The sequence below is a fragment of the Dipodomys spectabilis genome, unplaced genomic scaffold (assembly GCF_019054845.1).
Source record: "Dipodomys spectabilis isolate Male_0828 unplaced genomic scaffold, ASM1905484v1 ptg000051l, whole genome shotgun sequence".
Lineage (NCBI taxonomy): Eukaryota > Metazoa > Chordata > Mammalia > Rodentia > Heteromyidae > Dipodomys > Dipodomys spectabilis.
In genome coordinates, this window is record NW_024870728.1 from 22,034,703 (window position 1) to 22,106,791 (window position 72,089).

Below are 72,089 nucleotides of genomic sequence, written 5' to 3' on the forward strand. Positions count from 1 at the left end.
CATGGGATAATGTCTTGTGCTAAGATGAAATTCTCTGAGCAAAAAAAAAAAAAACAAGGTGAGTGGTAAATGGATAAAAAAAAAAAAAATCAAAGATATAGGGAATATAGAGTATTTAACAAAAAGCACTCAAAAAAGAACAATTATCCTGCTGGTATTGGTTTGGGGCAGTAATCAAGGATAACATAAATGAGGGACATAAAAGAAAGTGCTAGCTTCTAAATGGTCTTTTTATTTCATTTGCTACTTGTTTCTCTAAAAACAAACTGTAGGTCTGTGAGGGTAGCATTGTGGAAGAGTGCTTACTGGCAAGCACAAGATGTTGGATTCAATCTCTAACATGAGCCGGGCACTATTGGTTCATGCCTGTAATCCCAGCTACTCAGGAGGCTGAGATCTGAGAATTACAGTTCAAAGCCATCCTGAGCAGGAAAATCCATGAGACTCTTATCTCCCATAAATCACCAGAAAAACTGAAGTGGTGCTGTGGCTCTTTGAGCTGAAGAGCTGAGGGACAGTGCTCAGGCCCAGAGTTCAAGCTCCACAACCAACCAAAAATACAAAAACAAAAACAAAAAACTCTAACATGAGAAAAAGTAAAAAATTTAAAAATATAACTCTAAATGCTATCCAGTAACAAAAAAGGAACAAAATACTCATATATGCTACAATACAGGTGACCCTCAAAAAAACATCATGGTAAATAAAGCAAGGCAAACACAGAAGACTTCATACTTTATGGTTCTATAAAGATGAAACCATAAATATAAATGTCCAGGGACCTAAACTATAAAGACAGAATTAGGGCTGGGAAGGTGGCTCAGTGGTAGAGCGCTTGCCTTGCATGCATGAGGCCCGGGGTTCGATTCCTCAGCACCGCATAAACAAAAAGAAAAAAGCCAAAGTGGCGCTGTGGCTCAAGTGGTAGAGCGCTAGCCTTGAGCTGAAGAGCTGAAGGACAGCGCCCAGGCCCAGAGCTCAGGCCCCACAACCGGATTCCAAAAAGAGAAAAAGACAGAATTAGAATAGTGATGGCCTATTACTGAGGGGTAAGAAGGGGGTTTAACTCTTAACTGTTCTATGCCTCAATTTTCTCATCTGACAGTGATAAGTGTCTGTTTTATAAGGCTTCTTTTAAAGATCAAATGAGATAATACAGATAAGAGTGATGTACTCTCTACAGAAAGGACTAGGGCTTTGTAATTTAGTACATGTGTGTTACAACACATTTCTTGCTAGGTTCACTCAGCCTAAAAATCGGGGAAATAAATTTCTTCCCAAGCTAATACAAAGTTTTTTTAAAATAAATAAAACTAGAATGTTACTGTAATATGCATGTACTAACTTACAAACAGAGGAATACATATGCATATAGTTAAAGTTTTTGCAACAAACAATTTCACCCTAGGCCTGTTTCTTAATCAACGCAGACAGCTTAAAATACTTGGGGAAAAAAATTCAAGATACACACATGAAGTGTAAGCCCCAAAGAAAATAAACTAAGTTAACCTTATTTCTCTAACATCTGGAGTCATAGGGAAATGAAGAGATTCTTCTCTAGTCTCCTTACCTTGTTTCCATTTCTTTACAGAAAAGGAACTTCAATTGTCTAATTTTTTACTACATTATTTTTTATTATTATAAAGAGTAAGATGGTATTCTTGACAATATCCAAGACCAACAAATTCTGCAAGTAATTAGTACTGGGGACAAAAGCACCTATCTCACTGACAGCCTACATTTTCCCATATCATTCTGTCTTTTGTAACATATGCTATGGTATTGGAGGATGTAGAGGGATGGGAATTTATTCTTCCCAGTAGGTGTCAAATAATGATAAAGACATTATCTCCTGAACTCAATCCTTTCAATACAGGTATACAGAGTGAAAAGTTGCTAATCCACCACTCTATCAGACAAATAATTTGTTAATTTAATTTTTTGAAATAACTACTTCTTTGAATATAACCTGTATATCTTTGGTCAAACTATTTTCTCACCAGCATCAGCATTTATATTCTCTTACGTATTTTCTCTCAGACCATTTATAAAAAGTACTTCTGTTTTCGTCATTCTCTGATTAAGTATTTCCAGAAAAAGTTTTCACATGAGGAGAGAGTAAACACAAATTCCAATACTTAATAAATTTTATCTTGGTAACATCAAAAACAAGTTTACACTTTAAATTGCATTATAAAAAATACATCAGTCTTCACATTAGTTTTACATGGAAATATATAATTATTTGAATATTTAAATATAGCTTTTCTTTAAGCAAAAAAAAAAGTGTTACTCAGAGCCCTAGTTACATAAATAATTTAAATGCACAATGCAAAACACACACACACACATTTTACACAATATTGTCCACATCAACTGTATATAACTCAGGACAATTACAGTAAAAATCTATGCAAAATACTCAAAAGGATAAGGTCAACAAAGTATTCATTATGGTTGTAATTTGACTTTTTACTATTGAAAGAATGCACTCTTGACTACACAAAATCACCAATTGTTTATCTAATCTGCAAATTAAGCCAACATTTATTTAGACAAAGGGGCACATTTTGTATCCTACCAAAGTCTGAATGTCATTCCAATTTAGCTTAAAATTATGTTTTTACAATTTCAAGTTTTCAAGCTTGCCTAAAATAAAAATGGGCTAAGAATGTATAAGACAATCCAAAATGTTAATTTGGTAATGTAAAATGTAAATTGAACTTTTTTCTCTGTCCTCTCTTAAGATAGTACTTAGAAGAGCTTCTAATGTGTAAAAAGGTAATAACACTTTAAATCTGATCACTTGAATTTTAAGTCCTATCCTCTATATATGATGTAATCATGGGAGGTATGATTCCTCACATTTATGCTGTATGTTACTTTTTCCATGAACTGAATGCCTGACATCAATACCTATAAATAGAATGTATATACTAGCTGCTTGGTTGATTCCTAATCAGTAGGACAGAGCTTTCTTCCTAAATTAAAATTGGAAGATTGCTTGAAACTAGTGGCCCACAATGATATTTTTTAAGGAAAGAAACTGAAATAGGTTGGCATATAAATGAGGCAAGGTTGAAGGAATGCTATACATGTCACCTTTGTAACTAAGAACTACACATCTGCCCACTTTTTTCAATATAATCACTTCAATTTAGAAGAAATTACAACATTATCACCATCATAACGTACCCACAAGTTAAATAATGGCCCCTGAAACAAAACCACATTTAAATTTCATTAATTCTAAGATAACACATTTTTATCTCTGAAAACAAGACACACCTTAACACTGACTCTAATTTCAATAAAATATAGTACTTACGCAATATAGAGGAAATTCATGTTTCCCCTTAACATCAATGACAAAAAGATCAGGGATCTTGGCTGAACAGGATGCACCTGTACCAGCTCAACTGATGTCCCTAAATAAAGAGTTTGAATATGCTCAAGTTCTGTAGGCTTACACTGAATATCTTGCCACTTTTTAATCTGAACTATAGAAATCAATTAGTTTAAGGTAAATTTTCATATTCATTTACTTTAAACTAACTAGTCTAGGATGATCAATTAGATAAAGGTAAATGAACATACAAGTACTGTTTTTCACTTGTAAGCTGGGCCTCCACTTAGGTTGGCTTTGTTCAATTGAGTGAAATGTTATGCCATTTAGTAATGACCATAACTTAATGGCCTGTCCAAATGACACACTACCAAGCCAATAATTTCAGTTTAAGCTATAATGTATAAGGTATTATTGAGATAAGGCCATAAAACTACCTGGATTCTTATAGTAAACTACTAACCCTTTAGGTAAAAGGTAAAGATGTTTGTTTAAAAAAAAAAAAAAGCCTAATCAAATCAGCAAAATTGTTTTCCTCTTAAGATCTACTAACGCTAAAGAAGGGGTTTATGTATGCCTATATCCAAATAAGAAAAATTTCCAGACTTGCAGATCCAATTTCAATGAAGTAGAAAGAATTTGGTATGTCTATAAAATCACCAGGCACTTTTACAAAACTAAAGACTGTGGTTTCTCATTCTCTGAAATAATTTTAAAAGAAAAAATTACATTTTGTTTGTGATCATCTAAGTCAATTATGCTAAAAAGTCAAGATTATTTAAGTTCATTTTTCTAGTTATCCAGTTCAAATACTATATTGACAATTCCGATTGAAACATGTAGACTCTTAAGTATATGTGTATTTGTCGCAATTCTTAAAGAGATGGTATCAGTAAGTTTGCTATGATCATTCTCGCAATGGTATAGCTTGTTGGCATAAAAGATTACCACTAAAAAAAAAATAAGGACATGATTTAAGGGACAAAATTCTACGTATTGTGCTAAATTATAAGACAACAAATTAAGATAAAGATCTACAGAAAATGGACAAAAGTTGCTTTTTGAATCTTAAAAAAAAGGACTCTAAACACTAATTTTAAATGAATATAAAATTTCTGAAAAATAATATCTATAGCAAAATAGTTTAAGGTCAGTTTTCCCACTCAACTTAGGAAAACTATGAGCACTAAAGTTCAAAATGTGTTTCAATTTGAAGTGTTCAATTCTCAACTAGCTGTGACAAACAGAAAAAGTCCTATTTCACCTCATTACTTCTCAATTTGCTTGTGAGCCGGGTAACCATTCTAACCACATTTGGTACAGATCCTGAACTTCTCAAATCATATTCTCTAATCGGAGCAGACTTCTTTCTTCGGTGGTATTTTTTCTTATACTTCTTTCTTGATGTAACAGTGGAAGGATGCCGCATGGATTTCTTTGGAGAAAGACCTGAAATAGCTCGTAAGCGCTTTCCAACAGCAATGGGTAGGAGTGAGGAGCTCAAAAACATTTCAGTTGCTCTCTTCACATCCTTTACCCTACTAGCAACAGACAGTTTCTTTTTAAGATAGGTTCCAAGAGCATTGCCTCTGCGTTGAAAACGACGACGGATAAACACGGAGTATTTCAAAAGATACTTTCGAATAACATAGTTGGCTTTCATCTGAACTCGAATGGACAGTTTTGCCGAAGCTAGCTTGAATTTTTGTCGGAGAATAACTGCTTCAGAAGCACTCTTGCCAAAGTGTGACTTATCATCAGTTATCATCTTCCCTTTTGGAACCTTCTTTTTACTTTTGCTGTCAAAAAAGTCATTTCTCACTGGTTTAGAAGCCATTTTGGGAACATCAGGACTTAAAGGAGTTGGCTGGCAATTACTGTCATTTAGAACACCACTAGCACTTGCATCTTCTGGATTTCCTTGAAGTGTTGCAGATTTAGTGGTCCGATAGCGTGACCTTAATTCATATCTTGCTGGTACTGTTGTTGAAGCAAGGTTTCGAGTCTTACCCCTCTTTCTTGTACTGGTGCTTACATCACGCTTCTTAAGTCCAGCCTTAGCCCTCTTAGGCCTGCCAGAGTTTGGTGCTGTTGTCTTCCGCGCAGTTTTCTTAAGTAATGGGTCATTCTGTTTATACGCAGTGTCATAACTGTACTGATTTGTTTTAGTTGAGTTGAAGGATTCATCTTCCATCCGCTTAGTATTTGCAGAAGAAACACAGATCAGGGAATTAGGCTCTACAACTTTAAATTCTAGTGTAGGAAACACAAAAGCTCTGCTTTTGGGTTTTTTTTCTTCGACGTTGTCACTCTGTAAATGCATCCTTTTTGGTGATTCTTCCTCTGGTCTGTTTATTTTTCTTTTCTTCAATGGATAGTTTTTGTAATTGATTTCTATTCCATGGCTGACTTTCTCCGTTTGGCTCTGAGAAGCCACATTCTCACTTTGTTTATGAGGCTTCTCTGCTAGAGAACTATGATGGTGTGATTTATCTAAAGCCTCTGAAACACCATCATTCTCTGCAATTCTACCTTCAATATTTTCATGATCCGACTGAGCCTGAACTGGTACAGTGTCTTGATTAAACCCAGGCCAGGTATTTCTTTCCTCTTCATTTAAAAAAACTTCATTGGTCTCAGAGTTATCATCAAAATAGCAGCGGAAACGACCTTCCTTAAATTCCTTCACAAGTGTATTGATTTTTATGTCATCTTCTTTCATTATCTGAGACCATGTTTTCCCCACAAAGGAAGGTGGGACGTGAGGCAAGGCTTCAAGAACTGGTTCATTTGGATTTTCTTCTACAACATCCCTTCCTACGTCCCTTACAGAATCAACCCCAGAAGAAGAGCAAGATGGGGAATCAGTTTCTCTCAGTTTAAAAGTTATTTTCTTCTGCTTTTTTCTAGGAGGAACACGGCTTGACTGGCAATCAATAGGAGCAGAGCCTGGATAGAAATAACGAGTTTTTTCTCTCAGGTCAAAAGTTACTTTCTTCCGGCTCTTTCCAGAACCAACCTTCGGAGCATAGCTTGGTTGGCAATCAATAGGAGTAGAGCCTGGATAGAAGTAATGAGTGTTTTCTCTCAGGTCAAGACTTACTGTCTTCTGGCTCTTTCCAGAATCAACCTGAGGAACACAGCTTGACTGGGAACCACAGCTATTTTCTCTCAGGTGAAAAGTTATTTTCTTCCGGCTCTTTCCAGAACCAACCTGAGGAACATAGCTTGATTGGTAATCAACAGAGGCAGATCTCGACTGAGACTCATGGGTATTTTCTCTCTGGTTAAAAGCTACCTTTTTACGGTTCTTTGCAGGAAGCTTGGGAACACAGCTTGACTGGGAATCATTATCTGCTCTCCAGTCAAAAGCTGCTCTCTTACGACGGCGTGTTTTCTTGACAGATTCTTGATGCTTGCCAGGATTAGGCTGAAGAGAGAGATCACCTCGAAAATCCTTCTCAGAACCACTCACACTTTCTAGGCCAGAACGTTCTGACACTGAAGGGTCGTCGTTACTAACAGTCTGTTGAGTAACTGCCACAGTAGAGAGAGCATCGTCTGCGGCAGGATCACTATCTTTCATGCCAGCATTTATTTCATCCCCCCAAACATTGTCTTCCGTGTCAGTTTTCTGCAGTTGATTATTTACTGCCTGAGAAGTATCTCCCAAATTAAAATCTCTTTTAGGATCATTAGAATCACGGCTCTTGTCTTCTGAGTCAACACGACTTGGATCAGGCCCTTGTGGCTGGAAAGTCACAGACTTGGAAGCAACATTAAAATTTAGTTCACAACCACAAGACTGACATGTGGAGTCCCCAAGAATAATATAGTCATTGTTCCGGTTAATTATTCTGAAACTCTTTTTGGACTGGTTTGTCGCTGATTGAAAAAAGGTAGCAGGATCATATTTTATTTCAAAACCACAAAAGTCACACTTCAGACTTCCTACAACAGGAGAATCTGTACTGCTAGTCTGACTGCTAGTCATCTGAGGTGGTTCATTCACTACCTCAAGAGGGGTATTAGCATCTGAAATTACTTCACGATCACAATCGCTGTCATTAGCTGCCACATCTACAATCACCACTTGTGGAGAATCTGTTTCACCATCTGACGTTTGACCTTGATTAACCACGATTTGAAAAGAGACATCAGAATCATACATCATTTCAGAGTCACTAGCTTCACTGGACTTTTCTTCCATGCCAAGCTCTTTCTTCTGAAGGCCTGTTTCTTGGCAAACCACTTGAGGTGGGTCAAGTTCTGTCTGCTGGTGAAGATCAGAATCATATCTTATTTCAGAAGAGTTCTCATTTTCTAGATCATTATGATCCTTCTTTTCCAAGTTTATTTCTTTGACAGACATATCCTCCACAGACTGATCCACCACAATCTGAACAGGTATATCAGAATCACAACTTGCTTCAACATCCACTAGTCTATAGCTCCTATCTTCCAGGTAAATATGGTCTTCCTTCAGATTTATTTCTTTGACAGCATTGTGAAGCTGTCCAACTTCTGAATGACAAGGATCATTGGAATCAAAACTTATTATAGGACAACAAGGATCACTGCTCTTATCTTCCAAACTGGAATGCGCCACTTGCAAACTCTGTGATGGTTGAATCGCTGAGTGAAGAGGATTATTTGAAACATGAAATACTTCAGAACCTTCTGGTTCATAGCCCATATTATCACTCAGGATATTTACTTCCTCAATTGGCTCTTGAATTTCATTAGTCAGAGACAGAAGTTCATCAGAATCAGCACTCATTCCGGAGTCACTAGGTTGGACAGTCTTATTTTCCAAGTCAACATGTTCTTCCCAATGACTGGTCTCTTGAAATACTGCAATTTGTTCAGCCACTGAATGACAAGGATCAGTGGAATCAGAACTTACTTCAGGACCACAAGGATCATTGCTCCCAAGTTCCAAACTGGAATGCCCCTCTGGCAATATTTGTGATGGCTCAATTACTGAATGAATGGGGGTATCTGAAGCATAAATTGCTCCAGAAGCACATGGTTCACAGCCATTATCATCCAGATGACTATGTCCCTTTCTCAGGAGATTTAAGTCTTTAATAGGTGCTTGAATCTCATTAGTCACAGACTGAAGAAGTTCATCAGAATCAGAGTTACTAGGTTGGACAGTCTTATCTTCTTGGCTGGTTTTCTGAGCTAGTTCAGTTTGTTCAGCCAATGAGTAATAAGGATCACTGGAATCAGAACTTTCTTCTGGACCACAAGGATCATCACTTCCAATTTCCAAACTGGAATGCTCTTCTTGCAAAATTTGTGGTGGTTGAATAACTGAGCAAAAAGGGATATGTGAAACATGAATTATTCCAGAAGTACCTGGCTCACAGTCTTTATCATCCAGGGAAGCATATCCCTCCTTCAGATGATCTACTTCTGTAATAGGTTCTTGAATTTTATCAGTCGCAGGTTGAAGAGGCTTCTCAGAATCACTATTTATTTTTGAGCCACCTGGTTCAATAACATTATCTTTCAAGTCAGTATGTTCTTTCCAATGGTTGGCCTCAGGAACTGCTTCAGTTTGGCTAATCACTGAATGAAAAGCATGACTGGATTCAAAACTTATTTCAGGACCACAAAGATCACTACTCTTAACTTCCAAACTGCAGTTCTCCTCTTGCAAAATTTGTGGTGGTTGAATCACTAAGCAAGAAGAGGTATTCGAAAAATGAATTATCCCAGAACCACCTGGTTCAGAGCTATTATCATCCAGATAAACATGTCTCTCCTTCAGATGATTTCTTTCTTGAAGAGGCTCTTGCAGTTCATTAGTCACAGACTGAAGGTTATCAGAGTCAGTATTTATTTTTGAACCACCTGGTTCAATAATCTTATCTTCCAAGTCAACACATTCTTTCCAATGACTGTTGTCCTGAACTATTTCGGTTTGGCCTCCCACTGAATGACAAGGGTCACTGGAATCAGAACTTACTTCAGGACCATAAGAATCACTGCTCCCAACTTCCAAACTGGAATGGTCCCCCTGCAAAATTTGTGGTGGCTGAATCACTGAACAAAAAGGGATGTTTGAAATAAAAGTTATTCTAGAACCATGTTGTTCATAGCCCTTATCATCCAGACAAATAGATCTCTCCTTTATATTTCTTTCTTGAATAGGCTCTTGAATTGTATTAGTTACAGACTGAAGAGGTTCATCAGAGTCAAGATTTGCTTCGGAGTCACTAGGTCGGACAGTCTTATCTTCCAAGTCACCATGTTCTTTCCAATTGCTGGTCTCCTGAAGCACTTCAGCTTGGCCAGCCATTGAATGACAAGGATCACTGGAATCAGGACCACAAGGATCACTGCTCTTAACTTCCAAACTGGAATGCTCCTTTTGCAAAATCTGTAGTGGTTGAATCACTGAGCAATAAAGGATTTTTGAAGCATAAATTGCTCCAGAACCGTGTGGTTCATAGCCCTTATCATCCAGATGAGCAGCAGGACCCTTCCTCAGGTTTTCTTTAATAGGCTCTTGGATTTTATTAGTCACAGACTGAAGAAGTTCATCAGAATCAGAATTTATTTTGGAGTCACTAGGTTGGACAGTCTTATCTTCCAAGTCAACATGTTCTTTACAATGGCTGTTTTCCTGAACGACTTCAGCTTGGCAAGTCACTGAACAACAAGGATCACTGGCATCAGAGCATATTTCAGGATCACGAGGATCACTGCTCCTAACTTCCAAACTGGAATGTTCCTCCTGCAAAATTTGTGGTGGTCGAATCACTGACCAAAAAGGGATGTGTGAAAGATTAATTGCTCCAGAACTACCTGGATCAAAGCTCTGATCACCCAGACGAATATGTGTCTCCCTCAGAAGATTTGCTTCTTTAATAGTCTCTTCAATTTTATCAGTTACAGACTGAAGAATTCCATTAGGATCAAAATTTATTTTGGAGTCATTAGGTTGTACAACCTTATCTTCCAAGTCAACACGTTCTTTACAACAGCTGGTCTCCTGAACTACATCAGTTTGAGAAGCCACTGAACGAAGGACAAGAGAATCATATATAATTTTGAAACCCTTCGCTTCATCCCTCTTACTTTCCAAGTCAACATCTTCATCCATCCAAAAATCTGAATCTCTACTACCTTCACTAAGCTGGACAGCCATTGACTGAAGAGAGTCATCTGACTCAAAACTTGCTTCCGAACCAAAAGACTGACTGTCCTCACCTTGTAGCTCAATGTGCTTTGGCTCCAAAATAGTTACTTTAGGTTGATCAATCATTGACTGGCTTGGGATGTCAGAAGCCAAACTATATTGTCTGTTCTTAGTTTCGAAGTACACTTGATCTTTATTCTCAAGGTTTATTTGTTTAATAGTTATGTCAGGTTGACTAGATATAGACTGAAAAGAAACATCAGAATCATGTATTTCTTTCGAACCTTTAGGTTCATCAGTCTCATTTTCCAGGCCAGTGTCGTCCTGCCACAGTTTTATCTGGGTAGCCATTTTGCGTTGTTCGTTGTTTTTGCTATGCTTTTTAACTTCTTCTTTTTCCTTTGAAAAGGTCTGCTGAGTTTGGTCTAGAACTGAATGGAGACAAGTATCAATATTTGAATTAATTTCAAAACCTCTAATATCAGTACTTTCATCTTCTGGGTCAACATGGCCCTCCTTCAAAACAGCTAGTTGAGGTTTTTCAGTCACTAACTGAGGAAGGACATTAGAATTCAAAGTTATTTCAGAAGCACCAAGTTTATCACTTTCTAGAATATGCTTCGTCTTTCTCTTAGCTTTTTTTCCAGCACCTTGAGATTCTGTCCGTGGATAATGAGGGACATCAGAATCTAAATTTATTTCAGAATGATATAAATCAGCACTATTATGTTGTAATTCAGCATGTTTTTCTTTTTGAAGCCAAGGATTTTCAACAAGTACTTGAGGTTTGCAAATAACTGTTGGATAAAGGGTATCAGAACCCAATCTTGTTTCAGAAACACATTCATTACTCTTAGTTCCTAAGTATATGTTTGTATTCTTCTGGAAGTTTATGTCATTGATAGGATCTTCAGAATGTCCAGGCATTAAGTTAAAAAAATCATAATTCAAATTTAATGCAGAGTCAGCAGGCTCATTTTTCTTATTTTCTACATGGACCTGCTCTTCTTTATGAGAATTTAGTTTTTTAATATATAATTCGGGAGGATTAGTCACTGAATGAAGAGGGGCATGAGAATCCAAATTTATTTCACAATCAATGGGTGTATCATTCTTCCTCGCTAAGTGTACGTATTCTTCTTTCTGAATGATTACTCCAACAGCTACTTCAGGTAGATCATTTCCTGAATGAAGAGGAATACCAGAATCAAAAGTTATTTCAGAAATACAAGATTCATTACTCTTATTTTCCAGATCAACAGGTTCCTCCTCATCAAGTTGGTCAATTACTGAGCAATTAGGAATATCTGAATCAAAAGTTACGTCAGAACTACTTGACTCACAGCTCCCATCTTCCAGGTTAATGCCATCTTCTTTTAGTCTTTCAAAATCCAGCTGAGACCGCTCAGTAACTGACAGAAGAGGGGAATCGGAATCAAATGTCAACTCAGAACTGGAGCACCCATTGCTCTTAACTTCCATGTCGACATTTAACTCTTTAAGATTTACTTCACCCAAAGCCCCTTCAGGTTGATCATTAGCTGACTGATAGTTATTATCATGAGACTCAATACTTAGGTTAGCAATTCTATATTGAATACTCTTAATCTCTAGGCCAATATCTACTTTCTGAGGGTTTACTTCTTTAACTGCTACTTGAGATTGATCAGCCACTAATTGAGCATCAGCATGAAAACCCATTCCAGGACCATGAGACTCACAGTTCATATCCACAAGGCCAGCATTCTTCTTTTTCAGAAGATTTATCTCTTCAACATCTCTCTGGGGTTCATCATCCACTGTCTCAAGATGTGCGTTAGCACTAGTGGGTTTGCGTTTCTTATTTTTTAGGATGACAGGTTTGGCTTTCAGGTTTCTTCCTTTGACAGTCATTTCGAGATGGTCCTGAGAAGTATCACTATCAGAACTTTCAGAATTACTGGATCCATAGCTCTCATCAACCAAACTAATTCGAGCCTTCTTCCTACGTTTCACTTCTGTGGCAACCACTGGGGGTTTTTCAAGTGAGAGATCATTGCTTTCGTCAGAGCTAGTAGATCCATAGCTCAGATCAACCAATTGAATGCGTGCCTTGTTCGGAAGCCTTACTTCTGGTACAGACTTTTGGGAGTACTCATTAATTGTCTGAAGTGAGTTGCCACCACAATCAAAATTCATTTCGGAGCCACTAGAATCATAGCATTCGTCAACTAAGCTAACTCGCTTTTTATTCTGAGGACTTACTTCTTCAACAGTCACTTGAGACTGGCTGGTAACTACCTGAACAGAATCAGCACGATCATCATCTGAAGCTGTTTCAGAAATGACGGATTTATTATTCTCGTCCTGTAAATTAGCAGGTATTTTCTCTGAAAGGTTTACTTCTCTAGCAGTCACTTCAGATAGAGCAGTCAGTGAATGACAAGAGGAACCACAATCAAAACTCATCTGAGAACCTCTAGATTCTGAGTTCTCATCTTCTTGGCCACTTTCTTCTTCCTTGGAAAGCTCCAAGCCTTTTTCAGCATCTTGGGATTGGTCAGAGATTGACTGAAGAGAGCCGTGATCCACTTTGTCTTCAGAACTCACTGAGCACTCCTCTTTCAAAGCTTCTGGCTTGTTAAAAACCAACTTCCTTTCTTCCTGGGTGTAATTCATACTTGAAAGAGATTCCTCAAAATGCTTTGGAATGGCATCTTCAGAGATTTCTTCATCAGAAGGCATGTTAGGTTTATCCAGCCCTACTACTGAGCTTGCTGCAAATTCAGCTTCTGGTGAACTCTCATTATCAGTAAGTTCACGGAATTCATAAACAGGTGTGGAAATTTCCCCCCTAGCTCTTACGTTTCTCTGAGAAAGCAATTTATCTATATCTATACACACGGTTTGCTTATTTGTTTCTTTAGGGTTCTCCTGTGTATTTGATGACATAGGACTGCTAGAGGCCCCATCTAGCTCTCCAAAGTATTGGTCAAATTTATTTGCGTCATCACTTTGGCCAAATGACTCTGAAGAGACTGCTAGCGCTAACCTAGTAGTCTTAGCTGAAAGTGGTCTGTCATAAGAACTTTTAGGTAAATAACTAGCAGACACATTACAAATCACTGGGGGACGTATTAACTTTTTTCCATTATTTGTAGGTTGACCAATTTCTACTGGATTAATTTTTCTCATACCACTCTCAATTTTATGAGCAAACGCCAAGGACTGCTGCTGTCCCATCTCCAGTTTTTGAATAACTGATGGACGAGCCGAAAAGCCGTTTGCACATTCCTGTGACTGACTAGGTCCACACTGTAGGTCTTCAGCAGGATCAGACTCATCGGAGTACAGCTCTTCACTCTCAGTCTCCTCGTCCCTTTCTTCAGGACGAAACTCATCCACAACCACCACATCAGGCGACCCAGGATTTGCGGGAGCCTCATTTTGTGCTGATCTAAAAAGGAAAGAGGTGGGAGGGGGGAATCATAAAAAAAAACTCTAGAATCTATTTTCAATTTTTTTTATCTACCCTATTAGAAGACAAAGAATCAAAGCAATCACATCAAATTGTATCTTCTGTACTTCAGGAGGGTAATAATCAGTATAGAAGAAACTTAATGAACACAAATGCCTCCTAAACATAACAAAATGCAAATCAAACATTTACCATTTGTTAATATATCATAGTAAATAGCAAAAGTTTGACAAAAGTTATTTAACTTTGGATACCTCAAATTTCATCTCTGAAAACAATACTATTTTCAGTCATGAGACCATTTTGTGGAATAAATTAGCCATTGTACATAAAGAGCATTAAAAAGGAAAGCATCACACATAGCATTACAAATGTAATTCTGGCAAGGTTGATAAGGGCATAAGCATTTTACGACATTGCTAGTAGGTATACAGACTACTCCAAATTAATCTTTTCCCTTTTCCTTCCTTTTTTTTGATGCCAGTACCAGGGATTAAACCCAAGACATTGTGTTCTCAGTTTTTTTTCACTCTCAGATGGTGCTCTAACCACCACTTAGGCCAAATCACCAGCATTTTGCTAGTTAATTGGAGGTGAGAGTCATATCTTTCTTGTGTTGGCTTGAAACTAATCCTTAGGTCTTGGCATCCTAAGTAGTTAGAATTATAAATGTAAGCCACCAACTCCTGGATAGAATATTAATATTTGTGAGATTATTCATCTTTATAAAAACTGGTATCCTCTATGAAGAACAATTTGACAATGTCAATTAAAACTTAAAATATTCACTCCCAGCCGGGTGCTGGTGGCTCATGCCTGTGATCTTAGCTACTCAGGAGGCTGAGATCTGAGGATCTCGGTTCAAAGCCAGCCCAGGCAGGAATGTCTGAGAAACTCTTATCTCCAGTAAACCACTCAGAAAACCAGAAGTGGCTCTCTGGCTCAAGTGGTAGAACACTAATCCTGGATCTGATGAGCTCAGGGACAGCACTCAGGCCCAGAGTTCAAGACCCAGGATCGACCAAAAAAAAAAAAAAAGGAATATATATATATATTCACTCCTGTTTTATTAGTTACAATTCACTACTGGTTAAATAATTAAAGGTACTTAGAACACAAAATAAGTTACAAAATAATAAGAGCAGCTCTATATGTACTAATAATGATCAGCCATTATAAACACTGTTAATGAAAAAGTAGAGAATATTAAATATTAAAATACTGCAACTAGAAGAGGATAACTGTTAGGCACAGGGATGAAGTACAGTGACAATAGCATTTTCCAACCAGGTATAGCATGGCCCATACCTGTAATCCTAGTACTTGAAAGGCAGAGGCAGAAGCAGTCTGGGCTACAAAGTCAGTTCTACATAGTCAGACAGACAGACAGACAAAGGGAAAGAAAAACAGAAGAAGGAGGAAGATAAAAAGGAAAGGAGAGAAAGGGAGGGAGGGAGGGAGGGAGGAAGGCAGGTAGCCTGCTCAACCCTTCTGTAGACTATCTGTGGAAGTTCATGTGAGAAAATGTTCACACTTGTCACCAGCAGGAAAGTAAATAGAATGGCTGGAGCAGAAGACAAGAGTGCTCTCTCTTTTTTGAGGGGGGAGAACAGGATGTGCTGTGCTGCCCAAGTTGACCTTTTAATGATTATGCTCAAGCCATTGTTCTGTTTCTACCTTTCAAATACTTGGAACTACAGGCATGTACCATTATACCTGCATTAAGACTCACTTTTGAATGGGCCTTCTGAATTATGCCAATATGTACATATTTCCAATTCAAAATTTTAAATGATGCCATTTTTTTAATTACTTGAAAGTTCATATTTAAAAATTAAACAATATCTCTCTTCTATTACAAATCAAGAAAACATTTTTTGTTGTTGTTGTTGTTGGTCATGGGGCTTGAACTCTAGGCCTGGGCACTATCCCTCAGCTCTTCAGCTCAAGGCTAGCACTCTATCACTTGAGCCACAGCGCCACTTCCGGTTTTCTGATGGTTTATTGGAGGTAAGAGGCTCAGGAACTTTTGTGTCCAGGCTGGCTTTGAACTGCGATCCTCAGATCTCAGTCTCCTGAGTAGCTAGGATTACAGAGGTGAGCCACCAACGCCCGACTAGGAAAACATTCTTGACTATACCTTATATAAGCAGCTGACCTGCAGATACAGACATGAACTACCATGCCTATCTTACTGTTGAAATGGGCTCTCACCTTTTGCTCTACCTGGCCTCAAACCATTACCCTCCTAACCTATACTTCCTGAGGTACTGGAATTACAGGTATGAGCCATCACACCCAGCCCTATGTTCTCAATTCATAGAGAAGCAAATATTCAGCCATACAGAAACTATCTACTAAGAACTTTCAACTATGCAATAGGTCCTATGGTAGGTTCAAAGGGTGATAATCTTCTCAAGAAGTAATCAAGTAGCAGCAGAAGGTAGAAAATAATTACAATTCAATGTGCTAAGTATCATATCTGAAACTTTAGAAAAAGATTTGAGTATAATAGCAAAGAAGAACCTAAGAAAAGATGGTGTTTATGCAAAGTGTTATCCACGATAAGATCCTAAAACAGAAAGAGACTCAACTTAGAAGATCAGCAAAGAACCTTCTGAATTAAATGATACCATAACCCAAATGGACTTAACAGACATCTACAGAGTATTTCACCCAACAACCACACAATTCACATGCTTTTTAACAGCCTATAAAACATTCTCCAGGGCTGGGATGTAGCTCAGTGGCAAAGTGCTTGCCTAGCAAGTGCAACGTCCTGGGTTTGAGCTCCAGTGCCAAAAAGATTTTTTTTCTCCAAAACTGATCATATCCTAGGACACCCAACAAGCCTAAGCAAACACAAAAGGATCAAGAGAACTCCATGCACCATTCTTATCACAATAGGATTAAACTAGATCTCAACAACAAACGATAGTATAGAAAACACTCAAAACACACAGTGACTGAACAACGTGCTGTTGAACAATACGTGGGTCACTGAAGAAATAAAGGAAGAAATCAGAAAGTGCTTACAATTCAATGAAAATGAAAACACATCATGCCAGAACCTCTGGTATGATGAGGTAAGTTCATAGCTCTAAGCATACACATAAAGAAATCAGAAACAGCTCAAGTAAATGACCTTATGATACAACTAAAGCTGCTAGGAAAATAGGAACAAACAAAACCCCAAACTACCAGAGAGACAGAAAAGATTAGAGCAGAAATCAATGAACTAGACTAAGAATACTACATAAAATCAATGAAACAAAAGGCTGTTCTTTGAAAAAAAATGAATAAAATTGATAGAACACAAGATAAACTGACAAAGAAAAGATTCACATCAACAAAATTAGAGATGCCAAGGTAAACATTACAACAAACATCTAAGAAATCCAAAAGGTTATGAAGGCCTACTTTCAAAGCCTTTATTACTTAAGTAAGATGGAAAATCTAGTAGATATGGGTGAATTCCTAGAGACAAACTAAGTTGAACCAAGATGATATAAATCACTTGAACAGGCACATAAAAACTTATGTTAAAACTAAGGAAATCTGAATAAATTAGAGAATTTAATGCATTAATATGAGTTTATTCATTTTATCAAGGTACTATATTAAGAACGAGATACTAACATTATTAAAAATGGAATGATGGCATACTACAGGAATTCCCTATACAATATCTGAATTTTTCCCTACATCTAAAACTGTTTATAAAAAGGCTGAGAGTGGGGGCTGGGAAGGTGGCTCAGTGGTAGAGCGCTTGCCTTGCATGCCTGAGGCCCTGGGGTCGGCTCAGCACCACATAAGCAAAAAGAAAAAAAGCCGGAAGTGGCGTTGTGGCTCAAGTGGTAGAGCGCTAGCCTTGAGCTGAGGAGCCGGGCTGAAGAGCCGGGGGACAGTGCCCACGCCCAGAGCTCAGGCCCCACCCCGGAACCAAAAAAAAAAAAAAGGCTGAGAGTTCCTGCCTCAAAAATAACCTGAGCATGGTGGTACATATCTATAACCTGAGCATGGTGGTACATATCTATAATTCCAACTACTTGGGAGGCAAAAATAGGAGGAACACAGTCCAAAAGTGGCCCAAATAAACCCAGGAAGACATTATTTTTTAAAAAATACTATGAGTAAACTAGCAAGAGTTATATTATTTATAATTATTTCTTGAATAATAAATCATTAATGGTGGTAGTTCTAATGATAATAATGAGATACGTATTATGAGGGTAATTAGGGGGAAATGAGTTTCATGTTATAGTAAAAGATGATGTATTTGTAATAGATAAATAGTTTAATGAATAATGTAAAGGGTAATATAAATGATAAGATACATATGACAGATATTTCATTTCATAAGATACATATATATTGTATATATTATATTAAAACATTAAACTTTATTATTTTAGAGTTAAAAAAATACTAAAAGCAAAAAGGATAGGGGCATGGGCCACACATAGGCACCACCTAAGTAGAAAAAGCCAGAAGTGGTGCTGTGGCTCAAGTGGTAGAGCACTAGCCTTGAACTGAAGAGCTGAGGGACAGTGCCCAGGCCGAGAGTTCAGGCCCCACGGCTGACAAAAAAAAAACCAAAACAAAACAAAAACCCAACTCTCATCGCTAAATAACCACCAAAAAAGCTGGAAGTGGAGTTATGGCTCAAGTAGAAAAGTGCATACCCAAGCCCTGAATGCAAGACTCAGGGCAGACACCAAAAAATAAAGTACTACTACTGTTACTTCCACTATACTATTAAAATTACTATATAAGCTAGTATTAATTTTGAATTTGGAAAATAAAAGTTAACCTTGACATAAAATATTATGAAAGAGCAAAAAAAATCACAGGTTTTCATACTTTTGAACCTAACCAATAGAAACTGCAGCACAATAACCACTTTTCAAGTTTTTTAGAACCGGTCACCTTCATTTGTCCTAGTAACTATTAAAGGATACACAAAACAAAAGTAATCTTGTAATGAGACAGAACAGCAAAGAGAAGGGAAAAAAAAGAAAAAGTGATGAAAAGGTAGAATCACAAAGTTAAACCAGTTGATAAAACTCCCAAAAGTCAAAAACTATCACTTGCTTTTATTTCAACTATACATGTTTATGTTTTTAACCTAACTTTAAAACAACAAGAAAAACTTTAAAAAATGTAACCATTAAAGGAAGGGGAAAAAAAACATGCCTGTTTTGCTCAAGAAACTATAAACCTGAGCCACTGCTCTACTTCCAGCTGTTTTACTTATTAATTGGAGATAAGACTCTTTCTTGCTTGGGCTGATTTCGAACCATGATCCCCAGATCTCAGGCTCCTGACTAGCTACGATTATAGGCTTGAGCTTCCTGTACCTGGCTTAAAAAGGGCTTTTTAAAGAAACAATTGTACATCAAAATCTATGAAATATGGACAAAACCTTCATACCTTTAAATACTTCCATTTAAAAAAAAGAATTAGGCAAGGTAAGGAGGTACACACTTGTAGTCCAAGCTACTTAAGAAGCTGACATCAAAAAGACTGCAGTTCAAGAACAGTATTGACAAAAAGCCAGCAAGACACTATATCTCAGAACAGTATTGACAAAAAGCCAGCAAGACACTATATCTCAATAAACAATCCAGGAATAGTGGTGCAGCCTATAATCTAGCTATGTAGGAGGCATAGATAAAAAGATTGTAGTCCAAGGCTGAAAAAGAACTTGTGTGGCTCAAGTGGTAGAGAACTTGTCTAGCAAGTATGAGGCTCAAAATTCCAACCTGAACTGGCCAAAAAAAAAAAAAAAAAGTTAAAGCAAATTCACTGGTTATCAAATCAAAGATGTAAAAGTAACAACCAAACTGTCCCAGTTAAAAGGTAGTAAGAACTGGGATGTGGCTCAAGTGGCAGTAATATCGGCCTAGTAAGTAGAAGGCCTTGAATTCAAACCCTAGTACTGCCAAAAATGAACAGGTAAATAAAATAGATAAGAAAGAAATAAAAACTAATAAGAAACAAAAAAACAAGGCAAAGCTGATATTTAGGAATGCAAAAATGTAATGTATAGACATGGAGGGGAAAGAAAAAGAAGCTTCTTTTAAAATCACAAAAACTATAAATTTTAAAACTTTTAAATAAAGGTAGCACTGGTATGAAAAATTTTTAAAATTGAAGGAACAAAATGCCAGGTACCAGTGGCTCATGTCTGTAATCCTAGCTACTTAGGAAGCTGAGATCTGATGATCAAGGTTCAAAGCCAGCCCTGGCAGGGAAGTCTGTGAGATTCTTATCTCCAATAAAACTGGAAATTCTTATCTCCAGAAAACTGGAAGTGGAGCTGTGGCTCAAGTGGTAGAGCGCTAGCCTTGAGCTGAAGAGCTGAGGGGCAGCATCCAGGCCCAGAGTTCAAACCCCAGGACTGACACACACAAAAAAATTAAAAAAAAAAAAAGATATTCAAAATGAAGTTCACAGAAACCTATATGAACAAAAGAACTGGATTATGTAGTACTATTTTACATCAACAAGAGTAAGGAGAGATGTATTTACAAAAAAATAAATAGATCACATATAGGCACCAGTGGCTCACACCTGTAATCCTAGCTACTCAAAGCTGAAATCTGAGAATCACAGTTCAAAGCCAGCTCAGGCAAGAAAGTTGGTGAGACTCTTATCTGCAATTAACCACCAGGAAACGGGAAGTGGCACTGTGGCTCAAGTGGTAGAGTGCCCCAAAGTTCAAACCCCATGACTGACCAAGGGGGAAAAAAAAAAAAAAGATCACTACCTCAAATTTTGATAAAAATAAATTATAAGATTACTAAAATATTTAAGATTGATAAATCCCCTAATCTGATGAAAAGGGGAGAAGAAACTATAATCAGTAAAATTTAGAGATAGAAAAGGGCATATCACAACAAATATCAAAGAAATCATGAAGGAATACTTTGAAAGCCTATATCCAAAACAGCTAGATAAATCTAGAAATGGAAAATGTTTAGACACAGTCAATGCACTGAAGCTAAACTAATCAGGAACAAGATAAGGTTACTCTCCCCATTCTTATTCAATATAGTACTTGGAATTCCCTGCCAGAACAAAAAGGCAGGAAAAATAAAATAAAAGGGATTCAAATAGAGAAAGAAGAAATCGAATTATCCCTACTTGGTAATGATATAATCCTGTACTTAGCAGACCCTACAGACTCTGTCAAAAAACTTCAAGAACTGATAAATTCCATTGGAAAAATAGCAGAATACAAAATCAACGATCAAAACTCAGTTTTTCTATAAGCCAACAGAGTACAGGCAAAGAAGAAATCAGGAAAACAATTCCACTTACAATAATCTCAAAACCAATAAAGTATTAAAAAAAAAAAACCAATAAGTATTAAAAGTAAAAGGCATTTAAAAGTATTTTTAAAAAATGTATTAAAAAAGTAAAAGACCTCTACAATGGAAACTATAAAACCTTAAAGAAAAATTGAAAAGCCAAGTGCCAGTGGTTCATGCTTGTAATCCTAGCTACTCAGGAGGCTGTGGTCTGAGGACCAAGTTTGAAGCCAGCCTGGGCAAGAAAATACAATCAGCTGAGAGTGTTCAAGTGGTAGAACATCAGCCTTGAGGGGGGAAAAGCTAAGGTACAGAATCTCTTTATTGGTCATGGGGCTTGAACTCAGCCTGGGCGCTGCCCCTCAGATCTTCAGCTCAAGGTTAGCACTCTCCCACTTAAGCCACAGTGCCACTTCCAGTTTTCTGGTGGTTTATTGGAGATAAGAGTCTCAGAGACGTTCCTTCCCTGGGCTGATTTTTAACTGTGATCCTCAGATCTCAGCCTCCTGAGTAGCTAGGCTTACAGGCATGACCTACCAGCACCCAACACAATTTTTTAAGAAAGAGAAGAAATCTAAGAAGATGGAATGGCTGCCTATGTTCACAGATCAGCAGAGTTAGTATTGTGAAAATGGTCATACTGCCAAAAACCAATCTACAAATTCAATTCAATCCCCCATTAAAATTTCATGTTTTACTTCATAGAAATAAATCAATCCTTATTTCATATGGAAGCATAAAACATCCTGAATAGCAAAAGCAGTCTAAATAAAGAGTACAACTGGAGGTATCACTATCCCAAACTTCAATTTTTATACTACAGAGTCATAGTAATACAAACAGCTTGGTACTGGCACAAAAATAGACCTGAAGACCAAGGAAGCAGAACAGAAGAATTAGAAATGTAACTATATGGCTATAGCCAACTAATTTTTTACAAAGGAGTCAAAATATATAATGGAAAATGGTACAAAAGGGCTGGGAAGGTGGCTCAGTGGTAGAGCACTTGCCTTGCATGCATGAGGCCCTGGGTTCGATTCCTCAGCACCACATAAGCAGAAAATAAAAAAGCTGGAAGTGGTAGAACGCTAGCCTTGAGCTGAAGAGCTGACGGACAGCGCCCAGGCCCAGAGTTCAGACCCCACAACCGGACCCAAAAAAAAAAAAGAAAAGAAAATGGTACCAAAAAAAAAACCGATTGAGTACAGACCTGTAGAGACTGAAAATTCTCTCAGACTGTGCAAAAATCAACAAGTCCACTTGATTTTTTAAAAAGCTCAAAGTAAACTGGGCACTGGTGGCTCATGCCTGTAATCCTAGCTACTCAGGAGGCTGAGATATGAGGATCATGGTTCAAGTTCAAAGCCAGCTGGGCAAGAAAGCCCATAAGACTCTAACCCCCATAAACCACCAGAAAACCAGAAGTAGTGCTGTGGCTCAAGTGGTAGAGCACTTGCCTTGAGTTGAAGAGCTCAGGGACAGCGCCCAAGCCCAGAGTTCAAAAGTTCAAGCCCTACACTACTGACCAAAAAAGAGCTCAAAGTGAGACCAGAAACTCTAGATCTACTTCAAGAAAACATAGTATAAGAAAAACACGGGGCTGGGAAGGTGACTCAGTGGTAGAGTGCTTACCTTGCATGCATGAGGCCCTGGGTTTGATTACTCAGCACCACATAAGCAGAAAAATCCGGAAATGGTGCTGTGGCTCAAGTGGTAGAGCACTAGTCTTGAGCTGAAGAGCTGAGGGACAGTGCCCAGGCCCAGAGTTCAGGACCCACAACCAAAAAAAAAAAAAAAAAAAACCACTCTGGAAATTATAGACACAGATATATTTTTTCTGAATATATTTCCAGAAGCCCATTCAATGGGAGTTAAGAATTGATTATGTAAAATTAAGAACTTCTACACAACAAAAGAAACAATCACCAAAACCAAGGAATAACCTAAAGAAAATCTTCACCAGCTATTCAACGTTTGAAAGATTATAAATAGAAGAATGGAGATTAAAAGAATATATAAATAGCTTAAAAAAACAAAAGAACAAATTCAATTAATTGAGGAAGTGAACCTAGTAATTCTCAGAAAAATACAAATGGATGATACATGCAGAAATGTTCAACATCTCTAGTCACAAAGAAAATGATAATCAAAACTATTCCATAGCCAGGATCTAGGGGCTCACACCTTTGATTCTAGCCACTAAGTAGGCTGAAATCTTGAACTTCTATTCAAAGGCAGCCTAGATAGAAAAATCTGAGACTCTTATCTCTAACTGACCACCAAAAATCTAGAAATTAAGCTCTGGCTCAAGTGATATGTCAGTCTTGAGCAAGGACAGAGGCAGGTCCTGAGTTCCAACTCCAGGACAGGCCCACAAGATAGATAACACACTGTAAGAAAATACAAAGACTTTTTTTTTTGCAGTGATAGGCACTCTTATTACTCTGTTGCTTAAGTCATGCCTCTAGCAGATCTACAATATACAAGTACATTAATAGAAAAGTATACAAACACATAATCCATAGGATAAAATATGACCTATAAATTTCCAAAAGAATCTCTTCTTTCCCAAAGAAAGGCCAATGAAAAGAGATGTTGGCTTTTGAGCCTATCATGCTGGAAGAGGAGAAAAGTAGGCTGAGAATCCTAGTTCTGGCAAGAATGACATGAAATGATAATCCTCAAACACTTCTGGTGTTGTCAGAAATTGGTAAAACCTACTAAGAGGTCTCTATCAAGGATTTACAAATTTTACAAAAATTTGCGTAATCAAATAAGTAGAAACTGATTAAAACCCAAATTTTTATTTATTTATTTTTTTTGGGTCCAGTTGTGGGGCTTGAACTCGGGGCCTGGGCGCTCTCCCTCAGCTCTTCAGATCAAGGCTAGCGCTCTACCACTTGAGCCACAGCACCACTTCCGGCTTTTTTCTTTTTGCTTATGTGGTGCTGAGGAATCGAACCCAGGGCCTCAGGCATGCAAGCCAAGCGCTCTACCACTGAGCCACCTTCCCAGCCCTAAAACCCAAATTTTTAAAAATCTAGTCTTCAATGATACAAGTTCTTGACAAAAGAAACAGGAAAACAGTACTATTTTGCTTTATCTTACACTGGCTGAGGCTACAAACTCATAATATGAAATCTGATTTTCTAGCAGTGTTTTTCTTTAACAAAAGATACTAATAACCCTTACATGGAACCAAACTAGTCTCATAAAAAACAATCAAACAAACTGGATTCTTTAAAAAAAATCTATCTAGACATTCAGATTATAGACATTTGTTTTTGCTTGGTACCTTTTCTACTCAGGATTCATAAGTGAGCAATTAAATTCATAGGAACTGATTTACCTTTTTACTATTGACTGTTCTTACTCTGCTACAATCACCCAGATTTTATGTTATTTATCTTCTAGATATAGTTTTGCTCCCACCATTCTACTCCTTACCCCCACTTAATTCTATGACATACTTAAAACTTCCTAAATATATATGACTAGTTAATGGTCTAAGACTTTTTGTCTGTGGGTGTATGCTGGTTTGAGGATATGAACTCAGAGCCTGGGAGATTTTCCTGAGCTTTTCTGCACAAGCAGTATTCTATCACTTGAGCCACATCTCCACTTCCAGCATTTTTGACAGTCAATTGCAGATAACAGCCTCATAGGACTTTCCTAGCCTGGGCTGGCTTTGAAGTGTGATCCTCATACATCAGCCTCCTTAGCAGCTTGGATTATGGGCAGGAATCACAGGCACCTGTAGCTAAGACTTTTATTTAGGAATAGCAAGCATATAGCCCATATATTTTCTAGTGAAACTTCTTTCTTATGATTTTGGAGATAGAAACCAGACAGTTGCACATATTAGATTAGCATTCTACCATTGAAGTATATTCTTATCCTGTAATGAAATGCCTTCTTTAAGCTAGAAAAATTAAAATTGCAAATAGAAATTAGTAGGTTTTAATAGTTCACTTTAGGGCTGGAAGTGCAGCTCAGTGATAAGAGCACTTGCTTAGGGATAAAATAAATTTTCATGTGTGTGGCAGGGGGGCAGTCCTAAGGCTAGAACTCAAGGTCCTGAGCACTGTCCTTAAGCTGTTTTGCTCAAGGCTAGCACTCTACCACTTGAGCCACAGCTCCACTTCTGGCTCTTTTTGGTGGTTAATTAGATACAAAGTCTCACAGACTTTTCCTGCTCCAGCTGGCTTCAAACTACAATCCTCAGATCTCAGCCTCCTAAGTAGCTAGGATTACAGGCATATAAGCCACTGGCACACCCCCCAATCCCCCCTCTCCCACTCAACTTTATATTTCTTTCTTTCTCTTTCTTTCTTTCTTTCCTTCCTTCCTTTCTTTTTTTAGATCCTAGACTAGAACTTGAACTTGGTATCTGACGCTTTTGCTCATTGGCTAGCACTCTACCAACTGACCCTATCTCCAACCCCTACCTTTGCATTTCTTAACACACGTAGAAAGTCTTCAAACATTAATACAAGTCCAATGATAATCAAGAGGCATGTAGTATAATTCCGCTTGGCTATCTTACCTGGTGTCTTGGTAATTGTATGGGTGGTGTCGCAAAACATCCTGCAAGAAACGTTCCATCAAACCACTGGAACATATACGATTTCTACTCTGTCTGGTCGAGCTTCGGTGCTGAGCACTGAACAAATGCTATAAAGAAAAAGGAAAGTGAATATTTTAAAATCAGTAGTAGTCACTACTAGTGAGAATTTTACAAAATGGATTAATTTATATACTTGTGGTAGAAGTATAAAGTGATATCCTTCCCAAACAGCAGTTCTAAAAACATATATATTAAAAATTAAAAGTATCTTCTTTATAATACAGTAATTGTATTTTTCTAAATATAAGAAAACTACTTAAAATATAGATGAGCTGCTAAAGAGATTGCTTACACAAAAAACTTGAAACACCCTATCCAACAATAAAATCCTTGGATAATACTATGCCCTAAGATGCTTCATATTATATATACTATCTAAGATATACAAAGTAAACTTAATAACTAGGAAGAAATATTACATATTAAAAAAATGAGGGATGCAAAAGAAAAATAACAAAATACACATGTATGGCTTTACCTCAAACTATAGTTTAAATTGTAAATACAAGTAAAAGAAGAAAATACACCAAAATTCTAAAAGCATCTACATGTGTGATATGGTTATGGATACTTTTTCTTATAAAATCTTGTATTTTTCAATGAGCAATTTTTTATACTAAAAATCTGTGAAAAGAGAGAACAGGGTTGGATCCTTATACTAAAAAACAAAAATTAATTCACAATAAGCTATTTTCCTTCAAAGAATTCTGCCTTAAGCAGACTATTAGAATACATACAGAAAATACTTCAGTCTTGCCACAGTTAGGGAAAAAAAATCTGCCTTTACTAATCATTTAGTATCAGGGGAAAAAAATCTGCCTTTACTAATCATTTAGTATCTAGCAAGTGGGATGGGAAAGAAGCCTAGAAGACTGAGACATACAATGTACCAAACAAACACAGGGCAGGTAGTCCATCTTCATAGTGATCTAGTCAAAAACAGAGCCCTTTTCGACAGGAAGCAATTGGGGCACAAAAAAAAATTAAAGAGTCAATTCCCCAAAGTTATGCATCTAGCAGGAAGCAAAGAAGCCAGGATATGAATCTGAGTTTCATCCTAAAGCTTTACGCTCTTTTCTTTATATTGCATTAGCACTAATTTTACATATATCACAGTAAAGGTGATAAAAGAAAAATCAACTCCTCAGCACTATTACAACTCTTGGAAATATTCCATCCATGTTTACTTCAAAGGGTTTCTCTATAATGCTATCTTGGTCTCACTAACAATCTAAATTTGATATTCTCAAAAATCTTCTTGCTACAGAACTCCCCACCGCTCAGTTCCATCACCAGAGCTAGACTACCAGTAGTTGAAGTGATGAGTGCACACAAGGAAATAAAGTCAATGAAAATCCAACCTTGTCCTCTCTCTACCAAGGCCAAAAGAAAAACCAACAATGTAAATGGAAAACTGAAATTACATAAATTGTGGTAACCACCAGGCTATGTATCCCAGATGGGTCAGTTCCTTTAGAATTTAATTTTTTGGCAGTAATGGGGTTTGAACTCAGGGTCTCACATTTGATAGGCTGGTGCTCTCCCACTGAGCCATGCCCCAGCTAAAATTTTGAATTGACATATAATACAAATAAAAGCACGAATCATATGCATATAGCTCCAATTATCACCAAATAAACACATCCATAACCATCTGTCCATGAAAATTAATAAGAACCAAGAAATCCAATGCCCCATGCCAATCTAATATTCTTTCCCTCTTCACCAAAGTATTATCCTAATGTTTAATATTGTAGGTTTGAAAGGTTCTGAGAGTCATATAAATGAAGTCTTACAACACATATTCTTTTGTATACACCTTCTCATTCAACATTTTATTAGTGATATTTTTCCATATTAGCTCATTCCATATTAGCTCATTGTCTTCTTGATGGATTTGGTGTTGCTTCCAGTATTTGGTCATTACAATAATGCTCAATGAACCTTTTTAGTATATGTCTTCTGGTGCCAATACATACATATTTCTGGGTATATTACTAGGAGTGAAACTTCTGAAGCATAAAATATGTATATGTACAGCTTTAGTACTCATTAGAGACCAGTCTTCCAAATGGTTGCATCAATTTCACCTCTATTATAGTTCATATCATAGTATTGTCCTTTGGAAGTAGAGCAACACTTAGTATTGTCAGTCTTTTATTTTAGCTATTATGGATGTTCAATCGTGTATCCATGTTCCTTAAACTGCAATTTTTGTGATAGCTTTTTCATATTTATTAGCTAATGGGATAGGCTCTTTTAGGATGGGATGGGTCTTTCAAATCTCTTCCTGGTTTTTGTGTTTTGTTGCTGCTGATGATCATTTTAGACAAGGTCTTGCAGTTGCCCAGGTTGTCCTTGAACTTGATATACTTTTATGATTATAGGCATCCATTATCAAACCCTGGTGCCCCTTCCTGTTTTTCAAATAGGTCTTCTTGTCTATCAGCTTGTAGAAATTCCTTATTTATTTTGGACATAAACTTTATGTTCAGTTCTATACATTTCAAGCCACATCTTCCTCTCTTCAGCTTGTCCTTTTACTTTATTTTCTACTTTTTCTTAACTCTGATGCAACCTAGTATTTATTTTTCTTTTCTATACTTCTTTTTTTTTTTGGCAGTTCTAAAACTGAACTCAGGGCCTTGTAGTTGCTAGACCAGTCATCTTCCACTGAGCTAAATCCCCAACCCCTCTTTCAGTACTTTTTGAAGCCAGATAGTGGTCTTCCTCATGTAAGTCATGAAGAGTTTCACCTATTTGTTTCTTTATTATATCACTTGGGTGATATTGGATGATATTATTGCTAAATCATAGAGTGATTCAGCAATAAAAGTTTCATTTTTCCACAAACCAAGATCCAATAGATCAAGTATCACTCACTGAAGGAAGAATTGACTTCAATGCTTTGCAGCATCACCTTTAAATCTAACCACCATGTCTGTCTTCTGTTTCCATGGTTCTCCTAAGTTTGCCCTGAGACTACTTTGCCTCAGTGACCAAAGGTTAGGAAGTTTGATACTTGGCATCATATACCATCATATACCCTCTCACAATGATTTTGAAGATTATCTTGGTTCCTCTTATCTTTTTAGGATTTTCGTTGTTTTGTTTTTCGCTGTTCCTGGGGCTTGAACTCTAGGTCTGGGCACTGTCTCTGAGTTCCTTTTGCTCAAGGCTCTCTACCACTTGAGCCACAGCACCACTTCTTTTTCTTTAATTAACTGGAGATATGAGTCTCTTGACTTTCCTGCCCAGGCTGGCTTCAAATGGTGATCCTCAGATTTCAGCCTCCTGAGTAGCTAGGATTACAGGTATGAGCCGCTGGCATGAGCCCATTGTTTATTTTTAGACTGACTTTTTCATTAAAAAAAAAAAACTTTTCTGAGATTTTCTGAATTTCAGTGGACAGAAATAACAATCTATGGAGATATTTACAATTCTCCTTCTTCCAATGGAAGAACATGAGAACTTCTTTCAATATTTACAGGCCTCCCACTTCCTCGGTGCTGGTGATCAACCCAGGACCTGGACGATGCTAAGGCAAGAATTCTGCTACAGAGCTAAATTCCCCAACCCAATGCTTATGATTTTTAATAAAAATTGTAGGCATATTCTGTTATAACTATTCCTTAGGTTTCAATATTCTGTGATCTAACTGTAAAAGATATATCCTTTAAATCTTATTCTTTACATGGCGTTTACATATAAAAATCCAATTGCTTTTTCTGTTGGTTCAACAGTTCTGTTAGTCATGTGTGCATATGGTTTGTTGGATGTTTCTCTTTATAAGCCACAGTGCCCCACATGTTGCCCAGGCCGTCTCAAAATTCCATTTCTCATGGAACCAGGAATCCTTCTGTTTCAGTCTCAAAAGTAAGTAGTACTACCAGCACACATCACCACACCCAGCTTCAAAAGCCTTTTCAATGCCTTTATTAATTTTAATAGTTTATCTACATATCTTTTGGGTTTTCTATGTCCATAATCATATATAAGTATATATATATACATATATATATATATATACATATACATATATATATATATACATATACATATATATATATACATATACATATATATATCAGCCTTTTTGCTTATCTGACTTTTATTTTTGTCATGTTAATCTTTTATCTTTCTTTATTTCTGGGTATATAACTTCTGATAAAATACTGGCTAATATTTTAACTTTTTTTTTTCTGGTGCTACAGATTGAAGCAAAGGCTTTATGGACGTTAGGCAAGCACTTTGCCATTGAATTACCAGCCCCTCTCTGCCCTCAGCACTGAATATTGTTTTAATTCAAGCATTAAGTCTATTATTACTTAATGCTTGGATATACATGGATTTAAATCTTTTGTCCTTTTAAACCTGTTTTCAATTGCTTTTCCCTACACAATATATAATATATAAAGATATATTATATATTTCTAGAAAATTATTATAGAAGTAACAAAATTACAATAACCAACTCTAAACTAACAAAGTCTAAAGTTAACTTTTATCTTAATGAACAATGTAAGATCCTTAGAAATTAACTCCATTTACTACCCTCCCAACCTATAATGGCATTGCTATTAATCCCAAAAAACATTATTTATTTAGATTGCCTACATATTTACCTTTCCATTGTTCTTCATTACTTCCTGTTATCTCTGAGGTTCCATCTGGAATCATTTTCCTTCTGCCTGAAGAACTCCTTTTAGTTTTTCCTTTAGTGGGGGTCTGCTGGTGACAAATTCCCTTAATTTTTGTTTCCTGAAAATATTTTTATTTTACCTTACTTTTACAAGATATACTTAGTGAGTAGAGAATTCTAGGTTGGCAGTTGTTTTCTTTCTTTTGGCTTCCATTGCTTCTATTGGATATTCCCCTAGATCTAAACCCCACTTCTTCACTGCCTTAATAGTTTTCCAAAGCCGTGAAATATGTGTTTTTCCCAAGCTTTCATAGTTAATATAAATCACTCTATCTGTCATGAACAGAATCTTTTTAAATGTCAATTTAGTGCAAGAGTATCCAAATGTATAAAAATTATTTTAAATGTGAGGCAAAAAATTCACTAAATGCTCATTTACTAGAACCTGAAGTTAAAGAATTAATGTTGTACCACTGTCCGAGGTTCAACAAGTAATCTTCAATTCAGGTAATTAAATAATTTTCCAATCATGAGAGAAATACTAAAGAGAGCCTTGAGACTTATTTTCTGCCAGAATTAAAAAGTGTTTCTTTTAAAAAGGGTAAATGGGGGGAAAATCACAATAATGAAAACTTTTTCTTAATATGAACTTAGGTGATTACTATGAATTAAATAAAACAAATGCCACCACACAGCAGAACTTTTACATATTATACACTTACTTTAACTATTTAAGATGTAATAGTTTATTATACTAGAACTGGAACATCAATTTACTACTTAACCTGAGACACATTCTGTAGTACGGACCATAAAGAAAAATTCAGTTTCTTCTAAGTTAACACCACCTTGGTCAGAAAACTATAGCTACTATTACCATAAAAATATGTTAAAATCTCCATGAACAATATTTCATAAACTTTTAACAACAGAAAGAGAACAAAACACTACTCAATTTGTTCTATGAAACCGGTAATACCTAATACCAAAACCACACAAAGACATCACAGGAAAAGAAAGCTACAGACCAACATTCCTTATGATAACATATATAAAATCCTCAACAGAATATTAGCAAACCAAATCCAACAACATATAAAAATTATACACCATGACCAAGTGGGAGCTATCCTAGAAATTCAAGCTTAATTTAACACCCAAAAAACAGACTGACCATGTCCCCCCAAAAGTTCTAACCACTAATGACTACATTTGGAGACAAGGTTTTTATTATAGGGAGTAATTAAGGTTAATGAAATTTTAGGATACAGTACTAATTTAATAGGATTAGCGGCTTTTTATAAGAGGAAGGGAGGAAGTGGCGCTGTAGCTCAAGTGGTAGCTCGCCTTGAGCTGAAGAGCTGAGGGACAGCGCCCAAGCCCAGAGTTCAAGCCCCATGACCGACAAAAAAAAAAAAGTTCTTTGGGGCTGGGAAGGTGGCTCAGTGGTAGAGCGCTTGCCTTGCATGCATGAGGCCCTGGGTTTGATTCCTCAGCACCACATATGCAAAAAGAAAAAAAAAGCTGGAAGTGGTGCTGTAGCTCAAGTGGTAGAGCACTAGCCTTGAGCTGAAGGACAGCGCCCAGGCCCAGAGTTCAGGCTCCACGACTGGACCCAAAAAAAAAAAAAAAAAAAAAAAAAGAGGAAGGGAAAGCATCCTCTCCCTGGACAAGTGAAGATACAATAAGAAAGTTAACCATCTGTAAGCTAGAAAACGGGCTTCACCAAAAACCAATCAGCTAGCACTTGCTCTTGGACCTCTTTAGCCCTCAAAAATAAATTTAACTTGATTAAGCCATCAGTCTATCATATTTTATTGTGGTAGCCTAAGCTGACTAATATAGTAATATACTAACTATATAGATAGACTAATGGAAAAACACATACTGTTGAAATGCATCTGACAAAGCATGTATCTTTCATAATAAAATTCTAAAACTAGGACTAGAAAGCTACTTTCTTTTTTTCTTTTTTTGTGGGTTGTGGGGCCTGAACACTGGGCCTGGGCACTGTCCTCAGCTCTTCAGCTTAAGGCTAGCACTCTACCACTTGAGCCACAGCACCACTTCCAGCTTTTCCTGCTTATGTGGTGCTGAGGAATCAAAGCCAGGGCCTCATGAATGCAAGGCAAGCACTCTACCACGGGCCCTACCTTCCCAGCCCTTAGAAGGCTACTTTCTCAATCTAATAAACATTGTTCTTAATGGTGAGAGAACAAAAGCTTTCTCTGTAAAATTAATGGAGACATGTTTGTATAGTCTCACCACTTCTGTTCAATACTGATTACACTAGAGATCCTAGCAAGGGGAATTAAGCAAGAAAAAGAAATAAAGATATTCAGATTAGAAAAGAAGTAGGAAAATTTGCCGAGGACAAGGAATTAAAATCTCAAGGAATCAGCAAACAAGTATTATGCAAGTTCAGCAAGGTTGCATAATACAAGATCAGTGTTTTAAAAGCTATTGTAGTTCTATATACTAACAATGGACAAGTAAAAACAAATTTAATAAGTCAACTGTATTTACAATAGAATAAAAAATATAAATAAATTTAATGTATGTACGCAGCTCATACTGTGAAAATTACAACACTGTTCGAAGAATTAAAGGAAGCTCTATCAAAATGAGCTAAGATGGATACTCTCCAAATTCATCTGCAGATTCAACACAATCCTGTCAAAATACAGCTTCCTTCCTGCAGAAATTAATAACATGACCTAAAATGCATATGGAAATACAAGGAACCCAGAATATCCAAAATACTGAAAAATATTAGACAACTCAAACAAAGAGGACTCAAACTTTTAGATTTTCAAAATTAATACAAAGATACAGTGCTTAGCAATGAGAGTGGTAGAAAAAGCACCCTAGACATACTCAACAAGTCTTTCTCCATAAAAAAGGACCAAGACAAAGAATATAAAGCAGCCATTTCACTAGCGTCTGAGGAAAGAGCTACCAAATTAAGTAGAGAGATGGCAGACACATTGTTGAGCAAAGACATTCCAGTGACCTTATATATAAAAGAAGGTGCATTAGTCAGCTTTCCATTATCTGAGATAATCAACTTAAAAGGGTAAGTAAGGGTTTACTTTGTCTCACAGTTTTGCAAGTTCTAGTTCATACCTGGTTTGCCCAGTGGCTTTGGGCCTGTGGCAAGAAGCAAATCATAGTAGGAGGAAGCATGCAGCAAAACTGTACACCCAGACAAACAAACAAACACATAAACACACACACAAACACACACACGGGAATAAAAGGATCTGGGCTTCCATTCTCTCCTTCAGCAGTATGCTCCCAATGATCAGATCTCTCCCATTATGTCTTATCTCATAAAGCGTCTTCCACACCTTCCAAGATCACCAGAGGTGGACTCAAGTCACCAGCACAAATCCCAACTGTAGCAGGAGAGAACTAAGCACAAACTACTGTCCCAATTCCCAACATCAACTGTGAATCAACATGGACTTTTCAGCATGGACTTCTCATTGTAGAAGGGATCCCACCCACACCAAAAACGTCAACTATCTACTACAAGAGAAGTCTGCAGCTCTTACAGGTCCTGAGCTCAGGTGGGTAGCTATTAAGTTGCCATACCAGCACTACCACATAGAAAAAACTGACCTCACTTTGTACTGTTCCTTAGCTAAGCATGTCCTGAAAAATATCATTTAGAGATCTCATTCACCCAAAATAAATGGTAGCCTTGAACTCTCTCTTTCTCTCTACTTTAACCCTGTTATGCTAAAATAAATCTTAGCTGAAAGTTTAAAAAAAAAAAAAAAAAGAACATCACAAGTTCAAATCTAACCTGGACTATAGCAAGACCATGTTTTAAAAAACAAGAAAAAGAAAAAAGAAGTAACAAAGAAAGTCTTAGGAGAGAGGATTATTATTATCAAGGAAAGGCCCATGTGTTGAAGGATGCTCTTCTGCCTGATGCTATCAGAAGTGGTAGTGTTTTACAAGGGAGGATCTAATGAAAGGCTTTACATCATTGGGAGTTTCTCCTAAAGGACACTGTGAAATTTCCTGTTGCTTTTCTCTTTTTCTCCTATCCTAGCCATGAAGTGAACATCTCTGCTCCATTACATACTCTCTGACATGATGTGCTGCCTCACCACAGGTGCAAAGCAATCATGGAATAAAACCATCAAAACAGAGAACACAATAAATTTTTCTTTTTTTTTTTTTTTTTTTGTCGGTCGTGGGGCTTGAACTCTGGGCCTGGGCGCTGTCCCTCAGCTCTTCAGCTCAAGGCTAGCGCTCTACCACTTGAGCTACAGCGCCACTTCCGGTTTTCTGGTGGTTTATGGAGATAGGAGTCTCATGGTCTCTCCTGCCCGGGCTGGCTTTGAACCGTGATCCTCAGATCTCAACCTCCTGAGTAGCTAGGATTACAGGCGTGAGCCGCCAGCGCCCGGCTAAACTTTTCTTCTTTGTAAGAAGATTATCTCAGGTATTTTGGTATAACAATGGAAAGATAACATATATTCTGGGCTGTATTATAGTCTAAAAAATTTAAAAAGTATCTAGAAAAAAGCACCTAGTTACACAGGGAATTTCCATCCAGTAGAACAAGAACTGATTTATCAGCAGAAACCTTTCCATCCAGGAGAGGTATTCAAAGTCCTTAGAGGGGAAGAAACCCTGTCAATCAAAATATACCACATCTAGGGCTGGGAATGTGGCTTAGTGGTAGAGGACTTGCCTAGCATGCATGAAGCCATGGGTTGGATTCCTCAGTACCATATAAACAGAAAAAGCCAGAAGTGGTGCTGTGGCTCAAGTGGTAAGAGTGCTAGCTTTGAACAAAAGAAGCTTAGGGGGGCTGGGAAGGTGGCTCAGTGGTAGAGCGCTTGCCTTGCATGCCTGAGGCACCACATAAGCAAAAAGAAAAAAGCCGGAAGTGGCACTGTGGCTTAAGTGGTAGAGTGCTAGCCTTGAGCTGAAGAGCTGAGGGACAGTGCCCAGGCCCAGAGTTCAGGCCCCATGACCGGACCCAAAAAACAAAAAAAACAAAAGAAGCTTAGGGACAGTGGCTAGGCCCTGAGTTTAAGCCCCAGGTTGGGGGAAAACACACACACACACACACACACACACACACACACACACACACACTACACACACACACATACACACACTATACCGCATCTATCAAAGTTATCCTTCAGGGGCTGGGAATGTGGCTCAGTGGTAGAGTGCTTGCCTAACAAGCCTGAAGCGCTGAGTTTGATTCCTCAGTACCAAATATACAGAAAAAGCCGGAAGTGGCACTGTGGCTCAAGTGGTGGAGTGCTAGCCTTGAGCAAAAGCAGCTCAGGGACAGTATCCAGGCCCTGAGTTCAAGCCCCAGGACTGGCAAAAACAAACAAACAAAAAGCTATACTTCAGAAATTAAAGGGAAATAAAATATTTCTTAAGACAAGCAAAAACTGCTAGAATTCCCCAGCATTATATCAGCCCTAAAGGCTTAATTTGGTCCTGTACTAGCAGCACAAGAATATAGAAAAAGTATATAAAAGACATAAAAAACAGCTGAGGGACAGCACCCAGGCCCAGAGTTCTGGTCTCACAACTGACAAAAAAAAAAAAAAAAAAGACATAGAAAACAATTAAAAAATTAACAAAATTACAAGGATATATATTTACTTATCAGTAATAAGAATGTAAACAGAATAATTTCCAAATAAAAGATACAGACCAAATTAATTGATCAAAAAATAAGACTGAAGCCAGGCTCCCGAGGCTCTTGCCTGTAATCCTAATCACTCAGGAGGCTGAGATCTGAGGATCCAGGTTCAAAGTCCAGACAGCAAAGTCCGTGAGACTCTTATCTCCAATAAACCACCAAAACACTGGAAGTGGCATTGTGGCTCAAGTGGTAGAGTGCTCGCCTTGAGCTGAAGAGCGCAGGGACAGTGCACAAGCCCAGAGTTCAAGCCCCATGACCAACAAAAATAAATAAATAAGACAGCCAGGCACAGGTGACTCACGCCTATAATCCTAGCTACTCAGAAGGCTGAGATCTGAGGACTGCAGTTCAAAGCCAGCCCGAGCAGTAAAGTCCAATAGACTCTTATTTCCAATTAACCTCCAGAAAACTGGAAGTGGCACTGTGGCTCAAGTGGTAGAGTGCTAGCCTTGAGCTGAAGAGCTGAGGGACAGTGCCCAGGCCCGGAGTTCAAGCCCCATGACCTGACCAAAAAAGAAAAACAAAAACTCAATGATATGCTGCTACTAGACACTCACCTTAAAGTTACCCGCAGACTGAAAGGATAAAGATATACTATATATACATGGAAATTAAACACAAACAGAAGTAACTATGCTTCTATCAGATAAACGGACTTTAGGTTAAAATGTTTTTAAAAAAATGTCACTGTAGGCAGAGCAATGGTGGCTCATACCTGTAATCTTAGCTACTGAGGTGGCTAAGATCTGAGAATTGTAGTTTGATGTCAGTCTGAGCAGATAAATCTGAGGTTTTTAATCTCCAATTAACCAGCAAAAAGCCAGAGGTTAAGGAGTGGCAGAATACCAACCTTGAGCAAAACAGCCTAGTGAGAGCTCAAGACCCTGAGTTCAAGCCCCAGTAACAGTGGAAAAAGTGGAAAGAGAGAAAGAGAAAGACAGACAGAGAGAAGGAAGGAAGGGAGGAAGGAAGGAAGAAAGGAGGGAAGGAGGGAGGGGACAGAAAAGGAGGGAGGGAGGGAGGAGAGAAAGAGAAAGAGGGAGGGAATAGGGCACTGTATACTGATAAAGGCATGAATTCAATTAAAGGAAATGAAGTAACAAACATAGAAACACTAGTAGATTGCACAAATTACATCAATAGTTCTAAAACAAGAGACATCTAGTATAATAACAGGAACTCAAAATGCTAATTTCAAGCTAGGCACAAGTGGCTCACACCTGTAATCCTAACTACTCAGGATGCTAAGATCTGAGAGCTGAGGTTTGAAGCCAGATCTGGCGGAAAATTCTTAGAGACTCCTATCTCTAAACCATCCATAAGCTGGGAGTGTGGGTGTGGCTCAATGGGCAGAGCACTAGTCAGGAAGGGGATAAACAAGTGCCCAGGCCCTCAGTTGTATGTGGCATGAACAAACAAATCATGTCTCAAAAACCAAAAAGAGCCAGACACTGATGGCTTACACCTGTAATCCTAGCTACTCAGGAGGCTGAGATCTGAGGACCACGGTTCAAAGCCAGCGCAGGCAGTAAAGTCCATGAGGCTCTTATCTCTAAAACCACCAGAAAACTGGAAGTGGTGCTATGGCTCAAATGGTAGAGCACTTGCCTTGAGCTGAAGAGCTGAGGGATGATTTCAAGCCCCAGGACCGACCAAAAACAACAACAACAACTAGAACAACAAAGGTGGGAAGGTGGCTCAGTGGTAGAGCGCTTGCCTTGCATGCATGAGGCCCTGGGTTCAATTCCTCAGCACCACATAAGCAGGAAAAAAAAAGCCAGAAGTGGTGCTATGGCTCAAGTGGTAGCACACTAGCCTTGAGCTGAAGAGCTGAGGGACAGCGCCCAGACCCAGAGTTCAGGCCCCACGAATGGACCAAAAAAAATAAAAATAAAAATAAATTAAAAAAAAAAGAACCAGTGGCTCATGCCTATAAACAGCTACTTGGGAGGCTGAGATCTGAAAGTCAGCCAGGATAGACAAATTGACAACTCTTCAAATGACCAGCAAAAAAAGGTAGGAGTGGAGGCGTGACTCAAGCACCATCCATCAGCAAAACAGCTGAGAGAGAGCACAAGGCCTTAAGTTCAAACCTTAGTATCAGAAAACAAAACTGCTGAGAAAGAAATCTTATTCCCAATGCTATGCTTAATCAAGGACATGATTGATCTCTGCAATAATAATTATGAAACAGAAGAAAATGATTGACGAGGACATAAAAAAATGAAAATATATCTCATGTTCATAGACTGAAAAATATTGTTGAAATTTCCACACTACCTAAAGATACAATGCAATTCCTATCAAAATACCAATAATATTCTTCACTGAACTAGAAAAAAATCCATAACATTTATGTGAAACCACAAAAAAACTTAAATAGCCAAAGTAATCCTGAGAAAAAGAATAAATGTAGAATAATGCAATATCAAAATACACTACAAAGCTATAGTAACCAAAACAACATGGTACTTGGTTTAAGACCAGACAATAAAGCAAAGAAAACTAATAGAAACCCGGGAATAATCCACATACTTGCAAGCAACTAGGAGCAGAAAAAAACCTACATGGTACTGGGAAAACTAAGTAACTACAAAAGAGACTTCTTTTTTGGGGGTGGGGTGGGGGGGTGACCTGGGGCTTTGAACTCAGAGCCTACGTGCTGTCCTTGACCTTTTGTACAAGGCTAGCACTCTACCATTTTAGCCACAGCTCCATCTCTGGCTCTAATTGTTGGTCTAAGTCTCATGGACTTTCCTGCCTAGGCTGGTTTTGAACCATGATCCTCAGATCTCAGCCTCCTGAGTAGCTAAGATTACAGGCATGAGCCACCGGTGCTTCACTGACTTCTGTCTCATAAAACATACAAAAATCAACTCAAAAAGAATCAAAGAATCAAGTCTAAGATTTGAAACTATGAAACTACTAGAAGAAAATATAAGAGAACTGCTTCAGAACATTGGTCTAGATCAAGAATTTTTTTTGGAAAATGCTATCAAAATCACAGGGAACAAAAAGCAAAAACTGACAAATGGGATTAAATTAAATTAAAATATTTCTGTACTTAAAAGTAAATCAAAAGAAAGAATAAACACCCTCTAGGGCCAGTGACTGCATTGCCTATAATTCTAGGTATTCAAAAGGTAACGATGGGATGATAGCTGTGCAAAGACAGCCAGCAAATAGTTAGCAAGACCCAATTTCAACAGGTAAACTAGGCATAGCAGTACACGACTGTAATCTAACTACCTGAGAAGCATGAATAAGAGGACTGTGGTCTCAGAAGTGGTGCTGTAGCTCAAGTGGTAGAATGCTAGCCTTGAGCTGAAGAGCTGAGGGACAGTGCTCAGGCCCAGAGTTCAAGCCCCACGACTGACAAAAAAAAAAAAAAAGAAGGAAAGAAAGAAAAGAAAAAGAGAACTGTGGTCTCAGTGTACCCCAGGCAATATTCTGTCTTTAAAAAAAAAAAAAAGGGCTGGGAAGGTGGCTCAGTGGTAGAGCGCTTGCCTTGCATGCCTGAGGCCCTGAGTTCGATTCCTCAGCACCACATAAGCAAAAAGAAAAAAGCCAGAAGTGGCACTGTGGCTCAAGTGGTAGAGCGCTAGCCTTGATCTGAAGAGCTGAGGGACAGCACCCAGGCCCAGAGTTCAAATCCCATGACCGGACCCAAAAAACAAAAACAAAAACAAAAAACTAAAGCAAGAGCTAGAGGCATGTGGTAGACTGCCTAACAAGTGTGAGGCCCTGGGTTCAATCCACACTACTGCCAAAAATATATATATATAACTTAAATAAAAATTTAAATATCTAAAGCAAAAAGGCCCAACGCTTGACTCAAGTAGCAAGAACAAGTACAAGCCCTACATTCAAATCCTAGCAGAGAGACAGAAACAACCTATAGAACCAGAGAAAAACTGACAAACTATTAATCAAAGCATAAATTTCCAGAATCCAATAACTCAACAGTAAAATAATAGTAAGTATTATTATATTATTATAATCTAAGTTTAAAATAAGCAAATGCCCTGAATAGACATTTCCAAAAGAGGATATAAAAATGCATATGGCGACCTGGAAACCAGTGGCTTACACCTGTTATCCTAGCTACTTAGGAGGCCAAGATCTGAGGACTGCAGTTTGAAGCCAGCCTAGGCAGGAAAGTCTATGATACTCTAACTACTAAAAAGCTGGAAGTGAAGCTGTGCCTCAAGCAATAGAGCACAAAAGCTCAAGGTCAATGCTCAGGTTCTGAGTTCAAGCCCCACGACAAAAAAAAAAAAAAAAAAAAAAGCAGATGGCCAAGAAGTACACAAAAAACACTCAAAATCATCTTAATCATCACTAAACATCACATCATCAGAGAAATGCAAGTCAAAAACACAATGAGATATCTTCTCATTCCAGTCAGATGGTTATCATCAAAAAGATGACCAAAAAATGCTACCAAGGATTCAGATTTAAAAAAACTCTCACATACTATCAATGGAATATTCGTATAGCCTTAACAGAAAACAATGTGCAAAACAAAAAGCTAGCATCAAAAAATGAGAAATAGAACTACCATATGACCTAGCAATCTCACTATGTCATGTTTATCTGTACCATTAATAACAGCCAAGAAACAACCTAGGGTCTATAGATGGATAAATGGATAAAGAAAATGTGATATATGTGATACACATATATATCACATACATATACATGACATATATTATCATATGTAATCACACATATATCCCACATATATATTATTATATACATGTATATAACCATACATGTATGTTTACATAAACATACATGTATGTGTATGTGTGTAAATATATATATACACACAATTCTTTCCATAAGAAAGAATGAAATCCTGGGGATATAACATAACTTAAATGATAAGAGTGCTTGGCTAGCAAGCATAAGGCACTAGGTTCAAACCCCAATACTGCCTAAAAAAAAAAAAAATCAATAAAATCTGTCATTTGCAACAACATACATAGAACATAGCATATTATGTTAAGTGAAAAAAGTCAAGCACAAAAAGACAAATACTATATTCTCTCACTTACATGTAGAAGCTAAAAAGTACATTTTGTCAAAGAAGAGTAGAATAATCATTACTAAGTCTGAAGAGGGCATGGGGTGGAAGGGATAACAAATACAGGAGAATACATGGGTAGGCGGAGTAGCTTCTAACATTCTATAGCACACCGGGTAGCTACGGTTAACAACAATTTATTACATATTTCACAATGGACAGCAGAGAAGATTTTGAATGCTTCCAATACAAAAATGGAAAATGAGGCAATAGATATGGCAAATCCAATGACCTGACCATTAAACACTGAATACAAGTACTTAAAATAGCACACCATATACAATTACTATGTGTCAATTAAATATATTTCTCAAAGACTGTGTGATACCAGTCTTAGGTTAGATATATAGAGACCAATGGCATAGAATTGAAAATAAACAGTCTGACATTTTATGTAGTCAATTCATTTTCAACAGGTATCAAGACAATTCAATGGACAAAGGACAGTATTTTCAACAAATTGTGGCAATAACTGGGTACCACAAGCTAAAGAATGAAACTGGACTCCTACCTCTATGTATTCAGAATAATTAACTCCAAATGGATGAAAAACCTAATTGTAGGAGCAATTATAAAACTTCTCAAAGAAGTTTTATAGGCATACATAGGCATACTTCTTTATGACCTTACATTGAATAATCCTCAGACATTAAAAACACCACAAAACAAAACAAAATCAATACATTCAGCTGGGTGTGGTGACTCACACCTCTCTTCTCACCAGGAGGCCCAGACAAGAGGATTGAAAATTGGAGACTAGCCTGGACAACATAGTTAAGACCTCAAAAAAAAAAAAAAAGAGCTTAAAAAATTTTTTGAGGTCTCACTATGTAGCCCAAGCTAACTTGGAAAGATCTTGCTTTCACCTCCCCTAAGAATTGGGATCGTAGGCTTATAGGCATGTATCACCATACTCAGAAACACTTTTATACATCAATGCATACTATCAAGGAAGTAGAAAGACAACCCACAGAACGAATGGGAGAGAGTATTTGCTAATCCTGCCTCTCCTAAGGGTCCAGTACACAGAATACATAAAAGACTTTCAACTCAACAATTTTTAAAAAAATGTTTTTAATGGGTACCTGATTTGAGTATCATCCAAAGAAGATACACAAAATTGCCAGTAAGCACATGAAAACATGCTCAATGACATTAAGAAAATACAAATTAAAGTCACAAGGAAGTATCACTTTACATCCACTGAAATGGTTGTCATTTTTTTTTAAGTGCTAGGAAGAATCAGGAGAAATTAGAACCCTCATGCATTGCTGGTGGTAACATAAAATAGTAGAGCTACTTTGGAAAACAGTGAGGCAGTTCCTCAAAAAAGTTAAGTAGTTACCATGTCCCAACAACTCCATTCCTACATATATGTCCAGGAGAACTGAAAACATTAAGTCCACACAAACACTTGTATGCAAATACTCATAGTAATATTCATGGTAGCCAAAAAAAGTAAAAACAACCTAAACACCTATCAATTGAATGAATAAGCAAAATATAGTACTATTATTATAACAGAATATTATTAGCCATAAAATAGAATGAAGTAGTAATATATGCTATGCCATGGACGAACCTTGAAAAATCTTACGCTGATTAAAAAAAAAAGCCGTACACAAAAGATCTCACATACATAACTCCATTAATATGAAATATATATAACAGTTAAATCTATTCAAACAGAAAGTCGTTTTATATTTACCCAGGAATTAAGGATTACAAGGAAATATAGAATATTTACTTAATGCATAGAGGGTTTTCTTTTAGGGTGATGAAAATGTTCTGAAATTAGTATACTTTTGTATACTCACTGAACTCGTATCTGGATTTCACATTTTAAAAGGGAAAATGTTTACAGAATAAGAATTATATCTTAATAAAAATTTATTTTAAAGAACCATCATACCAATTTTTCTCCCCAATAGTAGTGGCAATGATCCTTTTAAAGCACAAGTTAGCGGATTTAACAACTGGGCTCAGAACACAAACACGTATTCCCTTGGAATAAAGTACAGTCCTTACCTTAACCTTGACAGTTTCAGGTATCTCCTCTTCTGACGTCTTTGCATATTACTTCTCACCCACCTTTCCCTCCCACTGCTGCCACACTGGTCTCACCTGTTGGTTTTCGGTTAGGATGACACTCTTCTGCCTGAGAGTCTCTGTCCTTTTCTTTCGTCTACCTAGAAAGTCTGCTCCCATATATACATATATATATATATGTATATATATATATATATGCAAACCTGGCACCATACCTGATTCAAATATTAACTCAAATGTCACGTTCTGGGTTGTTCTTGTTTTTTATAAAGGCCTTACCTGGCCCCCTAACTTAAAATAGCACCCCTTCATTTTCTTTTCCTCATAAATTTTTTTACAACCTGACACACTGTGTGTTGAGTTCATATGACTCATTTCTGTCCTACTGCACTAGGCTATAAGCACTGAAAAAAATCAAACTCCATTTTGTTCATGGTACAGTGCTAGAATTTAAGCAGTTATCTGCAAATGAGCTGGGTTTCCATCTACTCTATTCCATGAATGAGCAAATGAATTTAACAAAGTATAAAGAAGAGAGGCTCACAACTAAGATCCTCTAAGGTGTCGTCATATTAGTGGAACCTCTCACCTGTTCCAGGTTACTGTACTGCACACGGCAATAGCTGCAATATCCTTGTCTCTTCTGCATCTTGAGTAACCAAAGGCAGGTGGCTACTCTCTTCCAACCCCCAAACTGCAAAAAAAGTGCAACTATTTGAAAGTAGAAAAAAATCAAAATTCCTTACTACTATGAGAAAAATGACTCAAAAGCCCAGTTTTGGGGGTGTTTTTTTGTTTGTTTTCTGAGATAAGGTCTTGCTATGTCGCCCAGACTAACCTTAAGCCCCGAGTCCTCTGTTCTTGGTTTTCTGAATGTGAAGATTAGAGGTGTGCTCCACCACACTCAGCTTCCATCTATTGCTATTTCTTTTTATTGTCCCAGCCTTACTTAGGTCTTGAACTCAGGACTTAATTGCTGACCCTGAGCTCCTTTTGCTCAAGGCTGGCACTCTAACGCTTGAGCCACAGCACCACTTCCAGCTTTCTCTGAGTAGTTTCCTGGACAGAAGAATCTCATGAACTTTCCTGCCTGGGCTGGCTTTGAACCGTGATCCTCTGATCTCAGTCTTCTGAGTAGCTAGGATTATAGGCATGAGCCACCAGCACCCAGCCCACTTAGTCCTATTTCTAATAGTAGTCAGAAAAGTATATAAAGCAGATATGAGACACGGAATTAATCAGCATTTGTGCCAATATCTGAAGACTTAAATGACAAAAATTCTTATCAATTTTCTGACAGCTTACTGACATTAGGAACTGATATAGTAACAAAAAATAAAGTACTTAATTTCTAAAGACAAACTACTTTTTTTTTCACCCTCCGTCATGGGTCTTGAACTCTGGACCTGGGCGCTGTCCCTCAGCTCTTCAGCTCAAGATTAGCTCTCTACCACATGAGCCACAGTGCCACTTCCAGTTTTCTGGTGCTTAACTGGAGATAAGAGTCTAATGGACTTTCCTGCCCGGGCTGGCTTTGAACTGACATCCTCAGATCTCAGCCTGCTGAGTAGCTGGGATTATAGGCATGAGCCATTGGTGCCTGGCTGACAAATTATTTTTTGTGTGTGTCCGTCATGGGTCTTAAACTCAGGGCCTAGATACTGTCCCTGAGGTTTTGTGCTCAAGGATAGCATTCTTCCACTTGAGCAATAGTTCCACTTCTGGCTTTTTGGTGATTAACTGACATATGAGTTTCATGGACATTCCTGCCAGGCTGGTTTTGAATGGTGATCCTCAGATCTCAATCTCCTACACATAGCTAACTAGGATTACAAGCATGACCCTGGCTAAATTACTTTTCTTAAAAATTTATTTTTCATAATATTTAAATAGTTGTACAAAGGGACTTCAATTCAACATGTCAGTTTGTGAGTACAATGCATCTTGACCATTGTCACTAGGGTAGTGTAACAGTATTATTTCCTCTTCTCTTATGGAGTTAATTCTTCCTATGATATTTCTATACAAAACTCAAGATTATTTAAATTTTCCATGTCTAATTCTCTATATGATAGTTCAGATACCTAGGGTAGTTTCTGCTCAGCTCATAAAACAGGCAAATGTTAGGAGAACTTATCTAACCAAGTTAATAAAAATCGCCGCTCAAATGCAAGACCATTCTTTTCTGACAAGTACGTGAATCAAAAATCTATTAGAAAATTTTCCCTGCTAGTGTTTCGAGATATCTTGGCAAATAAATCATTTTCTAGTTTCTATCCATCCTTTACCACTACATCCTGCAGTACTTCCAAACCACACTAAGTGCCAAAAATCACAATTCTCAGTTAATAGACCTGAAAAAGAGCCTAGGAGTGAGAATTTTAAATTCTCCTAAGATAATCTGGATAAACTGGTACTATATTTACTGACATAATGCATGTATATTTATAGTTTAAGTAAAAACTTCACTGTACTGTTCTTGCTGATTTCTTTTCTTCTTTTTTCTCTTTTTTTTTGTGGTTACAAGGCTTAAACTCAGGGCTTGGGTACTGTCCTTGAGCTCTTTGCTCAAGGCTAGTACTCTATCACTTTGAGCCATAGCTCCACTTCCAGTTTTCTGGTGGTTAACTGGAGATAAGAGTCTCACGGACTTTCCAGCCCAGGCTGGGTTTGAACCATAATCCTCAGATCTCAGCCTCCTTACTAGCTAGGATGACAGGCGAGAGCCACCAGCACCGGCTCTTACTGGTTTCTTAAAATTACAGAGCTATAAATAAATAATTTTCTTTTCTTCCTCTAGTACTGGGATTTGAATTCAGGTACTCCTGCTAGACAGACATCAAGACATTCTACCACTTGAGCCATGCCCCAGGCCCTTTTTGCGTTAGTTATTTTTTTCTCCCCCAGAAAGGGTCTTGCTTTTGCCTTGGACTAGCTAAGACTATTCTATGATCCCACTGCCTATATACCTCATACGTAGCCGAGATCCCAGACAGGTACCATCACACCCACCTTGTTTGTTGAGATTCGGAAGAGGTCTCTTGGTGACTTTTTGCCCGGGCTAGCTTCAAACCATAATCCTCTTGATCTCTGCCTCCCAATTCAACTTTAAATTTTAGTTTAAACATTCTTGTCTATTGTAAAATACGTAACAATTTTTCTTTGTGCTTTGAGTATTTGTTTGAAACAAAGTCTCCCTATATATCCCAGGTTGGCCTCAAAATTTCTGAAGTTCCTACCTCAGCCATCCAAGCACTAGTATTACAAGTATATACCATACATACTTGTACCATACCTGCCTCTGTTACGTGAGGTTTTTGTTGTTGTCTTGTGCTGGTACTAGGGCTTCAACTCAGCCTGACACTGTCCTTCAGTTTTTTTGCTAAAGGCTGGCGTTGCTCTACCACTTGAACCACGGCTTCATTTCTGCTTCTTTTTGCTGGTTAATGGGAGACAACAGTCTCATAGACTTATCTGCCCCAGCTGGCTTTGAATAGCGATCCTCAGATCTCAGCCTCCTGAGTAGCTAGAATTACAGGCGTGAGCCACCGGTGCCTGGCAATGAGTACTTCTAAATAAGAGTATTCAGCAGTTAAAAAGCTTCCATTCAAGTTAACATCAATGACTGAAAAATGAAATCACAGCCTTAAAACCAGTAAGATGAGAATACAAAAGCTTCAAGTCAAAATTCCAACATAACATTCACTTACCTATTACTTGCAGTTGAGAACCTTGGTTCTTCCGACTTCTCACACTTACAGGGAAAAGAAGTCAATTAAATCAGCATCTGAAATAATATGAAATTACTTTAAACTCGCCTTTTTTCTATTAATTTTACTTCATTTATTAATCTGAGAGACATAAAATGAAACAAAACTTCTATGTTATACAGATAAGGCAATTTTTAGACTAAGAGACTTCTAAAATTTAAACCTAATTTTTAATCACAATTTTTGCATGGCATGTAATTACATGATGACTATTTTAGTGATTTATTAAAAATATAACTATCAATGACTAAAAGGCAAAATAAAAATGAGTCTGCCATCACGGGCACAAATGAAATACCTATGGCCTTTAAGCATTTTAGCACTATCACCTGTCATGTCCCTCATCTCTCCTGCTGGGACAGTGAGTTATAACAAACCAGCAGCACGCGTTGGTATTTTTAAAAATTCACATGCCTAATTTCTACCTGAAACTTACCAAATCAAATCCCCTTCAAGGTTATTAAGGGAGGCCAGGCAGTGCATGTTATGTACAATGAAAATACTCCTAAGTGTTTCAAAGTTCACCCAATAATACAAGTTATCACTTTTTATGAGTTAGTAAAATTCTTACTATAAAGATCATTTCTTTGGGGTTTGGGACTATATTACTTGGCATAATTGAATAGGTCTTTTTATATAAACTATGAATTCTACTAGAACTCAACTTTTTTTTAAATAAAGTAACAAATGATTTACCTGAAGCAGAAAAGTGCAGGTATTTTATTAGCTGTGTTGAGTCTTGATAAACACCTATAAATTAAAACAAAAAATTTAATTGTTAAATCCCATTACTGAATGCATATTCAACAGACCAAACAAGTATCCCCAAGTCACACTTAAGTTTGAAAAAAAAAGTCATGTTTCCAAATAATACAAAAGAATATTAACTTTTGAACACAAAGTACTTTTATGTATTATCACTCACTGATTGTCAACATGATTTCCTAAGGTATACTGCAATTGGCCTATCACCCCTCTGGGTCACAGGAACAGTAGCTGTAAAAAAATGTAAGGAGCAACTATGCTCCAAAGTTTAGGTTAAGAGCAAAAGTGCTGTCACACCCAAAAATAAGTTCTATGAGAAACTTTACAAGAAATACTAAGTAAAATCTGGATCCCCAACTAATGACTCAACTGTCAGCTACAATATTCATTTTATGGGAAAATACTGTCAATTCGTCATAGTCCATTTATATCAGTGAATGATTAAGCAAAATGACCAATTTTTTTATTCCTCTGCATTGTTGTTGGCAAAGTGTTCATCCTCACTGGTTTAAAAACAATTCCAACACTGAACAAGATGTATTGAACTCATAACTTGACTTAGGGAATTGAATCTCTGTGTACCTACTTAAATTTTTTAATCCAATTCAAAAGAGACAGTGACACAAATAATACAAAATAAAAATCAGTTGTATATTCCACCAGTTGCCATCAACATGTCAAATGTATCTATTAAGCATCTATGCTGTGCACAGTTCTCTGTGCTAGAAGCTTTGGTGGATAGACAAATATGAGACAAGTGTTCTTACCATAAAATCTTAAAAGACCTAGAAAATTAATTCAAGAAAATTAATTCAAGGCTGTAATATGCCTAAACAAAAATAAGTGCAGGAGTAAGGATACGGCTTAGTAGTATAGCTATCGCCTAGCATGCAAGAAGTCCTAAGTTGGATCTCCCTACCTCTGCCAATAAAAAAGAATAAATATAAATAATAATAAACAAATAATACTAATAATATGATAACAGATTCAATTGAAAAATTTAGCTTCAGCAGGAATGGCCAGGGAGGTCAAAAGTCAGTATGGCTTTTAAAGCAAATTTTGGAAAATGGAAAGAAAAGATATTCAAAGGAACAACATAGGTACAAAATCAAAAAGCATACATACAGTTGGAAATAGTAAATATGCAAGTGTGGCTGAACCTAAGGTTTCATTTGAGAATTTTAGAGGCAAAGTAGAGCTTTGATAGAGCAAAGCAGTCTAAAGAATTTAAATGTATTTAAATGTAATTTTGTGTGAAATTTTTTCTTTCGCAAGAGGTATATTCAGAGTGCTTTAAGAAAATTCTAGAACAATGGCTTCCTCCTGCTCAAAGAAGCTTTTGAAATGATTAAAAATTTGCTAAAACTACTCAGCACCATTTCCTGCATTATTGGAGAATTAGTTACTACTCAAAATCTTCAAATAGTATTATTTAGGCAAGAATTTTAATTGTTTTCCTTAAAAGCGCCTTTTATTAATTTCTATTACAAGATTAAAATGTGCTTACAGTAGGACAATATGTACTCAGTTGTGTGAAAAATAATACAAAATAAAAATCAGTTGTATATTCCACCAGTTGCCATCAACAACATGTCATATATTCTTTGTTCTAAATCTATTTTTATAAAAATGTATTGCGCGCATTCTCTTTCCACTCTCATTTAACCATGTGACCAGCACCTTTACACATCATTATATGTAATTCTAAAACAGAATGGTTAATGATCACATTGAATTTCATTTTTTATCAGTGTAAGATGCAATCTCTTATCTAGTAAAAAATAGCAGTTGGTAAACCAGTAAGATAAAAGATTTTTAAAACATGAGTGCGCTCACACGCACACATAAACACAACCTTAATACCTTAAACATATAATTTTACATATGCTTAAGGCTAGGCTGGGTGGGTGTTCTTGATACATTAGTCTGAAGAATTTTTTTTAATGAATAAATTAAATTCCAAGTGATTTTTTTTCCCACAAACCAAATCACAATTCACCCTCAACAAGTTGCCATTTTTACTGCTCTAAAGCAGAGCAAGAACCTAAAGACATTTTCAAATTCAAGAGCAAATCTTTTAAGACATTTTTCCCAATTTCTTGTAGCTGTTATACCCAGTTAAAGTCTTTTCAACCAAAATCTTTATTTTTACATTTAAGAAAATTAGAATGCAACTTTAAAAATTACAATGTTCACATTCTTATTGGTTTTTGTAACATTTAAAATTTCATAAACCAATTCAGGGCACTGAACAAAGATATTAGCATTACCTCCCTCAGTGCTTTTTTTTTTTAAGGACTATTTCTTGCACATCTGTTATCTGTACAGGGTAAAGAGATAAACACAATAAAAATCTTATTGAAAAGACTTTGGAGTTGTAGTGTTTGGCACTGTACAAAAGCTAACAAAATCCAGAATTTTCACAGAAAATATTTTTCAGTCACCAGCAAAACAAAAAAAAATCAAGTTGAGAAAAAAAAACAGAAGAAAAATATCATATTAAAAAATTTTAAAAACAATCTGAGCTGAGCACATGCCTATAATACAATCAGGTATTCCTGAGGCAGGAGTATCATGAGGATCATTTTTGTTTTCCTTTCCCCAAGAGGGGAAAAAATTAAATTACCTGTCTGGCAGCAGAAAAACAATTGGGGAGCGATCACAAAAAAAGCGCAACCAAATGATATGTTTTTAAAACATCGAAATTCAACAACAGTTCATTCACATAATTCACTTTTCACCTTTCTTAATTTATTTTTTATTTGTTCATGCTAGGCAGGCTCTTCTCTGGTGACAACCATCCTGGACATCTCCATTCAGTCTAATAAAATAATAATAATAAATAAAATAATAATAGCTAATCTTGAACACTTAAAGCCAGGCACCCCAGATAACAGCTTCACTCAAACTACTTCATTTAAATATCAAACAGCCTTAAAGGTAGGAGAAAAGATAATTCTTAATTAACAAATCAGGAAACTGAGGTCTAAGTTGACAAGGTATATTCTTCCTGGCCCAAAGTAGCCAGTGTAGCTGGTCAATCTGACCAGATTTAAACTCTCAATTTCCATTAAATGTTGTGTACTTTTAGAAATGTTAATTGTTTAATAATTAAAAACAATCAGAAAACATTCGGTGCGATAAACAATATCACTATTCAAAAAAGAAAAAGTGTAAAACTAACCTTCAGTTTAATTGCATCGTTCCCGTTGACTGCTGACAGTATTTTGAATTGGTGACTTCAAAATTTATTTAGCATGACACCACAGGAACAATACATTTTATATTAAAAGCTAGTGCGCGTGGGTGCGCGCGCACATACACATACACACACACACACACACACACACATGCGCAGTTTAAAGAAGGCTTTCAAAACAATAACGTCAAAAATATGAATTTTGGCATTTTCCATCTATCTTACTTCATATTTAGGAAGTGCAAGCCGTGAGCCACTAAATTAATTTCACAATTCACTAACTGATTGCAAGTTGCAGCGTTAAAAAAAAAAAACCACTGCTTCAATTTATTAAGCAGAGTAAACAATATTTTACAGAAACCGGTTGCTACCCTGAATTTAGTTTTCCAGCCAATAGGCTGGCCACTGCAGTGATACGTAATCAAATCTTCAACGAGTTTCTCTCTGCTCTGTTACTGCTTAGATTTCAAACAAAACAGGGGGGAAAAAAGTCATCAATATATGAGTTTTATAAAAACGCGGAAAATACTCCACGTCCGTGTGAAGCACGTTTGTAAGATCGTGACGGGAGTGAATTTGATCCAAGTACAGTATTTGCACGGATAGAGACATCACAATGCAATCGCCCTGTACCATTAACACGCACTAACGAAGAGAGTACGATGCTAAAAATAATAAAAGCACTCACGCAAATTTATGTCTTCGCTTTAAAAAAGGGGAGGAAAAAGCAAGAACCACGAGAGGCACAGCCCCCGAAATGGTTACTCAACGGGCCTGGTTCCGCTGAGATTTCTACGGGCTCTTCCATCCCCCGCGCGGGGTACGGTCGCAGCGAACGCAATCAGTAAGTAAGCGAAGCTCACGCTTGCATCCGGGGACGAACGCCGAGTTGGCGCCTCGGCAGCCGAGTTTGTTCCTCGGCGCTATCTGGAACCACGAGTCCGAAGAGCTGGAAAAGGGCCTTAAAACCCAAGTCATGACGGCGGCGAGATTCGCCGGGATTCACACAACTGTTGCACGACCATAGTAGAAACGATCACACACGCACTCTCCGAAATTTCCAACCGCCAAGCCGACACGCACGCACGCACACGCGCGCGCACACACTAATTCCGCACATCGAACGTTTCCGAAAATGCACTACGGGCCGCGGCCGGAGAAGGCCTCGACCCGGACCCCGCTCCCGACCTGGGCAAGGGGGTGTGGACGGCGGCCCGCGGGGCTCGGCCCCGCCAGTGTCCCGACCAGACCCAAGGGCGGACACGGAGCCTGCCCGGGGCCCCGCGGCCACCCCGCTCCCCCACGCGGACCCCGGGCCCACCCCCGTCTCCTCAGCCCGCCGCCGCCCGTCCCGCCCCAGCCCGGGACCGCCCGCCCCGCTCTCGCCAGCCCCGGGGCGGCAGGAAGGGACGGGGAGGAGCGGGAAGCGTGAGACCTGCGAGCGGGAGTCCGGCGAGCGGATCGCGAAGCCCCGTGGGTGGGGAGGAGGCCGCCTCGCGCCTCGGGACGCTCGGCGGGACCCAAGCAGGCCCCGCCTGCGGGCGTCGTCCGGGCCCCGGGCCGCGCGCCGCCCCGGCCCGCCCCCGCGGCGCGGCGGCCCTTCGGCTCACCTCGGCCGAGGCCAACGGGATGCCTTCCGGGGTCCGGGTCCCCGAAGGGAAGACCGAAGTCTCTCGACCTGGACGCGCGCTCTTCCCCACTGGATCAGGTTCCGCGGCGGGCGACGCCGGGTCCCCGGGAGTCGTGAGCCGTCCCGAGCCGAACGCAGTCAGAGGCTGCAGCCCCCAGCCACGCCTGCCCTGGAGCGGAGAGCGGAGCTCGAGTCTGATAGACGCGGGCTCCGAGTCACGACTGGGCTCGCGCTCGCACCGGCGGGCCACGGCGTCGCAGCCCCGCTGCAGCTTTGACGTCAGCCAAGGTGCGAAAAGCGGGCCCCTTCTGACGCACGGAGCTCGGCGCCGCCCCCCGCCCACCCGCCGCCCGCGCCCGCGCCCGCCCGCCCCGCGGAGCCCCTGCCTCCCCCTCTCTTAAAGCGGACACTTCCTCCCCTGTCGGGGGCCCCACTCTCAGCCCTGGAAAAGCAATCTGGCACCGACCCAAACGACTGGGGCTCTCAAGTAGCGGGACAGAGACCGAGGCTTGGGCGCTGAGACACACAAAACAAAAATGGCCATATGAATTTTAAAGAAGAAGTGGGGGGGGGCTCAAAGCAACACGTGACGAGCGGCCTGAGGGGGGGACCAGAGCCGAAGGGGTTAAAGTGCTGCCTGACTCCCCTGTGTGTCCACCCTGAGGACCCCGGGCACAAAAGCTGCGTTTTAATTAACGCTCACAAGGTCGCTCGGCGGCCTCGCGTTTGAGCCGAGGGTCTCTGCAAAGCCCAGCCCAGGCCCGGGCCGCCTCGACCGGAGGGGCCGTCCGAGGCCGCTCCGAAGGGCCTGGGGAGTCCAGGACTGGGTTCCTGACACTAACCGACAGACAGACATTTGTCACGCGGTGACACGCGCCGCTGGTCCCGCGCGAAGGCGGCCTGGGCGGTCCAAGATAACCGGGGACAGAACCCCAATCAATCACGCCCCGCGACGGGCGAGGACTCGAGGAAAGGAGCCGTCGTCTGACATGAGCAGGACCTCTGGGCTGTGTGCGTGGTGTTTTTTGAGACAGGGGCTCGCTATGTATCCCACACGCGGCCTTGAACTCCCTGTGTAGCCTGGAAACTCTGGATCCTTCTGCCTCTGCTGGGATCCCAGCCAGGGCTCCACGGCTGGTCTCCAGAGTCACGTTTTCTGGGAAATGCATGGCTTCAGAGTGCTCTTCGGCGTGTTGCTTCCTTCCTCCTCGCAGGCCACACACCCCCAAGGACCAGCACACGCAGCCATCGCACTATCTTGAAACCTCTCGATGGCTTTAAGAAATCAGAAATGTACTGATTTCTTTTAAGACAAACTCTTTCCAGCCTCGAACTTAGAATTAGCGAAAGAAAACCCAGACACTAGGACATAATGCATTTCACAGTCAATAAGACTCACTGGGATTTGTTTGAACTCAGGGCTTGACACTCCCTGGGCTTGCACTCTGCCACTTGAGATACACCTCCACTTGTGCTTTTTGTGATTATTTTGGAGATGGAATCCCAGGGACTTTTCTGCCCCCACTAGTTTCCAGCCACAATCCTCTGATCTCAACCTCCTCAATACTAGGATTATAGGCATGCCCCACTGGGACCCAGTTTAAGACACTTTTTTAGCCCCCATACTTAAACATCACTGAAATCAAGAGGCATCTACACATCCTGGACTCGTGATATTGTTTGCCTGCCTGATGGCAGCATTGCCACCACATACAATATACAGATGCTACTGTTCAGATCATTTCAAATGGGTCCGATGAAACCCCCAACTCCTAAAAGGAAAGGAATTGGCAGACATTGGAGTCGCTCAGACTTGGAAAGAGATTTTTCCCGGGAAAAGAGAGATTTCATGGTACTCAGTAGACACTATGTGGAAAATGAACTATGCAATTTGTGGGCAGGGATGGGAGAGAGAAACTGGGGGAAAGAAAAGGAAGGAGTGATATTGTCCAAGAAGAATTGTATTCATTACCAGACTTGGTAATGAATGGTAACCCTCTGTACAAAACCTTAATAACAATAAAATTATGTGTTTTTTTTTTTAAAAAAAAGGTTAACTCGGAGGAAAGGAATATTTTCCTAGAGAAAGCAAACTTTCCAAGAACCAAAAATATTCTCTCAGAGCTTAAGTGTAAGAGTGATGGGTGGGATTTAGTAAATGCTATTTGTCTTTCTGGGAGCCCCTTGTTACTCAGTAAGTACATTAGTTCTTAATGTATTTTGGGAATCCATATTTGAACAGTTAAACTACATACCTCATCCTCCCGTTCCAAATTTAAAAAAAAAAAAAAAAAAAAACGGGGAGTGAGAGTGACTTCTTGACTATTATTGCTGAATGGCCAAGCTAGTCAACTATATCTCCCGCGGGGTTTGGGGTTAAAACACCACTGAAGAAGGAAAATGAATCCTGGATGTTAACCTGAAATTATTGATAATGGGTTAGATTTAGCAGAGTGTGGGTGGCTCACATCTGTAATCCTAGCTACTCAGAAGGCTGAGATCTAAGGATCTTCATTCAAAGCCAGCGGAGACAGGAAAGTCCATGAGACTCCAATCTCCAATACAATACTCAAAAAGCCAGAAGTGAGCTCAAGTGATAGAGCTCTAGCCTTGAGGAAAAAAAAAAAACTTAGGGGCAGTGCTCAGGCTCTAAGTTCAAGCCCCAGCATCAGAGTGCGCTAACACTCACGCACCCCCTACCCCCACTAAGTATCAGAATTAAAACTAACAGAATAGGATCAGCTGCTTAAAAGAAAATCCCGGATTCAACAAGGGAGCAGTCTTACAATCTGATACATCACCCACACTTTTGCTAGCACAGATTAAAATAATGTTGTAAGAAAAATGATACTGAATGGAAAATCACAGCCATTAACAAGTGATTCAATACAGTAATATAGAAAAGTTGAACTCTAAACCTGAAGATGCCTTTTGGAATACTTTGGCCCATTTCACCTATATTTTCCCTTTATATTCTTACAAGATTGACATAGAAATAATCCAAGTCAAAGTTTTAAAGAGTTCTTTGACAAGTATGAAAATGTTCAATTATTATGCTATGGTTCAGCGGAGAGAATTTTTCTTCCAACACAATCCTATCATAAACATGAAAGGGAACGCCATTCTACATGAGATATCTGCCTAGCGTAATGAGTACATTTGTAGAACTTCATTATCTAGGAGGCGTAAGATTAAAAAGTTCTAGTTTCCCCATGTATTTTTAACATGTAAGTCCGAACACATTTATTCAGCAAGTAGTTATCTAACCAACTCTAATGGTCAAAGGCAGATTTGTACACACCCCATTTTCTCCCCCAACATATTTAGTCTAGGATGGAAAAAAGGATCTTATGTAGGAGTTATCTCATATCTTTCTTCCCAAAGGGAAAAATGACCTACTCAAAATCATCCCAAATCATTACAATAATGCAGACATCGCTTGCACAGGTAAGACAATTAAGATAACACTTTGCTAATAATGTCTTAAGGGAACCATTGTAGCGAAAACTTGGATCTCACTGATAAGATGAATTAGATCACATGAAACTTGGGGTGGCAGCATAGCTTTTTCCCCAAGTTACATTACTGAGCACTTTATTTCGTTTTCTTTCTTTTTTTGTTGGTTGTGGGGCTTGAACTCTGGGCGCTGTCCCTGTGCTCTTCAGCTCAAGGCGAGTACTCTACCAATTGAGCTACAGTGCCACTTCCAGTTTTCTGGTGGTTTATTGGAGATAAGAGTCTCATGGACTTCCCTGCTCAGGCTGGCTTTGAACCATGATCCTCAGATCTCAGCCTCCTGAGTAGTTAGGATCATAGGTGTGAGTCACTGGCGCCCGGCTACTTTATTCTTATATGCTTATAGTCAGGTGAAGTTGTTATGACACCTTTTCCAAATAGCCTAGCATCTTACCTCTTAAGAGTAGATGTCAGTCTGTGTCGGATACCTCAGTGTTAGCCTAATGTTAATGCCTTAGGTTTGATCCCAAATACGAAAAAGGAAGGAAGGAAGGATGGAAGGAAGAAAGGGAGGGAGGGAGGATATGTTCTCTTTAAGGGTAAATAATTCCCCTATATGTCCCTTAGTTGGCTCCTCTCTATAAACAAACAATAATCATTTGCAAAGTAGAGGGCAAGATTGTAAGGTTATTTTCAGGTGATAATACAAATGAGTTAAATCCTGGTCTATCTTAAGATTTAATATCTAATATCCTCAAAGTCAACAAACCACTAAATATCTTTATATACAAAAAAACTTTATATACAAAGATAAACCACCAGACCTAAAAATTTTTAGTATATTACTTTTAGGTCATGTGCCAGTGATTCACACCTATAATCTACTCAAGAATCACAGATACAATGGATCACAGTTCAATAAGAGTCCCTGTGTTAATCAACTGCTGTCCACAGTAACATACCTGTCATAAGGGGACATACATAGGAGAATCACAGCCCAGGCATACACTTGAGACCCTATTTGAAAACTACTGTAGGAGAAAGGGTTAGGGGCATAAGTTAAAAGGTAGAATACCTGCCTAAAAAGTGTAATACACTGAGTTCAATCCCCAGTAACACTGAAAAATAAAAATTTTCTTCAACATACCAGATGTAGGCAAAAGAGAAGGCATGGACAGGAATGGGCTAAAAGGTTAAGATCTTAATATCTTTCCCTTCATAGATTTAAAAGTATGAACAATGTACATGTTGAGCTTTCCTGCTGTAGTCTTCGAATGCGTAGTCTTCCTCAAACTAGTCTTTTCCACATCAACATTTTGCGCATATGCTTTCTTTATACAAAGGTAGTTTGGGCATTTGTTTTCAACACTTCCTCACCAATTTTTTTTTTTTTTTTTTTTTTTTTTTTGCTTATGTGGTGCTGGGGAATCGAACCCAGGGCCTCATGCATGCAAGGCAAGCGCTCTACCATTGAGCCACCTTCCCAGCCCCTCCTCACCAATTTTTAATATACCCTATTCCTTTCCATTTTTGTTCTCATTCTTCCTTTCCCTTACATTCACCCTTTTATGTTGGTTGTTTTTAACAGAAACACTGTAGTCCTTCAAGATAGTACTTTTAACTTCTGGGGATAATCTGGACTGAAAAGTTACTAACCTCAAACTTTGTTCCTTTTTTTCAGAAACAACATTTTGTTTTATTATGAAAATATACTGGTTTCTCACTCAAGATAGAGTCGGGGCAGGACAAAGTATGAGACAGGTTGTTCTTTTCTTATATTAAAAACAATTCAAATTTGGACATGTTAAATCTCTAAACCTTAGAGATTAATGAATGGCCATTTTTTGGAATGCTAAATAAGCACCTTTCCTATCTACATCAGTACAAATGAGCACACTTACCACATTTTTTTTATGGTGAAGAATTGTTTAAGTTATCACTCTGATAGTAGTAATAAGAGCATCTTGGCTCATTCTAACTACACAGGGAAATAATGCTAGTGGTGAAAGATGGGTGAATTTGTACAAAGTACTGAAATTAATGTTTTGTGTGATAGCATTCGTCAGCTCCTAAATACAGGTATATTTTAGAAATACTTCAGAGAACAACTAAACATAGTTCCTATAGGTAGCCTTCAGAGATTCTGAATAAGTCTCTGTCGGTGACTAAACGGGAGGTCTCAGCTATCCATACAGAATATTGTCATCCAGCAGCAGATCGGCAATGGTTACTTTTAGCATAATTAGTTGCTCAAAGATTCCATATGTGTTTAAATAAAAATGTACTTTTTTTCATTTGTTAAAGTCATCCAAAGCTATGTCCTCCAAAGTGATGACTTAAAAAGAGAGAGAGTAGCTGTGGTCTTTTCATACAATGAAGTCCCCCATACTGAAAACTCTATTTTTTAAAAATTATTTTTGACAGTCCTGGGGGTTTGAACCCGGGGCCTCGGTTTGTCACTTTGTCACACAACCACTTGAACCACACTTCCAGCCCTGCTTTTTGCCAGTTATATTGGAGATCTAGCAAACTTCTCTGTCATACTGGTTTCAAAATGATCTTCTGGATCTAAGCCTCCTGACCACAGGTGTGAGGTACTGCTGCTGCCCTGCTTGAAAACGATTTTCTCTCTCTTTAAACTCTGTTCACTGGCTAACTTGCCAAACATACAGACTTATTCTCCCTTTCCTTTTGGAGGGCTGGTCGTGGCTACAAATTTTAACATATTCTGCAGCTGCAGCCTCCCTCTTATCTTTTTTTTTTTTTTTTTTTGTACATTGTTTCTTCACAGGAACATCTGGCATTTGTATTGTAAGACACACGAAGTAACAAGAAACCGAATCTTGGGTGCTTTGGTCCTGGGTTTCTTACCTTCTTTGTTTAAGGGCTTTCTGACAACTTACTGGTAAACATCATCTTTGTTGGAGAATTTTTTTTAAAAAACCATTGCAGATTCTTCTAGCTCTTTAGGCTCCAAGCAAGGACGCACTACAATAGTAATAAATCACTCCGCCCAAGATACCCTGGTCTCTTCTTTATTTTTACAATAATCAGACTGAACATCCAAACCATAGCCTCAAGCAGATTTGCCCTTCCTTCAGTTCCTTTTGATCCGTAAGGAGCCAGCGCAAGCGCAAGCCCTCCTCAATAGCAGGCCCACTGAGCCGGGTTCAAGACCCCGTTTCAGACGGAAGCTGTTTGTCCCTCGCACCACGAACTGCGGCCACAGATCCTCCCGTTCCACACAGCGTCAGCTGCAACTTCTGCAGCCATACACTGCACATAGAAAGTAGAAGTCGCTTTCTGCCTCGGCTGGCTGCCATGTGTTTGGCGAAGGGGGGGGGGGGGGGGGTCAGGGGAAAAAGTGAAAAAAGAAGCAGGCTCTCAAAGTTCACCCCTGACTGCATCCACTCCGGAAAGGACACTGACAATTTTGAGCAAGACAGAATCGAAGGGATCGAGTGATACGGAACCGTCTGAGGGAGAGGCAAGATCACTGTAACTACATGTTGGATTGAAACCCCTTTGTATACTATTTAAATAAAATTTTAACTTAAAAATCATAATAAAATTGTTTTGAAACTATTGTGACTTCTGAGATGCCTTTCCCTCCCCCCCCCCCAAAAGCAGGTTATTTGACATATCTCACCAAAATAGGAATCTACGGGATTGATTTTGTATAGTTGGTAAAAGCAAAGAGAGTTATGAATTACATTAGTTCCCGATTAACCAGGATGAAGAAGAGGAAGATAAGGATTAAATTTTATTTATGTGGAATATTTTGTACTAACACTTTAATAAAATGTGGGGAAAACAAACCTCAAAAAAAAGTACAAATTTTGCATTGTCACCTGCTTCAATGAGCTTCTGGCCGTTGTTGGGAAGGAAATGCTCAGCTTTATCTGGAAGCAGCTAATTGCCTCCAAAGCACCTTGAATGACAGCAAATGATTCTATTTGAATATACGCTGCTGCTGTGAGGAAAAACCTCAACAATCATTTGATTTTTTTTGTAGCCTCTATTTAAAAAAAATAAAAAAAAAAGTGGAGTTCATTATTGTGATATGTGAAGAGCATATATCTTGTAATGATAAGGCATTAGGTCTTTTCTTTTCCCCCTTTCTTTCTTTGCAGTGCTAGGATTGAACCTCTCACCTTAAAAATATTAGGCAGGTGCTTCCCTTCAGTACATTGTGTTCTGTTCTTTCCCCCCACCTCCACATATTTATTAGCATCAATTAGTTGTACAATTGAGTTGCGTTTTGACACATCCATTTATGCATACAATATACCCTTTAATCACTCTCCCCATCTGTCACTCTCCCCGTGTCCATTCCCTTCTCCCTCCCACTTTTGCCCAATCCCCCCACCACCCCTGTAGCGCAAGGGCACGCGCGCAAGGGCGCACGGACACACAGACACACACGGAACCTGTTTTACATTCTTGTCCTTTTTTTCTCCTTTATTTTGTTTTTGGTTTTGTTTTTGCCCTAAGCAGGACTTAAACTCACAACTTGTCATCCTCATTTGGCTTTTCCTGCCGGAACTCTACCACTTGAGCCACATTCCAGTCCCACCTTCTTACTGGCTAAATGGAGATAATCTCGAGGACTTTTCTTCCCCAGGCCCGAATTAAAACTGTCATCCTCAAATCTCAGCATGAGCCATCAGCGCCTTGATCAAGCATTCATTTTTAATATTGGGCAGGGAGGAGGCATGTGTAAAATTTTTGTGAGGTTTATTTATTTGCCTTATAGGATTTGATTATATTCTTGGCAAACATTTTTTAAAAAGTATTCTTGATGCAGCTGCAGACATCCAGACCTAAGGAACCACTTCTCCCAGGGTTAACTAATTCCTAGACATAGCTAGGAATTTATTTGTTTAATTAAATTTGTTAATTTAACTGCCAGCACACTTCTGATATGCAAAGCAACCATTCCCAAAACTCTCCTTTAATTAGACCACTATACTCCCTGGACACTATCCTCTTCCCTAATGAATGGAATCAGGTGCCAGACAACTTTGGATCCCTGGAGATAAGTCCCGGCCCCCGGGGCTACTGAAATGATTCTAACTACTCAATCCTAAAGCTACCACCGGTTTACCTCACTTTGCTCATTCATTGCTTAGAATGATAGGGAAGTCTCTTTTTCTCTCTCCGTAGATAGGAGGCCCTTCCCTTCTTGTCCCCGTGCGGGCACCGAGCCTTCTGGTGCAGAACCTGGCCCTAAACATCCTGTCTTGGGGACCAGGAGAATAATAATAATAATACGCCTCTTCCTTCCTGGTGATCACTTTCATGTTTGTATCTTACTCTACCTGCTTAAAACATGTCCGAGTATACATTAGAATAAATGGTGTAGCGAGCAGAATAATTGGAACCAGAAGGCACTAATGAGTCTGTCAGCTGCTCTGGGCTCAATAACTGGCCCCACAGACCCCGCCGCTGCCAGAGAGGACAACACCGGTGTGGGCATGCCTGATGCTTAACTGCTACCATTTGTATTGTTTCTCATCTCCTAAGCTGAAATAGGAATTCGGAAGAACCGAAGATCTTTGCCTGCAGGGAGCAAAGCTACGTGGCTCTTGGATACAGAACAATCCCCCCGTGCACCATCACGGCCACGTGGAGTGCTACCTGTGCTGCCGGCTAGGAGAGAGCCCGGCCGGTAGTGCCATCCAACGCTCCAAAACGATAAATATGGGGGGAATATACCACAAATGGTTCCAAAAAGGCTAAGGGAAAAGGATCGCCCTGAATAATTCCAGACTGTCAATTCTAGATCTCAGTCTTCCACCTATTTGTTCTAATCAATACACCTGATCTGACAAGCCCTGGAGGCCCGCCCTGGTTAGATGCTTTTTAGTAAAGCGACTCACAACAATAAATATGAAGAAAGATCTATCATCTCAAAAGCTTCTGAGTGTCACTGATGTAATCACCAAGGCCGAAGACTCTGCCTATCTCCAGGAGCAAGCTTAGGTGTGCAAATCACACAGATAACTGATCTCATAGTGCTATACCTGCCCCCCCAACACACACACACACACACACACACACACACACACACACACACACACCTTTTTTCAGCCATGCCTTGAGCCTGGCACTTTGCTGGTTAATTGCAGATAAAGCCTCACAGACTTTTTCTGCCCTAGCTAGCTTCAAACATCGATCCTCCAAGCCTTGGTCTCCTGAGTGCTAAGATTATTGGTTTGAGCCACGGGCATCTGGTTCCCATTTGGGTATTGATAGCATTCTAGGGCTAAACCTAAATATTAATTTGGGCAGATGGGGCTGGGCAGTCAAAACAGGGCATACACGTCGATCGGGCATGTATCATATGGCCCGAGGACCAGATGTTTCCCCACCCTGAATTAAAGCAATATTCCTGGAATTAAAATACATTCGAGGACAATACACAAAGCACCGAGTGACCAGTCTGACAGTGCTAAGGCTGTGTATTAATTTGTCAGATTACTTTGACAGTTATTTTGATCTGAAGGAGAATTATCAGATCACTGTCACTAATGTTGGGGAAATTCTCAAGTCTGGTTTTCTAACCAGTTTTTGAAGTTTTAAGTTGGAGTGTGTGTTTTTTAATGTCCTAAGAAACATGGCAAATATTTCCTCTGCAGTGCTAGCTACCGCAACTGCTAGTGTTTTGTCTGGTTTTTCCTCAAAGCCGTTAAGGTGGTGTGTAAGTATGTGTAACAGTAATTAAACTCATTCAATGCCCCGAAGAATAGTGTGCTCCCTCCCCTATAAAATTTTTACTGATTACAAACGATTCGTGACAACAGTAGAAAGAACCTACGTGGTTACTGTATAAAATTTGTATGCAGAAGACAGTCACTCTTCCTGTAGGCAATGCACTGGAATAAGAAGATTGTTTATTTGTTTGTACTCAGGACTTCACTCTTGTTAGCCTGGCTTTTTGCTAGTTTGTTGGGGATTTTTCTGCCCAGACTGGCTTCAAATCGCAATGCTCTGTAGTCTTAGCATCCGCAGCTAGGATTACCATAGCTAGGATCACCAGCTCCTGGTTTATTCTTGAACTTTGTAGAATATTGTATAATGTGATGTCCTAGTTCTGCAGATATACGAAAATTTTTTTCTAGGGCTCAAATGTAGCTCAATATTAGAACTCTTACCTAGTGTGTGTATTGACCTGGGCTCTAAAAAAAAAAAAATCCTAATTCTATTCCAACAACTTCAGAAAATCTCCCATCTACAGCTGGACATTTGTAAACCTCATTTTCAAGTGTTTCAAGTAGCTGTGTGCCTGTTACCATGGCAACTAAAATGGGCCTCTCTGAAAAGGACAGCCAAGAAATCATGCAAAATGAAATTCCTCGCTGGATGTACACAATCAGATCTGAGAGTACCTGAATTAAGTGGTGCCGGCAACATCAGCGCAAGCGGCACAACACTGCCTTAGTTCTCAGATTTCTAACATGATCGTGGATCTTCTTACAGCAATTACAGGACCCTCTAATTCCATGTTCACTGGGAAAATAACTTCTAACATATACAGTATGTCTAAAAGGTTAGAAATAATTTTTCCATAGCTATTCCTGAGAAACCACATAAACGGCATTTGTTTCACATATTTTTCTAAAATACCTGCAACACAGCCAAGCTCAGTTTCCAAACCTGAAAAATGTACTTCTAACTCATTTTATTTAGAAATCATATAATCACCTTTAGTTATTATAAACTGAAGCATTTAAGCAGTCACCATTTTAAAAAAAATCACAGGTGAATTCAGGAAAAGTTTTTCATGACAGTTGCAGATTTACGCTTACTGGTTTATTATAAAGGAAAAAGGTAGGAACGAACAGCCTGACGGAAGCAGTGCCTAGAGCCGGGGATACGGAGGGGAGCTTGGGGCTTTCAAGCCCTCCAGGCATGGCCAGAAGCTCCCTTTGTCCTTTTTCACTTTTCAGACTCTCCACATGCCCTTTACTCCCTTCTCTTTCATACGCCCAAATCAACTCGGCCGAAATCGGAACACAGCCTGGCTGTTTCTCCTACTGTTGGTAGTTACTGAACAAAATCTGTTTCACTGCTTTAACTAATAAACCACTGCAAGGTTTTCTTTTTTCTTTTCAATTTTAATCATTTATCTTTATTGATAAAAACGGGTTCCTACTTACTCTCCAACTGAAATCTAAGATTCTTTTTTCTTTTTTAAATGGAATGGAAAACTCGCTAAAAAAATAACAATAAAGCAAATATCTGAACACCCAAGACCTTAAAATTATATCCGAGTAAAAAGAGCAAGAATAAATTCACTCAACACATTTGTTTACAAAAATAATTATGAAGTAATGTTTTATAGTAGAGCCGCTATATGAATTGCCTCAAGATTTAATCTCAATATGTAGCTTGTTCTCCTCACTTAGATAAAAACTAAAATTTAAATGGATGTACCATTAAATGAAAAAAATACTAAAAACCAATAGAAACATTTAAAAATAAAAAGCTTATTGATTTATAAATCTTCATTAAGGCTTCTGAGTGGAAAAATCTATCTAATGATTAAAATCCATCAGTCCAACACATTACAGTCATCCCAAACGTAAGATAGAAAATTGCTAAAGTAAAAATGAGTTTAAATTTTGCCAATGTAAATTTATACAGAAAAGTCACCATGTTGAAAAATGACTTATTGAACAAATTATATACCCCAAAGTACTATTTCCTACTTGCACTCAGTTTAATAAACATAATAAATAATGTATAATAAATATAAATGAGTATTTAATAATAAATAAATACAAATTAGTATTTAATCATATTTGATATGCATCATTTTATTCTAATTGCTATGAGATTTAAAAACCAGATTTCAATAGATACTAAAACACATTTCTGTATCTGGTGAGTTTTTTTAATGAATAATTCATTTAATATATACATATTTTTTAAACACATATTGTAAATCTACAGCTTTCTACATCCCTTTCCAAATGAAAGGTAATAAGAAAAAGCGTACAGATTATGTGGACCAGATGGGTCTTAAAAACAAATCAAGAGATTGTTTTTTTTGAAATTTGAATCTACTTTTTCTTTATCTCAAGAGTAATTACTTTAAAAAGAAAAAAAGGTTCCAGCAGGAGGGAATTGTGCTAACAAGGAGGATGAAGAAGGTTGAGTAAGATGGAAATAGGTTGCCGGCAACTATGAAAACAGAATAATGAAACCTGTTGAAACTGTTTTGAGAAGAGGAAGGTGGACAGGGAGAATGATAGCAGATGAGATTGACTGGAATATACTGTAAATATTGAAAAGGTAACAATGACATCCCTTTGTATAACTAATGTAGCTAATTTTTTTTAAAAAAGTGTTCCATGGCCAGCTGAGTTCTGAATCAATTTTAAGTGATCATACCTAAGTTGCTATATCAAACATATCTATTCTGTTGGCTAAATTAAGCATGTAACATTCTTAAATATCCACCAGAAAACTGTCATTATTGACTAAGAACCAAAAATTATTCTTCCAAAGGAGGAGTTTGACCTATTAGATGTCTGTTATAACATATACTTAATATAATTTCTTTTATGTGTGTTTATATAATTCATTATATTTCTTCATTAAAAATAGCATTCCTTCTCTTTACTTCTTGAAATGATGTTTGTATATGTAAAAGAGGTATAGTCTATTGTGAGCTAAATATCACTATGGTAAATTAGTTTTAATTAAATTACCTCTTGTTTGTGGTACATATAAGACATTCCTGCAGTCATTAGCCTGAACTTTTTCCTTGCTTTCTTTTCTTTCTTTTCTTCCTTTCTTTTCTTCCTTCCTTCCTTCCTTCCTTCCTTTCTTTCTTTCTTTCCTTTCTTCCTTCCTTCCTTTTTTTCTTTGTTTCTTTCTCTCTCTCTCTCTTTCTTTCGTCATTTGTGGGGACTGAACTCTGGGCCCAGGTGCTGTCCCTCAGCTCTTCAGCTCAAGGCTAGTACCCTACCACTTGAGCCACAGTGCCACTTCTGGCTTTTTCTGCTTATGTGGTGCTGAGGAATCGAACTCAGGACCTCATGCATGCAAGACAACCATTCTTCCACTGAATCACCTTCCCAGCCTGAATTTTCTTTAACAAATAATTTTAATTCATGAGGAAATAAACAATCACTAAAGATGAAGTCTCATGATACATAAGCCATTTATTATTTCTGACACAAAATGAGATTCTTTCATTCAAGTGTCATTTTAAAATTGGAATAATTCTATATATTCATGAACAACATGTATTAGGAGTATTTAAGTTTATCTACATACCATCCAGTACCACTGCAGAAAAATCTTGTTAAGTTAGCAGTAATGGTGGAAAAACTTTCATTTGTTCATCAACTAAAGCAACCCAATTTTCTACTTTTCAATTATCTTGGAATAAAGTTTATGACTATTAATTGTACATATTTTCATTGCTATCTCTTGGCCAGGGAATTTTACATTATAGACTCTAGTGTGGAAGGCCCTCAAAATTGCTTGGTACATGACTGGATAGACACACATGCTTCTCACCAGCTACTCACTGTCTGTCCATTTCTACTGACAATTTTGTATGCTTCAAATAATGTTATAAATATCCAAATGGCCCTTGGCAGAAGAAAAAAAATGGTTTTCCACCCTTTATAGAAAGGAAACAAAGATGACTTGAAACTGAGTTTTCTGTTCATCCATTTGTTCCTTCACATATAGGCTGGTCCTAGTGATTATGTGGAGCAATGTACAAAGCTCCAGATTTGGGAATGCTTCAACTTTCCCTCAGACTCGGTCACTCTTGATCCCAAATACTGACCAATTATGCATCATCTGATGATGAATCATCTTTCCTAAGGTTCAAAAATGATTCTCCAGTTATCTGAAGAATCTCTCTCAAGCTTTTGTTTTCTTATTCAAATCGAAATATTTGTTCGTAAACCTTGCAACCTAGCTGCTTGCCAGTTTTTATGGCTTTCCTCATTACTGCTGCTTTTTCCATTATCTGGTCAACATGTGCTTGCAACTCGTTGGAATGCTGCTCTTTTAACTACATTAGTATACCTGGATCACATTTTTTTTGATAGCCATTAGCAATCTAAACATTTGTTCTCAATACTTGCTCCAAGGCAGACCAATGCTCTTGAAGGGATGCTGGCAATTTTTTCTCTCTCTCTCTTGATGTGATTCTGATTTGTTGGTTTTCTTACTGGATTTCTAGAACTAATGTGGACTATGGCCGATGTCTTGCAACTTCATTAAGTTCTTGATTTTCTTCCTGATACTGCTTCACTGCTTCTGCTAGCTATAGTCTGCTCAATCAGAGAATTTGCTGCACCGGCATGATCTCTCAATCTTTCAACAAGGGCTTTAGGATCAGCAAGTGCCTTCTCAATTATGCAACTCATTTCTAAAGGAGTACTCGGCTCTCAATCACTGGCAGCCATCAGTTGTGATGACTAGGACCCAAAGCCTTTGCCAACCAGGACCCATGTACCCAAGGCAAGAGACTTCATACACCTATTCTGCCTCTTCAGTAAATATGGCAGAGCTGCATACAGACTGTGGTAGGGTAGGTAGGAGGGAGCCTGCTGAGATCAGCTCCCTGCTCGCCCTACCTCCTCCAGCACACCATCCGATGCTTATCTATCAGTCATTGGTGCTATGATTAAATGATCTAAACTGTCTGAATCTAAACTATCCAAATAACCACAATGACCTAAATCACAACTACTAATGGTGGATGGTTAACTGATTGATTGAGCATGACCAATCAAGCGATGGTTAACGGGACTTGCTTGGGTGTCTTGTGATGCATTCTACTCTCAATCCAATGCTCTCAATGGAAAAGCATCTGGTGAGAATCATTTTGGTTCCTACCATTTTCAGTGTCCTTCCTTTCTCAGGCTAGATTTGAATAACAAGCTTCTCCCCCCAAAATGTTTCCTATGCTGAATTTCTCTTTGAGGTTCTGTGTGTTGAGTTGGGTTAATTCCCTGACTAGAAATTCTCTCCCCTACCCAACTCCTTATAAGGACTTTCTATGTAATTCATTTGCACTCACAAGAACTTCTGTCAATTCATACTTTTTCAATTCAAACCCCTGCTAACTATAATCTTCACTACTATGGTCCTAGTAGCTTTCATTTTCTTTTCTTCTTGGCAAAACTTCGAATTATAATGATCCTTCTGGGTCTCCTGAGAACCCCAGAATAAATTCACCAAAAGGGAACAACAAACAAAAATCTGTGATATATTAGGTTTATTTTTATTTTACCTGGTGTGAGAAAATAAGCAGATAAATAATTCAAGCCTCATGTAAATTATTGAGGCTTTCAAACTTCAGAAACATTTTCTCTAATCTAGTAAACCTTACAGTAACTCCGTTTTAACCCTTCTTCCCCCTTATCCCACTTCAATCTTTCCAGCAAGGTCCTCTCACATAAGGATTCACGGCCAGGCTTGCGCCTCATACGGAGGAAGCCCCAGTACCACAGACACTCGGATCCACAATAGATAAATAGAAGAAATAACACTTGGACTTCCTCCTGGCTTGAGAGACATTGCAGCACCAAAGGAAAGATTGAAATTTTTACCAAGCATTTTAATTGAGTTGTTCTGACAGCAAAAATATTCAAGATTGTCTGACCTATATTAAACTTATCTGCCTACGGTGGGACCTAGAGATGCTGTCATTTGGCTTGAAAAGGTCAAATACGCTGCTCTATCTGAGGCCCTCCAAGGGTCCCAAATTATCCCTGATTCCCAAGGAAAATAAGAAAAAAAGACTCCTGAGAGGAATGATTCGTATTTAATCTAACAAAACTTCTTTGTCATGTATGCAAATGAAGTTATAGCTACCTGTCATAATCGATTGAAGCAAACATGGAAAGGGCATTCAGAGTTAGAACTGATTTCTAAAACAACCTTCACAAATGGGCTCAAAACCAGAGAGCATGTCTCACAAAAAAAAAAAAAATATATTAACTGACAAAATGCAGATGTGTCAGAAGGTCAATTAATACATCATTTGTATAGTACAGTATTTACAAATTAGTGGACAATACAAAATGTAGGCAACTAAAAGCAACTTCTAAAACCTTAAATGGTAATAAAGAGTAAGCTCCAAAATCGCGAGCTTCAACTGATTCAGACACTTGCCGATATAATTTTTTTAAATTGGACTAGGTCAAAAATTGTGCTCAAGAAAAGGGAAAAACCCTGAGATACCTCACCAAGTAGTTAAGTTTCCAGTGCCCACAACTGCTGCAAATGAAGTTAGAATAAGCACAACTGAAGGGTACTCACCACATCTCTTATAGATACTCATAACGGAGTGACACCTTTTTTCAGTTTCTCCAACTGATTCCAACATTACCAGTGGGCTTTTGTTTTAATCATTTGCTTCATGATTTGCTACTTTCCAAACCTCTTATCATTTCTAGGGAATCTCTCGTAGCTCTACACAACTTTTTTCTCTGTGCTAGTGTTGCTATAAGTCTGAAGCCGAGTACAAATCTAAATCAGAACCTCCTAGCTCAGCCAAAGAAGTGGTAATCAAATAAATCACTCTACCAGGGCTAACTGTCTGATCAAATGATGGTCAGTGGGACCAACCGGTGTAAAACCCGTTGAACGCCAAAAGGACTTATTTGTGTAGGACCAATCGAATCATAGTTACCAAAACAAATTAGCGTAGGACTGATTGAACAATGGTCAGCAAAACCAACTGGAGTAGGACTGATCCACCAATGGCCAACAGGACCAGTGAGAGGATGCAGTAGAGACTAGACGGGATCTTTTCGGAAACTTTGACACGGAAATTTGTTTTGTCCCTCACAGCTCTCTTCTGCAGAGCGCCAGAAGATGGAAAGAACGCATCTCCTGAAGCACTGATTTCAGTCACTGTGGACAAACCTGTCCAGGACAGTTATTCTGTTTAAAGAATATGACTAGACGCACTCCCCTCCTAGCATTTTCAAACTAACTCCCCCGTTCTCCGTTTCCACCACCCACCCTCGGAGTTAGTCCCTCACTTTTCCTTGCAGACTTGGCACCCAGCCTCAACAGCAATCTCCCTAATCCAGGCATGGAAGTATACACCGATAATACCAGTACTTGGGAATGGGATACAAAGAAAGACCTTATCTTAAAAACCGAGGTCTGAATATACCATCCCTGGATATATGCAGAAAGGAAAATGCACGTATGTAACAGATGCTTGTTTACTATAGTGGCACTATTTCCAGTAGTCAAGTTATGGCATCTGCCTAGGTACCTACCAACTAACGAATGGATAATGAAAAGCATGATGTCTACAATAAATGCATTGGAATATTGTTCAGTATTATTCAATCCTGTCATTTTCAGGAAACCGGTGGAATGAGAGATCATGTCAAGCAAAATAAACCACTTCAACAAAGATCACCGATTTTTCCCCTTCAAATACTAAATCCAAGCTTTTTAAAATATGAAAACATAGGAGGACTTCTTTGGAAAGAATGAGAGACCGGGTGGGGAGGGAGCAGGAACGGTAGAAAGTAACCGGAGGGTGACTTTGATCAAGGTGTGTTCTATGCATGTATGAAAACATCACAATCGTGCTCATTTCAGCAGCACATATAGAAAAAGAAAGAAAGAAAATGGCACAGTGAGCACCATTATTGTACAATTAATATATACACTAAATAGAATTGTACAACTAATATATACGCTAAAGTTTCAGGGCAGGGAAGAACAAGGGCTGAGGATAGGGCTCAGCCGTAAAGGGTCTGCCTAGCATGTGCATGGTTCTGGGTCCAATTCCCAGCACTGCAACAACAAAATAAAACAATGAACCACACAAAATGATCTTGGCACCCACAGGCATATCGTACCTCCTCCTTATTGTTGGATACCCAAGTCGAAGGTCAATTTGACTGAGTGGTAAAGAACCTTGGGGGGAAAAAAAGCCAGCGGGCTCTTAGCTGAATCCACTCCTAGAAAAACAGAAGTGAAGCCAAAAAAGGCAGTAGGAAAGGATAAATCTTTAAACAAGACAAATGCAAGCAAGAGGGGGACAGGAGCAAGGAAAAACAGGCTAAAGGGGATAACCAAGAAAGGGAAAGTTCACCTGTAGAAAATGGAGAGCCTAAAACTCAGGAGAAAGAGGTCAGCCTCAAGGTGGCCAGAGCTAAAAGAATCCAAATCGGATTCTCAATTATGTTCCTATTTTAACAGAACTCCTTGTTTCCCTTCGGCACAACCTCGAAAAGTATTTTCTATCAACACTTTTTACAATTACAAAATAGGTAGTTCTGAAAACCTTTTTCAAGTGTAAATACTTGAAGTCGCGCTTCTTAGATTTCTTTTTGTCCGTTCAGAAAATAATGGGATATTAATTTATTATAGGAGCCTTTGTCTTGGGGTTTGCTTACCATTTCACAGAGCAGGTAGTGATGGTGGTAGTTTTCATATCCTACAGTCCAAAGCTGTAGTGAATTATTAAATTTCATATTGCTGTGGCATCTATTTTTAATATAATTTGGACTGTCATATACCCAACACAGGGCTTAGTCACCCTTGACACCATTTTCAGTTTTCAATCTCTTATACCCTCGAGGGGAGTTGATCCCATACCAGCCCTACATAGCTACATCCTGGAGATAACCTGCTTGCCTCGCCCCACGGATGTCCACACCCGTTCTGGACAGCACAGACATGCTACAACGGTTACTTCTCAGACGTGAGGTGGCTGCACAAAATTCGTTCTCGTTTGCTCTAATCCCACGAACAAATTACAACTCCCTCACCAGAAACCTGCTTCAAGATACCCTGAATCCAATAACCTGGGCGTTTGTCGTGTTTTCTTTCTCACTCCTCATGCACTACCAGCAGCTTCTCTTCCTCTGAGTGCGGCAAA

General features: G+C 38.5%; 1 protein-coding gene, 1 long non-coding RNA gene and 1 pseudogene across 2 annotated transcripts; 1 reads left to right on the top strand and 2 right to left on the bottom strand.

The window, feature by feature from the left end:
- The first annotated feature begins 668 nt into the window (after positions 1-668).
- LOC122107571 lies at positions 669-1,548 on the top strand. Its single transcript, XR_006147367.1, has 2 exons — positions 669-815; positions 1,025-1,548. It is a non-coding gene; the product is annotated as an uncharacterized LOC122107571 (long non-coding RNA).
- Positions 1,549-4,601: 3,053 nt separating this feature from the next.
- Zdbf2 (zinc finger DBF-type containing 2) lies at positions 4,602-44,023 on the bottom strand. Its single transcript, XM_042679345.1, has 6 exons — positions 43,964-44,023; positions 25,819-25,946; positions 10,973-13,935; positions 9,209-10,885; positions 8,567-8,842; positions 4,602-7,912 (listed from the first exon to the last, which is right to left on the bottom strand). Exons 1-6 carry the CDS (start codon positions 44,021-44,023, stop codon positions 4,602-4,604), a joined length of 8,415 nt encoding a protein of 2,804 aa, XP_042535279.1.
- A 22,987-nt stretch (positions 44,024-67,010) lies between these two features.
- LOC122107563 lies at positions 67,011-67,596 on the bottom strand (annotated as a pseudogene).
- Between the last annotated feature and the right edge of the window lie 4,493 nt (positions 67,597-72,089).

Excerpts from the sequence above, each read along its gene's own strand:
- Zdbf2 (XM_042679345.1), bottom strand. The coding sequence starts at position 44,023 with ATGCAGAAGAGACAAGGATATTGCAGCTATTGCCGTGTGCAGTACAGT. Across the intron at positions 25,947-43,963 it reads AGTACAGTAACCTGGAACAG|CATTTGTTCAGTGCTCAGCA; the intron begins GTGAGAGGTTCC and ends TTTTCTTTATAG. Across the intron at positions 10,886-10,972 it reads TGAAAGTACTGATATTAGAG|TTAAAAAGCATAGCAAAAAC; the intron begins GTTTTGAAATTA and ends AAAAAGAAGAAG.